The sequence below is a fragment of the Mya arenaria genome, chromosome 4 (assembly GCF_026914265.1).
Source record: "Mya arenaria isolate MELC-2E11 chromosome 4, ASM2691426v1".
Lineage (NCBI taxonomy): Eukaryota > Metazoa > Mollusca > Bivalvia > Myida > Myidae > Mya > Mya arenaria.
The window spans coordinates 49,948,283-50,009,232 of NC_069125.1; the positions used below are offsets into that span (position 1 = coordinate 49,948,283).

A 60,950-nucleotide genomic window follows, 5' to 3' on the forward strand; every position below is an offset into this window, starting at 1 on the left:
CAGTAGTCAAGTGTTTAATCATTGAGATTATTTTTTGTAGTTTTACAACTTAACAAACATGACATCATCATTTAGTTTTATTGCCTGCTGGAAACAGGTTACAATCAAAGACACTCAGAACATTTAAGGAATTAATGTATAAGAAGGGCTTCTCCCTCCACTACCTAATATGTTCGAAGAACTTTAAACTATTACATGGTTTTGAACTATGCAACACTTTGGTTCTTAGTGCTTGTGTGTGGCATGTGCAATGCACACTCGTTCATGTAAACAAACATATCTAGCTGTAAAGCTTGTGGAAACAGGTCGAGTGCTCTAATGTAAGCTTAAAAAAAAGAGCAATAGTGTGCTTTATAAGATTAGTCATGGTGTCTGAGTTTGCAAACATGAATATCTCACTCAAAAGAACCACATTCCCACTTCGTCCAAGGTCAAGGTCATACTTCAAAATAAATCAGTATATTCTTAAGGGTTGTTCGACATGGCATATGTTATGACGAGTTGGGTGTTACATAGTTTTGTATAAATTTCCAACAGCCATGAAACATACTCAAGTTCTTGAATTTTTAAAAAATAATAATGAACATAACACTGTGACATTGAAACCTATGGTACATTATTTGCGCACCATGCCAACAGACTTGTCCAGCTGGTGATTTTGTCAATTACTGTAAGCTAGAGGTTAAAAGTTTTACATGTCATTCTGAAGTGAGTTTTCAGAAACAAAATTCTAAACCAATAGATTTTATTCAAAATTATTATCCCTAGGGCATGTTTAAGATGTCTTAAAGCTGCACTCTCATAGACTGACTGTACTGACATTAAAAAAAAAATGTACTGTCTTGGAATGAGTCAATTTTTGCGTTTATTTCTGGAAACTAGTGTTATAAGACTGCTGACAAATGATCAAATCAGTTTTTCACATTTACGTTTGAAAATTTACGTTTTTTGGCTTGAATCGATACCAACGCTTTAAGAAAAATATTTTTTCGGCAATTTTCCAAAGAATTGAGATCTGTTCTTTATTGAGTTACCGGTATTTTATGTGACTGAATTGAAGACATTGATGAGAAAATCAGCTGATTCTGAGACAAAAAAAATAATATAAAACTCATAACTGTCAATCTGTGAGAATGCAGCTTAAATTAATCTTCTGGTTTCATGGAGTCCAAACACAACCACAACAGAATCATACTAATATTGGTATATTGACTTCTTTTGCTTTTACACATGCAAATGATTACTATCACTCTGCTAAGGTGTGCCTTCACCTCCTTTTTGGAGACTAAAAAAGCAAAATGTAAACAGTGGTTCAATCTTTTATCTGTTTTCTACCATCCAGATTTTGCCATTCTCAATTGTTTCCAATTAGTGCTGATTTGCAGAAAGTTGTCATAGGGATGCAGGCAATAAATTTTTTTATTGGTAATTACTAACATGTGGCAAAGCACAACTGGAACTCTTAATAACATAATTAAAGCATGACAGAAACTCTTAATTACCTATCAGACCTAGGTAGAGAAATAAAGTTTTACCTTATTGCAAGCAATTTCCTAGTTATTATACTCATTGTTAAAATGGCATGATTACCAAGATTATAATTTAGATGTGTTGATTCCATTACATTCAATCACTGTAAAATTATGCACAATTATCAAAGAATTAAGAAACATTATCATTTTTTTCTTTATATTTTAACAATGAAAAAATAGACAAAGAAAACAAATAAATCTTAATTTTAAATTCGGCTTATGAAATAGCAGATGCAAGAATGTATTTTATAGTGGCTATTTAATCATTTTCTTTATGTTAAGAATTCTGATTAATAACTAATAAACGCAAGTTGGACATGTCTGCCTGCCAGGTGGACCCATCATTGCCTAACCAAATTTAGTAGATATATTTTACCTACAATATAACAGTAAAACATCTGAAATTCATATTGTTGTTATGCCTTTGCTAGGTTGTTTGAGTGAACTAAAAACATGGCTTGGTCAAGGGATATAATCAAACTGTTGACCTGATTGGAATGTGCTGCCTAATACAATATATAAAGTGAATATGGTGTAGATTTGACAAATTAAGGGCTGTAATTCCGGATTGAATTATGCGTTGTTTGTTTGTTTATCAAAGAGATATTATCCTCATTACCATAGTCGTCCCATATACTTAAGATTGAGCTTGAATATGACCAGACAAACAAAACTTGGTAAGATGTTGATATTGTAAGGGCCATAACTCTAGAGTGAAAAGTTCCATCTGGCTGGTGATCAAATACAGTCTACAAATACAGAATATTATGCCCAACGATTTTGACAGAATTTGGTAAAAATAAAATACCAAATACAATAATAAGAGAGTGGAACATAGAGAGTTCCAGCGTGGATGTGAACGCTGAACCGAAACCAAAACCCTTCTAATTATGTCTGCCATGCTATAAAAGTGACCTAATGACATACTTTCAAGAAGTTAGATACCAGGCTAAGCAAAACATCAATGTTTATTCACAGATAAAAAATTTAATTGAAATCCCATCATTCTTACAGCGGAAGTAGGTGTATTGTTCTCCTTATACTAATACAGCTGTAAGACAGTATGACAAAAACAGAACAGATTAAGCATGTATTGTAAGTTCATGTAAATCTATGAATCCAGTTGGTACAAATTAACTGACAATAATTCAAATGAACCAAAGGGTTTCCTACACATTTATTTTACACATGTATTACTTTCAATGTATGTAATTTTATGTTTAAACATCCATAGTGTTTAAAGTTATCATCCACTGCCAGGAGCCACTGGCGGCCATGAATCACTGTAGATGCACATTCCATTGACACACACATCATGACCTCCAAGGCCCATCCACTTTCCAAGCAAGAAACCCCCGGGGTGGGGTGATGCTATGTTCAGGTTGGTGCACAGGCCTTTCGGACACCCATCTCCTGTAAAGTACCAGAGTAAACATTTCTGTAAATATTACAAAAATTGAGTACAAAATGTATACAACCAAATTGTAAGTATACTCAGAGTAACATTTTCCAAGGACGTAGAGTGTAAAAAAACCCACTATAACCATCCTTATAGAAGAATAATTGCTCTTTCTACACCCTATTTATAACAACAAATAACAACATTTACAAATGAATTAAAGCCAGAATGAGGGCTAGTCAGTCAAGCAGTACCTATGGGTGTTTGCTCTCACCCAACGGTCCCAGGTAGGTTCCTTTCTAGTGGCGTTTCAGAATGGACAATGGTACAAACCAATACAGCTGCTATTGCAATTCTAATACATACATTTTAACAAACTAAACACAGCAATGAGTTGGTGCATTTAATCACCTGACACGCTCTTGATTCAAAAGAGGTGACATACTTTTATATTCCCTTACAACACTTAACAGAAGATTCCTTTCAGCATGATTCCCATAGCTGTCTGTGTTTAACCTTTTACATACCCACATGTCCAGCATGGAGGTGAAGGTGAACTTGCTTGGCAGGTCAAGGAGGTTGGTGACCAGTGACCGCTGGATGGACATCAGGAATGGGGAACCCTCTGAAACACAAAGGACAGAGGAGTTAAGATTTGAGTAAGCGCTGTGGCATCCTGAATTATTCATCCATGGGATAGGGGTCATCCCAAGGGCAGATAAAATGAAAAGGAAATTTTTAATTTAGATAATGATGCATGTGTTTATGATATTTACTATATCTGGCCGTTTTGCTAAGAAAAGTTTCTAAACAAAATAATTGCTAAAGAATTAGTGAATGAAAAACCTGTGAATAGGCTCATTGATCACACAACATGAAGCAAAAATTGTTTGGCTGGTGAACATAAAATACATCATGATAAAAAATTACTCTCAATAAGGGAAAGGCAGTATTGCAGATCTTGATGCATATGTTTAATGTCTGGCAGCACTGGTGGTAACCCCATGAGCCCCAGTACAGGTAGAACAGTCTTGATACAGTGACAATGGAGGAATTACAGCACGAGATTTCTGTGCCTCTTGTTTGACCTTGAACCAGTACGTGCACTTCTTAAGCATGGGCACGGTGCAAACTGATGATCAAGAGAAAGACGTCATTGTGAGGTAGATTTGAGGCATTACAATCTATATATACGTCAGGAATTCACATCATAAGATAATCTCATCATTAAGACAAAATAATCACTTGCACTAGAATTGATGTCATTTCGGTATAACAGAATAACAGTAAACGTTTTTTTTTAACACTCTTAGCAAAAGGTTATATAAAAGGCTTTGAAAGTGTATTGCCTTCAAAGTTTAAAATATGAAAGTGATTCACTTTCATCCTGCAGGGTTTTCAAGGTATTGTCAGATGGAGAATGCCAGGTGTGAACTCAGCACACGGCCTTTACATCTCTGTTTTATAGGGACCCACTGTTCCATATGGAAACCTCACTCAGAAACACAGTGAAGATGTGTGTGTTTAATACACTAATACTTTCTGTCAGAACAAAGAAGTTCAAAATGGCATTTGCAGTTGCTGTGAAAGCCTGAAAAAAGTGATGATCTTATTATATGAATAATAAAGGGTAGGTAAAGTTTGCTGGTGGTGTATTTGGCGGACAAAAGAATTCACTCTAACTACGGGTAGTGTATCTGTTTGCTTTTGAACCAAATATAGTTAGTTAGTACACAAACGCATTTATAGCAATTGGTATAATTTTTGTTATTTCCTTGAAACATTTTTCTTCTAGGACCAAGGATGTGTTTCACAGCCAATAACTACAACCATGTGATTACAGCTAGGAACATGTGTTAAACATGTCTGACATGCACTTACAGCAGAGTGTAACAGCCTTACATCATTTTGCATAAGAACAAGTAAGAATGAAGCAAAAAAATATGTTTCTAATTGATTTGTTACCATGTTTCTAATTAATTTGTTATCCAAAGACTGGATTCTATGGAGATACATCAGAAAATACATCTCCTTTTTAACCACATCTCTGATATCTATTCTAGCAACACAGACAGATGTATAAGTGTTTTCAATTATGTTTTCAAACAAGAATATTCTGTTCAATATTCTCTGATGCATCCCTCCAAGACAAAAATATCTATTTCAAGTATATTTTCAAACAAGAATTTCCTGAAGCCTAAATATCTCAAAGACAAAAACATTTATTTCAAGTATGTTATAAGAATGAGAGAAAAAAGGCCAGCAACAGATCCGATCATTCCCTACAGACCTTCTTAATCTAAACAAACCCAAGATTTTTTGCACTGGAAGAAACAGGCATTTTTGTTTCCATTTACCTGCAACACTGGGACAGCCAACATACGTTTTTCTTGGCAGTGATGACGTCAAAGAACCACGATGTTACGATCCCAGGCCGCTAACCTTTTAACAAAATCCAGCCGGCATTTTTCTCATTGAATTAATGTCTATTATTCAAAGACTTCATACAGGTAATATATCTGTATTGTGTAACTCCCCATGAAAGATCTTTTAACCATTATTTGTTGCCAGTAAAACATTGGTGTCTCATGTCGGGATAGGAGTGAATAGGTAATAAAAATAGCCAGCTGGAAATTTAAACGGCCATGAAAATTTCCCAGAATATTCATGACCTCTCTACTTCACAAAATTCATTTGAAAATGATGCATAAGTAATTTCTATTAATACTTTCCCTGGTAAAAGATATAACATTGTAATTACTTTATCATAACCAATGGAGATGCTACCATGACAATTCATACCAGTGGGTGGGCTCAGGTAATTTCTTCAAATCCCGAGATTGAATATATAACCACCCTAAAAACCTGCAGGCAATTGCCTGTTTTCTAATTGAATTTTCAGTAAAACATATGGCAGGTAAAGCACATTTTTGAAATTATAGGAATTTTTTTTTTACACGAATTAGAAAATTCAAGATAATAATTGAAATTTAAAGACCCATTAAACGTCAAATTAAACATAAAGTATGGCAATCCGTATTGCACAAACATTTTAAGTGTTCACCGAACACTTACAGAAATCAGTATTATTTAATAACCAAAATTTAACTGCACATTTTAAGGGAATTTAACTAGTTTGCTATGTGTTTGTATCTTAGCTGTATTTAAAAATGTATATATATATATATATATAATATTTATAATTAGTTCTCCACAATTAACAACTTTTAAAACCTTTTAAAAGTTGGTGTTTCAATTTCCCAAGTATGTTGTTAAGATACAGCTGTATTGCTTAACATAGACGTCCTCAGCCGAGTGCCCATCTGTCACTGGGTGTTTCGCCCCTTATCTCGGTACACCCTCTAGATGGCGGGGCAGGTAGTGGTGATCAGTCACTACCTCGTCTATGTTGGCTTCCAAGTCGGTTCACTGCGTCGTAGCCAGAGCCAACTGGACGCCCTCTCTGCAGCTCTCCCAAGAGCGTGGACGGCGGTCTTTTCTGCCCACAGCTTCAAGCATTTTCCACACTGACTGTGATGGAAAGCCTCTACATCCAACTTCCACTGGGAAGATCCATGTCTTCCAACCCCTCTCTCTACAAGTGTCTACCAAGTCTTGGTATTTTCCCTTCTTCAGCCCGTATGCCTCCTCACATCTCTCTTCCCAGGGTACTGTTAGCTCCACCAATACAACCAGCTTTGGAGACCTGGACCAAAGAACTATGTCTGGCCGGAGGGTGGTATGGGCCACTTCCTCTGGAAACTTCAACTTTTTCCCCACGTCTACCAAGATATCCCAGTTTTGAGATTCTTGTAGGATGCCGCTACATGTTGTGGTTGTCGGCTTCTTCTCCCCTTGTCTAATAAAAGCTGATTAAATGAGGGCATGTCTGTTTCATGGGTCTCTCTTTCCTTCTCTCATTTTCTAAGATGTTTGCCAGCTCTCTTAGAACCTGGTCATGCCGCCAGGTATACCGCCCTTGCGCCAAGGCTGTTAGGCAAGAAGATAGAATATGCCGCAGCGATCCGATATTCTCACACAGCGAGCAGGAAGGGTCTTCTGATAACTTCCACTGCTTTAAATTGGTTGGAGTGGGTAACATGTCATACACCGATCGGAGAAGGAAACTCATTTGAAGTGGCTCATACCTCCACAGCTCCTGCCATGTGATTTTCCTCTCAGGTAAGTTCCACTTCTTCCAATTCCCCTGGGGTCCAAGTTGTACCGCCTTTGCTGACCGTGCCTCCTCTTCTGCTCTCCGAACTTCTCCCTGAACCATGGTTCTCTTCTCAACATTATCAGAATTCTCCCACCGCTGCTTTCTACTGATTCCCAACCCTTCTCTACCCTAGTTTGTAGTGCCTACAATGTCCTGGTGTTTCAGCCTGTTCTACAGCCTGGCTCACTGACCATTTCCTTCCCGTTCTAACTTCTATTCCTGCTCCACTAAACTTCCCATCACTTGAGTCTCTGAGTGTTAGTAGCAGACGTGTTTTAGCGACTTTGTACTCCTCGACGAGGGAGCTTATGGGCATCTGCAGCTTTGTTGACTCGCCATAGAGTCCAATATTGGTAAAGGAAGGCGGAAGTCCAAGCCACCTTCTCAGATGATTGCTAATTGCCTGCTCCAATTTTTCAACTGTGCTGATGGGGATTTCGTTGACCATTAATGGCCAGATGAGTCTAGGCAAGAGACCATGCTGGAAGATCCATGCCTTGAACTTTCCCGGAAGTTCGGACTTGTCAATTCTCCTCAGCCCCTCTTCAATCTGCTGTTTCAGCCTGTCTTGGCTGCGGGTGTCCTTAAGTGTAGAATCAAACCACTTCCCTAAACACTTGATTGGATTGTTGACAAGTGAAGGGATTTCCTCATCTTGTATATGCAGCTTGAACTTGTCAGTCACCTTGCCTTTCCTTACTACCAGACACCTTGACTTCACTGGTTTGAATAGCATTCGTGCCCAAGACACAGTTTCATCAAGTGCTTTAAGGATCCAACTCGCCTGGATATGGGTTTCTGTGGTGACCGTCATGTCATCCATGAATCCCCTGTTTGATGGGAGCCGTATCCCGGTGTTTGTAAGTGGGCCTCTTGATTCCCTCTCTGCTGCTTTGATAATCATGTTCATGCCCATGACAAATAAGATGACAGAGATGGTGCATCCCGTTAAAATTCTTTTCTCAAGTACCAGTTTGTTGTAAAGTTGCCACATGAGAATCTCAGGTTGATGTTGCTGAAGTAGCTCATGATCAAGTTGCTAGCCTTGTCTGGTATATGGTAATGATATAGTGCGACCTTGATTAGCTGGTGTGGTATGGAGCCGAAGGCATTTGCTAGGTCGAGCCATACTACTGTGAGATGCCTGTGGTTCATTCTTGTCTCATGTAACAGTTGTGTGAGTGCGCTGGTGTGTTCTACGCAGCCAGAAAATCCGTGAATTCCTCCCTTTTGGACAGAGGTATCTACGTATCCATTTCCTATCATGTAGGTTGTCATTCGCTTGGCAAGTATAGAGAAAAAATATCTTTCCTTCAACACTCAGCAATGAGATGGTTCGGAACTGCTTGACAGTTTTGGAATTCTTCTCCTTTGGGACCATGCAGTTGCCAGCACTCTGGAATTGTTCCTTTCCTCCACACTACACGCAAGAGAGACCACAGTGTCCATAAAAGGTTTGGGCATTTCTTGTAAACCTTGTATGGGATACCACTTGGACCTGAAGCTGAGCACGAACGTGCCTTTTTCACCGCATCATTGACCTCTTTCCATGTTGGTTCATTCATATTCAATGGGGTGACTGGCTCTTCCACTGTTTGAATTCTATCACATTCTGCCAGGGTTTCGCTTCGGTGTGGATCAGAATGAGTTTCCCGAAGGTATTGTTCAACCTCATCCTGGCTACTTTCGAGCTTTCCAGACTTCTCCTCGCTCAACAAACTCCTTGTGTATTTGTAAGGGTTTGAGGTAAATGCCATTCTCTTCTTTGCCTTTTCCCTGTGCTGAGCTGCACAATACCTTCCTTCTCTGCGTCACTTGAGCACCTATACCTCTTCCTCAGGGACCGCAATTTTGCTCTAATCTTTTTTATTTCGCCGAGTCTCCTGTTCGGTATAAGCGGCTTTTTGCGGAGGTTGGGTTTCTTCTCTAGCCCAAATCTCTCCTTTCCTAGGGCATAGGTAAGTGTAGGTAGTGCACGCAACTGCCCCTGTCAGTGCTGACTGTAGGATAAGGTTTAATCGAAGCCCAGCTGCTGTCATTCATATCTTCGGCCAAGCGATTCTGTGCCTCCTCACATTGGAAGTTGGCTGTATTCTTTCCTTGGCTGGGTGTTGTGTCGCCTGAATATTTCCTGCAAGTGGTGATGAGTACAATGACCCAGGGAAGTTTACAGATACTTCATGACTTTCTTCTGTTGGTTGCCTGTTCCCACTGTTCTGGGATGAGGTTGGCCCAAATATTGGAGAGTCTTCCTTAGTGTAGGTCTGTCTAAAGATTGGCGAGTCTTCTTTATTTTCTTGCCCATCATCTCCCTGCTCCTCAGGAACTGTACCTTGTGTACTGCCCTGCAAACTCAAGAAGTCATCTACTGCCTGCGATACACCTAGCATAGAACCGCCTTCAGCCAGCGAAAATACAGGAGCTGAGAGACCTCCAGTACTGTTGTGGTTGGACACCGTACCAGATATCTCCCCCATCTCACCAGGTTAACCTGTGCGTTGCTGATGAATTTCACGTGCTTTACAGCCGCTCTTTGTCTGATGGATCTTCAGCCCTCGATGGTTCTTACATACTTTCCCGCATCGACACACCACTGATGTGGTTCCTCCAGTCAAAGTCCGTTGTTCGCGCATGTTCGTTTTCATTGAATCCGTCCTGTTGAGCCCTTCATCCTCCCCCCATCTAGGATGGCCCTGGGGGTATTTTTTATTCTGTTCTGTTGTAGCTGTCAATATGGTTGTCTCCTGACGAAAAGCAATCAAGAAACAAAGATGTACAAAGTGTCATCTCATCATGAATAGTTTAAGAACGGCACAAGGGGACAGTCATGTGACAGGAATATATTTTTACCTATACAGTGCTCAGCGCCTGGTGTTATGGGAATTTTGGATATGGATACATTTTCCAACTCAAGTCCTTCTTTTTGCTTAAAAAGTTGTGTCAAAATAGAAATGAGCAGCGTAAGCAATACATATTGCTATTTGAAATAACATATTTAAAGTCTTGCTGATGCATATGTACTCAAAACTTACAACTTGAATATTTTTCAATACATTGTTCAATATATTATGCAAAATAAAACGGCCCCTTGAAAGTGCTGACTGCATATCTCTGATCACATCATCCTATTTTGGAAACAGATGTTATGTCTTCTCCCTGTTAAATATAATAAGTTACAGGGTTTAGAAGGTGACCCCATATGGGATATACCGGGCAAAGGAAACAGTATCATGTCAGATGTTAACGCCCTGTTTACATGTTTAAATGTTTCATTTATTCATCGGATTATTCATCGGAATTGGAAAATAGACGCCATTTTGGTATGGCTCAATATGGAAAAATATGGGTTCACAACCTACACTCAATAATATAAATGACATCATAATACTAATATATGTGGTATAAAGCTGCATAAATATCTTTGTGAAATATCTTTCTACACAATTACCTCCATGATTTGGCCATCAGAAACTAGCAAGAGACATTATGCCAGCATTTGTGACAGGTAAATTATCCTGTTCTGAAAACAAGGCCCCAAAAAACTGCCAGATCATCACAATCTAGAGAAATTCTTGCCTGAATATGATAGATCTGCAGGATCAACCATTGTCTGTTGTTTTTGCTTTATGATGAATTACTGCCACTAAGTAACGGCTCAAATGTTTTTGGTAAACTGAAGCACACTCATGAAGTTATGAATAACATAATTTACAAAACTATGGAAGAATTAAGCTGCTATGTTCTTTGTTCCTACTAATCTTATCTAAAGGGACTCATCAGGCTTGATACAGCCAGACATCGAAAAAAAAAAATTCCACATAAAATGTTAACCAAATCCTTCAAACAATGAGAAATCATCATTAAGGCTTATAAACAAAAATTGAAAAGTGCTGAATGAAATGCTCTATAATAGGAAAAAAGCATAAGTAAAACTCTTGAAAAATGAAAGATTTAAGGCTTAAAATAACAAAATTCTGTTTAAACAAGAATGCTTAAAATAACAAAATTCTGTTTAAACAAGAATCTATCTGTTATCTGTTGTTTGTTACTAAAACAGGGAAAATAAATCAATTTTAACTTAGTTTAGAAAAATTGTTGCCAACATAAAATCTGTGGTGTCCCTTTAACCAGTAATATATCATTTTGTAATTGTTAAACTAAATCTTCATTTGAGTGGGTGAATTTTTTTATTACATTGCTGTGAAATGGTCAATCATTAAAACATTATCATAGTTGCATTGGCTCATAATATAATCATTAACCCAATATGATTTAATTTCTACATAGTTTTAGTTTAACAGGAATCTGAGCAAACATTTTTTATCTTTTATCTCTAGGGAACAAAATACATTAAGTTGTAAAATGCCAACATTTCACTGCTAATGATATTTGTTGATATTTTCACATATACCCCAGGTAATTTGGTTCGAAAAGAACTGGAAAGCTAGTTCAGAAAACAGTTTCAGCACCATTTACCAGTGGCTCTATTGTGTTTGTTCATTTCCAATTAGTAGATACCAATATCATGGCAGAAAATCAGTTTTTCTCATTAATCCATTTTGTTACTATGGAAACAACAAGGTATAAAAGAGTTGTATTGTTAAGAGTTTCGTGGTGCTACTTCTCATACGTATGACATCTGCTAAGTATCACGTACATTTGCCAAAAAACCCTTGATTGGCATCCAAACCTATATTTTTAGATAAAGAAATAACTGCACAACTTTCAAAAAGTTAGTTCATTATCCTTGCTAATAACTTGATGCACTGTGCTGCATAATGTTCATTTAACTAATAATGATGTTTACAGAGAAATAAGGCAAGCCAGGAAATGCACAACTGCCTGGATTGGATTATTCATAAGAATGTAATGGAGTGACTGCTGTGTTTGTTCTGTGCAGTAATATAATGCAGATGCCACAACATTCGTGTTAAGATGAGACCATTTAATAATGTAACCAGTATTGTTTATGAAAAAAATGCATTATCAATGCATTAAGCAATCACTGCAGCAAAACTGTTTGTCACTGCTGAACAACAGGATAGACGATTCCATTATAGTGTGAAGGTCTTTTGAATAGAATTCTGAACATATCTAATATCCCATTGTTGCATGCAAGTCCTTTGGATGGAATTCTTAACATAGCTGTAAGATTCAATCTTAGCATGGAAGACTTTTGGATGGAATTCTGAACATATCTGTAACATTCAATTTTAGCATGCAAGTCTTTTGGATGGAATTCTGAACATATCTAAAATCCAATGGTTGCCTGCAAGTCCTTTGGATGGAATTCTGAATATATCTGTAAAATCCCATTGTTGCATGCAAGACTTTTGGATGGAATTCTGAACATTTCTGTAAGATCCCATTGTTGCCTGCAAGTCCTTTGGATGGAATTCTAAATATTTCTTTAAGATTCCATTGTTGCCTGCAAGCCCTCTGGATGGAATTCTGAATATTTCTGTAAGATCCCATTGTTGCCTGCAAGTCCTCTGGATGGAATTCTGAATATTTCTGTAAGATTCCATTGTTGCCTGCAAGTCCTCTGGATGGAATTCTGAACATTTCTGAAAGATTCCATTGATGCCTGCAAGCCCTTTGGATGGAATTCTGAACATTTCTGTAAGATTCCATTGTTGCCTGCAAGCCCTTTGGATGGAATTCTGAATATTTCTGTAAGATTCCATTGTTGCCTGCAAGCCCTTTGGATGGAATTCTGAACATTTCTGTAAATTCTGAACATTTCTGTAAGATTCCATCATTGCCTGCAAGCTTTGGATGGAATTCTGAACATTTCTAAAAAATTCCAGTGTTGCCTGCAAGTCAAATCAAAAGTGGATCAAACATCATTAAAATTGTTTATTTTTTTATTTTCGGTGGAATAACACATTCATATTACACTTTCAGTGCACATAAAATGTCTGCTTCATTGATCTTTTATCATAAGATGCTGCAAACAATAGCCTCTTTATTGACACATGTCTTATCTGTTGTCATTTGAAAGATGTTCAGCTGATCAGTTTATGTCAGAAATATGTCAGAAAACACCAATTCTGATTTTTCAGTTATATCTGATACAAATTCACTTGACTCATCAGTAATTTTCAAGAGATTGCAACAACAGGGATTGTATTATTAGTTCATTTCCTTCTCTAATATATATCTCATCTCCGATATCAACATAAAGCATCCATATTTTTGGTTCAGAATAAATGTTTTATTGCAACATTTTATAATTATTATGACACAGGGTAAATTGGAACAAACATTTCAACCCAATTATCAAACATGGTATTGTGTGGGGAATATGGGCATACTTGGTATATATGAGTGTTTTTAATACAAAAACATGCAAAAAAATAAATAAAAATAAATTGATATTCTTGAAGTGCAAGTTAATTTTGTGAACAAAACAACACAGGCCGTGGAGTAGGCCATCCAGCCTTGCATTACCATTTCATTAATTCTGAACACATGCGTTTGATTCCATGAAAGCATGCAAGTCTTTATAAAGGTATGAGTTTTAGATTGTATTAATACATGGAAGAGAGCTGCTGAGCAAATGCCAACCATCATCTTGTTTTTTTAAGCCAAAAAAAGGGCATTAACTCAACAATTATTACGGCTCAAGTCTTAGGCCTTGCAGTTAATGTGTGTATTGTCTCCGACAACATATGTACAAACTTTCATTTGAATAATTGTGGTTCCATTAAAATCATTCTCACCCTTTATTTTCCAACATTTTAAGGACTCCAGCCCATACATACATATACATGTTCAATGTTTTAATTATCTTTTATGTGTTAACAATGCAGATTGGAAAATCTGAACCTTGGGTTCGTGCAGAAGCCAGAAAAAAGGCTTGCTGAGTTACGGTTACCAACTCAACATTGTCCCTGTGGGTCAGACTTTTCAATCTGGAAACACATGTATACCTTCAACTTTGAAATTGTGTGTCATTTGATGTTAGAAACACATTTTTGTAGATTTCACCCATGCTTATGCCTCGTTGTATACCGATGTCATGGTGTACAGCTATTTGAAATCACAGTTGACGTCAAATGGTACATAAGAACTTTAAAATTGCATACTATTATTCATCCTTTTTCTCCAAATGGTGTGCCATTACAAGTGACTCATCTTCCTTGGAAGATCAGTTTTTCTAGCACTGATCACATGCCCAGAAACACTTGTCTGGTATGAACAAAACATTGGTGGCAAACAGAACTTGTATGTTTACTTTTTCGAACAAAAACAAACAAAACAGTGAAATACACTGCTAAAATAATATGTTTGAGATCAATTTAGCTCATGATTTTTTTGTCAGTAAACAAAAGACAAAATGTTCAGAACAGAAGGTAAACTATTTGATTAAGTATAGCTGAAGCATTTAATTTCTTGTAAAAAAAAATGCAGATCAAAAATGTATCCATGAAACTACTAGATCAGAAATGATTTGAAAGATAACAACAATATTGTTTAACAACGTTTGTCAACTTTCACAAAGTTCAGAACTATGGGGCAATTTGTTTTAATACAAACACTGCTAATAAATTACAAGACACGTTCAAACAACTAATATAAGCATACTTTACATTTACCCTGTTAATATCTAGGTTCATCTGTATTTTCATATTCAAATACATTTATTCTTAACATAGTTCTCTCAATACAACCTTAGTTTTTCTTTGCATTCATTTGCACAAAATACTGTGCAAGTTTTGGAATGACTTCCTTTAATACTCTGTTTGAATTTGATACCCTTGGCATTCCCTCGCTGTTTTTTGTGGAGAATGTATTTCTTAATCCATCCTCACCAAATCTTTGAAATACTGTAGCCAGATTCGTTAAAGTTAGTCCCGATCCAGCTATTTTCTCGGCAGTTCCTTTTTTGCAAACACCTCCTATGATCAAAGGTTCCAAGGAGTTCAGATTATGGTTCTTTGCCTGGTTGAATAACAGAGAATGCTTAACAGCAGTTGGACTGAAGCTATAAGACATTATGTCTGATGTATTACACAACGCAAGCAGCTTTCCAAGAGCCTCTACATCCGCTACTGCATTATGTGCATCGTACGAGGTGCCGAGTAAATTATGTACAAGGTCTGCTTGCTTCAGAGACTGCCCTGGATATTTCTTCCTGAACACAGATAGTGAGTCGACAAACCCAGTTATACAGCTCAGTAAACTCGCTATCCTGTTTGTGCTCATGACAGTAAACATGAGAATCTTGAAGTCAAATTTTCTCCCATTGTGTGCAACAAGTATAACATTTGGGAATTGTTCAAGCCATGTACAAAGGTCAGCAATGGCTCTCCGTATAGAGACACTTTTTACAGCTTTCCCATGTACAGTCATTCTACCATCAACATCCATACATATTCCGGTGAACTTTTGAGCCTCAGGTGATATTGGCTTATGTGGTGTGGTATATGCCGAGAACTTGGCACCAGATTTTATCTCTAATGCTGCAATCTGTGTGATGTGGGGCATTATACCCCAACAAACTGGAACAAAAATTAAAAAAAATCATACAGTACAATTAAAAATGTACTGGAAAGAGACAGTCTATTCAATCTTGTATTGGTCTGGAAAGGTTGTCAAATGTCTGCCTCCCACAAAAGACACTATGACTTAACTGCTTGTAGAAGAGTAACTCCTTTACTTTTATATTTGCTTACTGGTTTTTTCTCCCACCTCAGATAAGTAGATCCAATAATTTAACCATGCTAGATAGTCTTATCTTGCCCACGGGCGAAGATAAAATGGCCGTATGGAACTCCTTTTACCACATTGTAATTACCTCCCTTGTTGAAGACTGTCGTCAGTAGCATCAAGGAAATCTTGTCTTATGGTAATATTTAGAACGCTAATTAATTATTTCTCGCTTCAAATGTCACCATAAAACAGTTTTCAGGCACCATTCAAGAAATAATGCTTCATTCTCCTTAGAACTATTTAAAAAGACCGATTTGACTATTAACATTAACTGGATCACTGCACGTATATCCATGACAACCACATGCTATCTCATATCCATACGCAATTATTTTCACCAAGCATAAAAGAGTTCCAGCAAAAAATACATTTTTACTTATTTTGTTTAACTGAGGTGGGAGAAAAAGCATCTACCATAGTCGCTCGTATAAGATAGGTTCATCCTGACCCTCACGCAGGGTGTTTTGCGGAAACTCGGTAAACCTCGTTTCCGCAAAACACCCTACGCTCGGGTCGGAATGAACCTATCTCACACTCTCGGCCATGGAAGATACTTATAATCTCTTAGAACAGACTCGAGCATAATCCATATTATCATCTGGCTCTCTGAAAGACCACCAAGAATAACATTAAACAATGTACGTTCTTGTCAGTAGGTATAAAATACATTTATCAGAATTAACATTCAAGCAAATTAAACATTGAGGTAAGCTTTCATACTAAGGCCAGTTGTTTCAAGGTCAAAGGTCACAAGAGTGGGCTTTCCATCCAGTTGTACTGGCTGGAAGTGTCCTTCTGGAATTGCCTGGGGTAGCTTGTCCCAGTCAGCAATAGAGACCTGGCCAACATCTGTAAATCCAAAAGGCTACTTCAATGGACACTATGCCTTTCTTTTCTTTTCAAGTAATGAAGAGTATAATATTCACTTTTCATTAGTTAAAATCAAAAACAGTTTACCTGTTATGTGAGACGGTGCACAATCCCAAAGCTATTTATGAATCAACAACCAGTTTACAATTTTATACAGTCGAACGACATTATGTCAAACCCTGTTATCTCGATTTTCTGGTTATGTCTAACTTTATTCCTAGTCGAAATTTATTTCCACTTGAAACAATTCCGCTTATGTTGATTTTCTTCTCTCTCGATTATTCACTATTTGATATTGAATCCATATTTCACTTTCTGCGGTCGAAATCACACATTTCCTTCATCCTTTGTCAAAATTAGAGGTCGAGCTGAAGGTGCGAAATTTTCATGGTTTGTGGCATGTCATTTAATAAGCATGCATGTCAAAATAACAAACTGTTATAATTTGGTGGATAGTTTGGAGTTTATTGAAACGCAAAAGGACGCTGACAACATCATGGAGACTCGATGAAGTTAAAAATTATGTCACAATTTCTTTTCTCTATAATGCATGTAGAAAACAATCAGTCATAACTTATCAATAATTGTGAATGTAATAAAAAAGAAATTTTCAATACGATAACAAGTTAGTATGATGGAAAAATATTACAAGACCTGTTCAATGGTGGATGTAAATATAAGTGAGAACAGAATTCAGACTTCAGTGTGTTGGGTTCGGTGTTTCATTTTTTGAATTTAAGTTATGAATTTTAGTTATGATTTTAGTTATGATGAATGTTTATTATCTCGAAGTATTTCCCAAGGTCCCGACAACCTCGACATAACAAGTTTCGACTGAAAATGTATCAAGGTATGCACTGGGTCTCTTTGATCCTTTGGAAAGAATATTATCCAACATAAGTGACGCTTGATGTACTTTGCCTTCAAGAACGGCATGTTTTCAACTGTTCTGTCTGTTACTCAACAATCAAACTTGACAACCTAACTTCAACCCTAGTTGACGAGTTTGTGATTTAAACATCACAATACAATTTTTGTGCATATTTAAGAGCAACCATATTGATTACAAATTTTTTCATTCAATTTATCGTTTCTTTATTTTTGCTGTCAATATCCTCATTTCAGAATTTGTGCCAACACTTAAATAGGCTAATGAATGCATTTTTTCCATAGATCTCTATATCTTTATCATGATCCACTGGTTTATAAAAATAATTGAGGAAAGCAAAATTCATATCAAAGTTATATACAGAAAAAGTAAAAATTTAATATCTTAAAATTAAGGCAGTTGTGCATGCCAAAACTAGCAAAAGCACAAAAATTATGGCAAAATATCAATATCTGTCATTTATGTAAATTATCTGGACACATGTATGGTAACATCATCAAAAATACTGAAATTGCTTTTTAGGAGCATGTTGTCAACTTTTACACAAACCATGGTGTTCTCTTTTATCTCACAATTCAAGGATCATAATGCTGGTATGACTAACATGACGTGACTGATTATAAAACCCAACCGAGATATTATACCCATGCACACATTGTCTAAATTTGGTGTTGATCGGACTAAAAAGCTTAAGTAACAGCATGGACAATGGACAATTTTTTTGTAATTTAAGAAATTCAAGGGTCATAACAGTGAATAGTACCAGGAGTGTTCCATTTTTAGCCTGACCCATTTTTACAAATTCAACCTAAATATCTATAAAAATAAATATGAAATTATATATCTTAAAAAACAAACAACATTTGTTCATGCAATTCATGCAATATATTTTTTAAGCATAAAAATAGCTCAAGTCTAAACAGCATGTCTCAAACCTGGAGAAGTTTCTTAGTTTCTGGCTAGTAATAATACATATATGAACTTGACTTACATATCATTGAGTCATACATTATGACAAGTTTCTCATCAAACTTGTCCAACATACTATGCCCATGATCATTCTGACCAATTTTAGGTTATTTCTATAATTAAAGGGTGATAACTCTCGAGTGACTCGAGCAATATGACTGGTTAACAACTTGTCCACAATATTATGCCCATACACATTCTGATCAAATTTGGTGATTATTGGACAAAGGCTTCTTAAGTTATTGATCAGACAAGACCATTTGTAGGTGATTTCTATAATCAAAAGGCGATAACTCGATACAGAAGCAATATGGCTGGTTATCAAACTTGTTCAAGATATTATACTAATACACATTCGGAAAAACTTAAGTGGTAAATGGACAAATTCTTCTCAAGTTATTGATCTGACAACATACTGTATGAATCTAGTCCACCCATACACTGCATGTGAAATTGTAATATGAATTGGCATATAAAAAGCATCATCTTGGTGTTTCATTGCAGCCACAATTTATGTGAATAGACCTGCCCTGATTTGAAAATTCATACGATTACAATCTAAACAAATGAAAAGATGTCGAAAGCCTAAAGCAAGCAAGTGCATACAGACTTGGATTTCAGGTATATTACATACAAAGTCGGAAATCAAATTTAAGCCTTAAGTCAACTAAAAGAACAGCTGGAATCACTCCTACCATAAAGACATGTAAGTATAACATACCATAGTCCTTGCGGCTGGTGGAGCACTCTGGACTTGACTCAGGATAGTCATGGGGAATGGTGACAAGGATTGGGGGGACACCTGGCAGGTAAGCCTCGTCTAAAACACATACAATTAGGTTAAATGGTCATTCTATTTCTTGCTTCAAGTTTCTTGCTTATTATGAACTTAAACACCTTTGTAACATGATATCAGCAACTTATATAACAACTTTTGAAATCTATTGAACAACTTTCAACACTACAAAAATAACATGCTATTAAATGTTATGTTCACGGTAAATCAACGAAGATTTAATGTACAAAGACATTCCTCTGCATAGAGCGGTTTTGAAATGTTACTTGTACAGTAAAACTGCGATCACTCGAGGTCGCCAGGGACCGAGCCAATTTCTCGAAAGAACCGATGTTTCGAACGACCCGATTTTCAATTTTCCAGTTTGATATGAAATATCTTTCAGTGTATTTTAAGTTTGAAGTCATAAAAAGTCTGTTTACTAAGACACCGATTATGTGCTAATATGTTCAAAGGTTGTCGTAAACTAAATGTAAAACGCAAAAAAAAACATAAATTAATGTATAGAAATGTTTATTTAAACAAAAAAACACATTTTCGTAACAAGCAACATTTGAATGACAGTAAATATCGTGGTATTAGTCAGATTTAAGTTTCACAAAATCAAGGATTGTTGATTGGCGCATCTTGTCGGTTTCGCGAAACTGTTCAATCGTAATGTGTCGCAAAGTGACAAGAAGGAATTCTTTTCGGAGATTCTGATGTTGGATCGATATGGTAGTGTTTTATTCATACTTTTATTACTCATTTAAATTTATCACAATTAACTTCTCGTCATTAACTTTTCATAATTATCATCTCAAATGCCCATATCAACTCATATCAGTCATGCGTTAACAGTGAAAAGCGGGTTTTCACACCTTATCAAATTGCCTTTTTTTACAACTTGCAAAAATTTTAACACCTAGCAATTGTTTATTTTGGAACACGCGTTTGGGAAAAAGTGTGAAATTATGTCCTCGAGGGAGCCATAAGGTTTTGTGCACGATTTGTGTACTTGGGACTGAGGATATTGCTCGACTGCTCGACATAATTAGGTTTCGATGCAGCGTGGGTATATTTCATATGAAAATAAAAGGAAAAAAGCCGGTTCTCGAACGACCGCTTGTTTGAGAGAACGCAGTTTCACTGTACGTGTAAGTACAAATGTGGACTACTTTTTGAGTGCAGGTATATGAGTACAAGTTTAAAGCATGTTGTCGATATCCAGGACAATAGTAGAATATGGAATCTAACTGAAAGAGGTATGAGTAGGCTAATATTTATGAGGAAAGCATTTTAACATCAGATTTCACAAATGACATTCAGACAAACACCAGCTTTAACTTTCACAGGTAGCTACAAGTGCAATCATGTTTGGTAACCCCTATGATGTTGAATTCAAAACTGGACTATTCATGCAAAATAAATACTTCCCAAAACAGAGTATCAAATTCCGTACCCAGTCTGCAAACAAGGTGCACATCCTTGGACCCAGCATGCTTCAGTGGGTCCAGTTTGACCTTGAAGCGGGAGTCAAGTCGGGCAATCTCACCCTGCAGTACCTCCGGTAACTTGCCTGGCTCCTCCACACGACGACGCTTTGGTGGTGGACTTGGTGGTCTAAAAAAATATTTAACTATTAACTTTAAATTCACCTTCCTATGAGAACTCATTGAGAATTCAATTCAACAGCATATTTATTCAAGGAAATCTTCACCCTTTATCATCATGGAAAATTGTTTGTGTTTTGAAAGTACCTAACTCTTATTCAGGATGAAAATATAAATGCACCTAAAATTGTTTCAAGGTAATTTGTCATTTCGGGAGGAAATCAAGCAAACCTCAAAAAACAGAAGCATCGAAATTTCAAATTCAAATCAACCAATCCAATGGCTATGCAGCTTACCTGATTTGATTACCAAAGATGGCTGACATGGCTGGGCCAAATGTCTTCTGGAGTGTGTGATTGAAGGAAGGGGAGGTAACCAAGGCCCCTACTGAGTCAAGGAGAGGCTGGCACATGTGTACCTGGGGCATGACAGGGACCGCACTCGCCTGGGCTGCAACCCCCTGGGCAGAGGAGGCTGTAGAGTGACTTGACTGAAAGAATGAACACAGTGTATGAAAAGCTTCAGTTAGGGAGCATACAGGGTGAATTGGGTCACATTTGGACAATTTAACGCCAGATCATGTTGTTTATTCAAAGCAATTGAGATTTTATGCCTATAAACCTTGTCACCACCTTAGGTAGAAATTGGGTAAGAAATTCCTTAGAAAGGTGACAAAAGGAATTTAGTCATTTTTTTATAATTCAAGGGTCATAACTACAGATCTGGCTGTGGATCAAACTTGGTCAAGATTTTAAATCCATTAACGATATCATACCGGTAATGTTTAATTTAGATAATGCATAAGAAATGCTCAAGTAAGAGTGTGGACAAAGTGAATTTGTTAAAGTTTTGGCAATTCTTGTATGAATTGTGTGATCTGGCTGTTGATTGAACTTGGTCTAGGTATAATGCCCATAAACTTTATAAAGGCCAATGTATATAACAATAAATTTTAACCATAGACAAAGTTTGCATACATTTTTACACCTTAATCTGTAGTAGATGTTTATCTAATATGGTGACAGTCATCGAAATTAGACTTTTAGATGAACAAGCCCAAATTCTTATACTATTGCTTGGGATCAAATTTATGAACAAGCCCTGTAAAATAAAATTCAGAATTTGAGCAAATTCGGAAAACACTGTTATGTTGATTTTTTTCTCTTAAATTCTGAAATTTGTCAAAACAGTGTGATGGGTTTTTTTTGTAATGAAGAACTTTGACTGTACAAGTTGTACCAGATGGGATGTGTTACCAGAATATTTTTGCATCACAAATATGAGGTGTTGTCTTACCATTCTGGTCATTTTCTCGAGGACCTGCTCACACTTCATCAGGGTATCGAGGCTCACACTACAAACAAATGGTGAAAAACACTCAATCAGGAAATGGATTATATGTGTTATAAATTTAAACAAAAATAAATTTAAACAAAAATAATAGTTTTATTAGAAATGTTCAGACCAGATAAACCAATGAAAATTACAGAATATAAGTGAATATAAGTGAAGGTGAAGTGAAATGTTGAATTGTCTCACCGTTTATTGGGATTTGTGAGAATTTCGTTTAGTTTAAGAAGCTTGTTGATTTCTTGTTTCCGCTGTTCTGATCCAGAGCCTGCAATAAGCATGTGAATATTAGACTGTCTTTCAATGTTTTAAGATGATTACAGGAGGCACAGTTGCCTTTGGTTCTTGCTTAGTGAGACACACTTATGACACGGTTTGTCAAATACATGTTGACTAATGAGTCTAGGAAATAATTTCAATCCAGAAGAGAAATCCAGTTAATTACTGTGTTCATGACCTCATAGAAATTATACTATATGTCGCTTACTGTTATAGTAGGACACCTATTTTAGATAACTTTTTCATTTTATTAGTCTCCAAAAACAAACTTTTAATACACACACTATTTACAGTCCGATTTCGGAATAGAATACATACCATCCTCGGTTTTCTTGATCATTCTTCTGAGGGGCTCAATGTACTTGTAGAGGGACTTCAGCTTTTCCAGGTAGGGGTCATTTGAGGGGTCAGCCGGACTAGGGGCCGCTCCAACTGAACCTGGGTTGCCTGGGGTAAAAAAGAGGTAGTAATAAAAACAAGTGAGTTTAGAAAAAGTTGATTGCAATTATTATACATACACAGAATTCAAGACAGAGAGAGGTAAAAGGCTGAACGGGTCATTTTTTCAGGAACCATACATTGCATGCTTGTAATAATTATGGATTAAGAGTTTGCAGACTATGAGGAACAATTTAAACAATTGGCAAATTTCTTCAAAATAAATCATGGAAGATGGAGCTTTTTTCATTTTCAATTATCTAATCAGAATATGGAAAAGTCATTATACTAATCACCAAGAGATATTGTCTGACATAAGAACATTTGAAATATTTGTTCACCTGGTGTGTTTAGCTGGGTGCTTGGAGAGGGAACACTCATAGTGAGGGTGGATCGTTGCCCTGGTGAAGGCACGATCTGAGAGGCAGGAGACATCATCGACATCGGGGAACCCATGGGCTGTTGGCCCTGGGAACTACATTTACATTTATGTTATACCTTATGACTTGAAAAATGTATATTTCTATTATTTATTTTAAAGGTCATACTGATAAAAAATGAACTTCAGTGAAAGAACAATTGAGAGAGTAGTTGTGTTCAGAAAATTTGTACCTTTGTTGTGCAGGAGATGGGATGGGGCCCTGGCTTGGAGGGTTACTGGACACCTGGGGGCTGTTCTGGAAATAAGAAAAAACACATGCCCTTTCAGATCAAATTTGACAGTTTGTTCGTCATTAAACAAATCAGATTGGTAAATTACTATCCATAGAATATCAACAGTTAGTTTCAAACCATCTGACAATCAAAAAAAAGCGTTGTATGTTCCACTAACGTTATATATGAACTGTAGAAGATTGTATTGTAAATAAAATAAGAAACAGCACATTATACGTATTTTGAATATACAAAATAATTTTGCAAAGTTATACTTTACAATAATACAACCAGTTAAACCATAGAAATTCCACAACCTTCATATTATCAAAACAAGATGTCATTTTACCCATAGCCATCTAGCAAGCTGTCCTAGCAAAACATAAGCTGCATTTGCTTATAAAACCCAGTCATGAGGCTTAAAAAGGGGCTGAAACTAGTTCCCTCCCTTGTCAACACTTTAAACCAGCACTGTCAGTCGTGAGGCTTAAAAAGGGGCTGAAATTAGTTCCCTCCCTTGTCAACATGTTAAACCAGTACTGTCAGTCATGAGGCGGAAATAGGGGCTGAAACTAGTTCCTTCCCTTGTCAACAAGTTAAACCAGCACCGTCAGTCATGAGGCCAAAATAGGGGCTGAAACTAGTTCCCTCCCTTGTCAACATGTTAAACCAGCACTGTCAGTCATGAGGCCAAAATAGGGGCTGAAACTAGTTCCATCCCTTGTCAACAAGTTAAACCAGCACTGTCAGTCCTGAGGCTTAAAAAGGGGATGAAACTAGTTCCCTCCATTGTCAACAAGTTAAACCAGCACTGTCAGTCATGAGGCCAAAATAGGGGCTGAAACTAGTTCCTTCCCTTGTCAACACGTTAAACCAGCACTGTCAGTCATGAGGCCAAAATAGGGGCTGAAACTAGTTCCCTCCCTTGTCAACAAGTTAAACCAGCACTGTCAATTCATGAGGCCAAAATAGGGGCTAAAACTAGTTCCCTCCCTGGTCAACAAGTTTAACCAGCACTGTCAGTCATGACACCAAAATAGGGGCTGAAACTAGTTCCCTCCTTTGTCAACAAGTTAAACCAGCACTGTCAGTCATGAGGCCGAAATAGGGGCTGAAACTAGTTCCTTCCCTTGTCAACATGTTAAACCAGCACTGTCAGTCATGAGGCGGAAATAGGGGCTGAAACTAGTTCCTTCCTTGTCAACATGTTAAACCAGCACTGTCAGTCATGATGCCAAAATAGGGGCTGAAACTAGTTCCTTCCCTTGTCAACATATTAAACCAGCACTGTCAGTCATGAGGCCAAAATAGGGGCTGAAACTAGTTCCCTCCCTTGTCAACAAGTTAAACCAGCACTGTCAGTCATGAGGCGGAAATAGGGGCTGAAACTAGTTCCTTCCCTTGTCAACACGTTAAACCAGCACTGTCAGTCATGAGGCCAAAATAGGGGCTGAAACACGTTCCTTCCCTTGTCAACAAGTTAAACCAACACTGTCAGTCATGATGCCAAAATAGGGGCTGAAACACGTTCCTTCCCTTGTCAACAAGTTAAACCAGCACTGTCAGTCATGAGGCCAAAATAGGGGTTGAAACTAGTTCCCTCCCTTGTCAACAAGTTTAACCAGCACTGTCAGTCATGAGGCCAAAATAGGGGCTGAAACTAGTTCCTTCCCTTGTCAACAAGTTAAAACAGCACTGTCAGTCATGAGGCCAAAATAGGGGCTGAAACTAGTTCCCTCCCTTGTCAACATGTTAAACCAGCACTGTCAGTCATGCAGCCAAAATAGGGGCTGAAACTAGTTCCATCCCTTGTCAACAAGTTAAACCAGCACTGTCAGTCATGAGGCCAAAATAGGGGCTGAAACTAGTTCCTTCCCTTGTCAACATGTTAAACCAGCACTGTCAGTCATGAGGCCAAAAAATGGGCTGAAACTAGTTCCCTCCATTGTCAACAAGTTAAACCAGCACTGTCAGTCATGAGGCCAAAAAATGGGCTGAAACTAGTTCCCTCCCTTGTCAACATGTTAAACTAGCACTGTCAGTCATGAGGCCAAAATAGGGGCTGAAACTAGTTCCATCCCTTGTCAACAAGTTAAACCAGCACTGTCAGTCATGAGGCCAAAATAGGGGCTGAAACTAGTTCCATCCCTTGTCAACAAGTTAAACCAGCACTGTCAGTCATGAGGCCAAAATAGGGGCTGAAACTAGTTCCATCCCTTGTCAACAAGTTAAACCAGTAGTGCAGACATATGGTCGAAGTAACATAAATGTTTTCTGTAACGAAGCTGATACAGTTTAAGTTCTACACTGCTTTCTGCTAACTGCATTGTTTCCTTGACTTTACCTTGGAGCACCTATTTCTTGGGAACCCACCTGAAGTGGTGCTTTTGATTTAATACGTAGTTGTTATAAGTCTCCTTTAAAACTCTTAGAACAGGTGAAAGACAACTAGAATTAAAGTTTGTAATTTACTAACACTTAAACACAGACATATTTTCCACTCTAAAAAACATGAACACATGGGCAAAAACACAAATGCTTAATGCTTTTATATTCATAAATGTATAAAAAAATATCTATGTGCTTTTTTGTGTTTTGAGCACATAATTACAGAGAGTGTTGCAAATAAAAGTGCCAATTTTATAATAATAATTCATTACACTGAAATTTAACTAAGTACAATGTACTGCTTTTTCTCAGATACTTAATGAATATTTTCAGCTACCATCAGCTGTCTACATAACTGATTTATTCCCAGGATAATGTGATATATGGGATTATCGATATTGATTATTTTAAGCGTTAACTAGTATTCAAAATGAGCCAAGATATCAATGTTTAAATTATTGTAAGATAAACTTATACTTATTTTAAAGGGAAAACCATACCATTACAATATTATGAGGTAGTGAGAAGTCTGTACAAGACTCACACAAACACAATACACCAACACCACAGACAGTTTCTTAATACAAAACCTAGTTACAGAGGCGAGAAATTTCAACACACAGCAAAACTGTTATGAGATCATGACCATTCCGATGAACACAAGTGTTACACACAGTCAGAGCATACATGTAGTTCGCAAAGCAATGGTAAAACAATACGGACACTACTTATTTATCTCCACTTTTTTATATTTCATTACAAACAAGATGAATGTAAGATCCTTCTATTACAATTAGCTACAAAACAACTCCTAATTTAGACTTGAAAGGTTTCAAATGGTCTTTTGTATTGATCACATGTATAATGAAACAAGAGATCAAAGCCTGCTATTTATAACAATGAATCATCTAATAAAATGAATGACACATTGAGAATATCTATAGAGCATATGCATAAAGCCACAGTGTGAACATTTTCGAACACAACAGTACAGATGTCACCAGACTGGCAGTAGCTGTATAAATGCAGGCATACATTCTGCCCAAGTGCTCAAGAAAGCTAGCGTGTAAAGCCTGTAGCTAGATTACCTGGCCTAGGCTGAGAGATATTGGCGATGGCCTTATCATATTAGTCAGTGGTGACTGTATTAAGTTCAACTGCTGCAATGGCAAGAAAATCTTGAACATGGTCATTATGTTCACATCTACATGGACATTTTTTAAGATTTGTTTACTTAATTTTATCAAATTGCGTCCATTGAGGACAATGATCAAGCTAGAGGGAGACAGGGGATAAATGACATTCGCAAAATGAAAGTTAAATCTCTCTCATATCCTTTCAGTGGGGGAAGTTTACTAGATTTCTCCACAAAGATTTATCTCCCTTGTGCCCTGCAATTCTCCCAATTCTCAATATCTAGCTTGGTCAAATAAGACTCATTAGGCTAAAAACAGAACATTTTGTTCACTAATAATAAAACATCTATTGAAATAAAGATAAATAGATATTGCTATAAATTGTGTATGTTATGTTATATTTTGTGAGAGTTATCTGTGCACTGACCGTAGTAGGCTGGGTGGCCTGTCCCCCTGATGGTTGCTGGGAGGCCGTCTGGGAGGACGTCACAATAAATGCATCCTGCCGCTGACATAATATACACCACATGTACTAACACATGTTAAAACTCAACTCCTGGCATGTTAGTATGGGAAATCACTCAAAACTATATAATGTACAATCCTTTACAGTATGACTTTTGTAGAAAGTAGTAGATAATTCCTAACTGATTTTAAACACAATTAATTGAATGCATTTATAATATTTTGACAGCAATGTAACCTCGAAATATGAGAATAGACAAGACTGAACTTTACATCTACAGCTTTAAGACATCAAGTAAGAAACACAGACAAGTCATTGCAAAGCCTTAAATATAAGCAAACGGCTGTGCATGAAGAATGTAAGAAGTTTGAGTTATACAACTACAAGTTTTCCCAACCTACCTGTAAATGTGGCCTCTGCTGTTGCTGTTGTTGTTGCTGTTGTTGTTGTTGCTGCTGCTGCTGTTGCTGCTGCTGCTGTGCCAGCCTGTTTTGCTGTATCTGGTTGATCATGGCCTGTCGTTGCTGTTGTATCTGTTGCTGTGACTGTGGCTGCTGCTGGTTGGTACCCATCCCCATCCCTGATGGAGAGCAGAAGAAAGTAGGATGAACATAATTATGACGATAAAGAGATGGAATTCAGCTCCATATATCAACCAAGGAAAGTCTACTATCATGTTGACAACTAGCACAGCCACTACTTTTGAATATCCACTAATACAAGTACAAAATATCATTACCAAAAATAACCTCACTCAATCTTCAAAAGGTTTAGTTTAAATGAAAGTTTAGACCTTATAATTGCGCTTCTGTGCTTCTGATAAATGTTGATTGCAATATTGAGTCAGTTTGGCTGTTATCCAACATAAAGATCCCCCCTCCTTTAAACATCTCAACAGATAAACACATTTAAGAAACGACTCTTCAAGACTAGGAAAAACCAGCATATGTCAGTACACTTTCACCCATGGCCATAATTCTGTAATTAGCTAAATTAGAAATATAGTACTTCCTGTCATTGCACTTTACCATTGTGGTCAGCTTCTTTAAATTCAATCAAGTAGTCTTTAACTCTGTAATTGACTTAAAAAGAGTTACGGTTCTTGATTACTGGATTCCTCTTTTTGGGCTTTACCATTGAATAAAGTTTCAACAAATTCATCAAGTGGTTATCAACTTACCATCCAAACAACAGTTTGACAACAACAAAAAAAACACAAAAAAGGACATTAACACTGTAATTGCTAAACCAGAGTTATGGATATTGTACCCTGCAAATTCCTCTCATTTTGCTTTACCATTAAATGAAGTATTATTAGATTCCATCTGGCAGTTTTAAAGTTAAGTTAGGACGAGGAAAATCAACAAAGGGCAACTACTCTGTAATCAGCTAAAATAGAGTTATGGATCCTGTACATTGCACTTCCTCTCATAATGTTCTATCATTGCAAGAAGTTTAATTAAATTTCATCTTGTAGCTTTCAAGTTATGCTCTAGACAAGAGAGTGTAATGGATCAACCAACCAACCAACCAACCAACCAACCAACCAACCAACCAACCAACCAACCAACCAACCAACCAACCAACCAACCCAACCAACCAACCAACCAACCAACCAACCAACCACAAGGCTCTAATATACCCCCATAATGGTTAAATAAAAAGCATTAATTTCACTTTTGTAGGAAGGGCATGAGAGCACCACTGACCTATTTGTTGCTGAGACTGCATGCCTGAAGGGCTGAAGGTCATGTGTGTAAGGGCCCCAAGAGGATCAGTCATGGCTCCCATCTGCCCAGGTATAGCCCCAGTCCCACCCACAGGCTGCTGACCCATCGCTCCCGGCCCACCAATCATCCCTCCTGGTCCCATACTGCCGGGCTGCTTCTGCTTCTGGTTGTCTGTGGGAGAGAACAAGTGGAACAAGTGTTGTTGTTTTTAAATGGTAGTAGGGGACCAGGTGGGATGATTGGTGGACATTGAAAACTAAACATGCACAAATGAATATTGCGGAAACTGCATTAACATTTTTTTCATTTGGACAAATGCATGTTTAAGAGGAGCAAGTAAATGCTGTTGACTCTGGTATGACCTAGTTGTGTTCCATAAATGACCCATATTCACACTGGTCCTTAATATCATGCTGAGAAATATTTTGACTGAGTTTCATGAAGATTGAATGAACACTGTAAATTGAATTTGTGCAAAAATAAGAAACTTCAACACAATTTTTGTCTTTATATTTTTAACCTAGTGACCTCATTTTTGACTCAAAATAACCCTTACTCACAGTGGTCTTTAACATTATGTTGACCAATATTCTGACCAAGTTTTATGCACATTGGATTAACAGTGTTGAATTTTTAAAAGAATTTTCTTCTTGATTTGATTTAATGACCTATTTTTGTACCCAAAATGATTCCTATTCACACTGGTCGTATATAATTAAAATAAAGCTGAGGGCTATTCCATTTAAACAAATATCCCATCGGGGGAAGGCACTTTTAAATAGTGCCACCCCCCTATAGAAGCAAATTCGAAGGTTGAATCCAAATACGCGAAAAAAAGACCCCCCCCCCCCCCCCCCCCGGGTGTTATATGTTTAACTGGAATAGCCCTGAGAAATTGTAAAAGGATTAAGAAACTTTAGAGCAAAATATGTTATCTTAATATTTTCCCTGCTGACCTAGATTACCATAGATGAAATATTTAAACTGGTATTCAATAGCATGCAGACAAATATTCAGACAAACTTTCATGAAAGTAAAATAAATAAGAGCTGTCACAGAGACAGCGCGCTCGACTATTCCGCCGCTTTTCAGTGTAAGGATTGAAAAGGATTTGGCGAAACATGCATGGATCACTGTTAGATTAGAATTCAATGCAATACCTGATGTGAAATATTAACATAAATGTGGTAACATGCAAAATTTTAACCTGAATTTTTAAGTCTAATAATAAAGGGCCATTATTTGCAAAACACAGTTATCTAACTTGATTATTCAATTAGGTTGGGTGGTTGAATACCATTGTATAAAGTCTCAATGCAATACATCAAGTAGTTGCTGAGATATTGTCCTATGTGTGCTAACATGCAAGACCTTAACCAGAATTTCTAAGTCGCATAATAAAGGGGCAAAAATTATACAATATGAAAGATAGAGTTATCTTACTTGATTTAATATGAAGGTTAAATGGTTGGGAGCCTGTGTGTAAAGTTGCAATGCAATACATGATGTATTTGCTGAAGCATTGACTTAAAAGTGGTTACATGCAAAACCTTAACCAGAATTTCTATGTTGAATAAAAAAGGGGCCATTATTTGAATTTAATGCAAACTAGAGTTATCTTACTTGGTTATTTAAGTAGATTGGATGATTGAGTACCATTTTATAAAGTCTCAATGCAATTCATCCAGTAGTTGCTGAGATATTAACTTATGTGTGCTTACATTCAAAACCTTAACCAGAATTTCTGAGTCGAATAATAAAGGGCAATTATTTGCATTAAATACAAACTAGATTTATCTAACTTGGTAAATTAAGTAGGTTGGATGGTTGAGTACCATTGTATCAAGTCTCAATGCAATACCACAAGCAGTTGCTGAGATATTAACCTTTGTGTGTTTGCATGCAAAACCTTAACCAGAATTTCTAAGTCAAATAATAAAGGCCTATTATTTGCATTAAATGCAAACTAGAGTTACCTAACTTGGTTAATTAAGTAGGTTGGATGGTTGAGTACCATTGTAAAGGCCTATTATTTGCATTAAACGCAAACTAGAGTTAACTAACTTGGTTAATTGAGTAGGTTGGATGGTTGAGTATCATTGTATCAAGTCTCAATGCAATACCTCAAGTAGTTGCTGTGATATTAACCTATGTGTGCTTGCACGCAAAACCTTAACCAAGGGGTGACGCCGACGCCGACTCTTGGGTGAGTAGAATAGCTCTCCTTATTCTTCGAATAGTCAAGCTAAAAACAACAACTGTTGTATTAGTAACACGTTGAAAAAAAGTTCAATGCACAATCATTAACAACACTTGAACCCCCACCTAGTTTTCACTTATCTATAACATCAATTATTGTTATGAAAGAATCCCAATTAAAATAGAAATAAATGTTTAAAAAAAACTCACACATCATGTGTTCTGTATCCATGATATGAAATGACAAAGTTGTAACTTACTATAGTCCTTAACATGCAGTATCAGCCGAGCGACAAGAGCCAAATACTCATCCTGAAATAGTACATGTCTTAATAAAAACAATCACTTCAACCACTTTACCACATGCACTTCACTTCCTTAAATATGGCCTTTACTTCCTTATTAATAAATAATATAAAAAAAGCATTCATATTTAAGCTTAATTAATTCACAAACCACTCCTCATTTAATCTTCAATTTTTATAATCATGACGGCTTGCCAGTCATTATTCATTACCCCTGGTAATGTGAAAAAAACATTTAAAATAGTTCACAATAAATGCTTTGCAATAACCAAGAAACACACAAACTGATTGTTTTGTGATCTCTTACAACACATTCAAACCATCTCATTCAGCTGGTGTAAAAGTTACGGACAGGGTCACATACAAGGGCCAAATATAAATGTTCTTTGTTTCTGTTCTGTCCATTTTACCTGCTTTGCTAGGGTCAGATGAGCAACTAACATAATATTTACCATGACTCAATTTTATTTATTCCTCTAAAAAAAGTGAAGCGTACCCGAGACTTGGCCTTCAGGAAGACATGATTTTCCATCTCCAGACTTGACTTGCTCATCTGGGTGTTGGAATTGCGCACCGCTTCATCACTGTAACACCAAACAAAATAAATACAGAAATAAATGTTAGGTAATGCAAAAAAATTCAGACAAAGCTTCAATTTGCTTAACTTCTGTAAATGGTGAATTTCAGTACTTTTATAGACAGGGTCCCACAAATGGGGAAATTCCAAAAATGTGGCTGAGGTTTTTATTACATTATGAATATTCTTTTACATGATCAGATTCATGTGAAATTGACTTAAATTTTATAAATCAAGTTTGATAAAAATTTCAAATTCAAATATGGCCTCTATGGTATTTACAAGTTTTTTTTCTTATACATGACATAGACTTAGTGACATAACTGGATGTGATGAATAACCCCACTACACCACCTTCTTGTAATAAGAAGTATCACTGGTAGTGATGTATGCTCATTGATTGCCCTTATCGGTGAAAAGGCATCAATTAAGTTAATGGTCCTACTATATAGAAATAAGGATATAACATCTGGGAAATAAAGCATTACATTTTCTTTTTAGTTTTTAAAAGCATCACAATGTTTTTAATTGAGTCGATGAAACACAAAATAATGTTCTTTTGTACAGTTAAAGTAAATACCACAAAAACATATAAATTTATAAATGTAGGGAAGTAAAAAAATAACATAACAAGGGCAGTCACAGATTGCCATATCCCCCACAGTATTAAGAACAGAATTAACTTCACGTTACAACTAAGTATTACAAGTATACAGATTTCAATGCTCAATAACTAGAAAAATACAGCGCCCAGAGTTATCGTTCCTGCGCACTGCACGTCTCTCGATAGATATATTTCAAAATTTGTATGTTAAGATTGAAATTAATATCTGAAGGACTCGGAGTTATGCTACATACAAAAAGTATGAAAATAAACAAAGAGCAATGAGAACAAAATACTGCTCCCCGAGTTATAGTTCATGTGCACTGCAGTTTACCTGAATTAGATTTATCTGTATATAAAGATTGAAGTCAATTCCTGAAGAAAAAAAAGAGTTAGGCTCTTGACAAAAAATAAGTATGAAAATAAACAGAGGGCAAGAAAAGTAGACTTGTCCCAGTGTCTCATGCTTTATAAAGGTATCCTAGAGACTTGGTGATTTACTCGAAATTTTGTAAATTTTATTCCTAGTGAACTAGCGTCATCTGTTTTTTAACCAATTTTATCAATCTTTTATATCCAAATTATTTACAAGGTAAGAAGGATCTTAAGCCATTTGTGAAGTCAGTACTTGTTAAAAAGGTCATTTACCTAGTTTTCAGTTTTACCAAGTATTCTGATTTTAAAATTCTACTCCAGTTATTAACTGCAGAACAAAACTATTGACTACAGGTAATGGAGTACTAAACAGCTGACCGTCTCGTGCCTAAAAAAAAAGTTTGGCTAGGGTAACATCCTCTTCAAAAATAGGTGTTTTTTGTTGTTGTTGTTGTTTTGTTTTTTTTGGGGGGGGGAGGCTTTATATAAGAATGTTATTTTCATCATTGGAGAATTGTGTTAAAGGAATCTTCTGCATAAAGCATTCAAGATTTTAAACTACATATTGTAAAGCAATAAAAAAATAAGATGTTTTTTTATTTTTTATTTTTTCATTTTTGTTCAAACTGACTGTAAAAACGGTATGGTCGGCTCCTATTTCATGTGGAAGAGCTAAAATGTTCAGTAAGCTTTTATTGTATTTCCTATTTTATTACAAAATACATGAAGGTACAATGTACATGTATTTAATACTTTTATTCAATGGCTTTGGAGTTTTACCTTCAGTCCAACAAGGGGCATAACTTTCTATACATGCAGGGTTCGAATTTAGACTCGCATACTCGCAAAATGCGAGCGGCATTTGCAAATTGCGAGTGACTTTTATTCAAGCTCGCAAAATTTTGCGAGTGGTTTTTTTCTAGACCACAAAATGTTAAAAGGAAAGTAGAATAAACATTAACTTTGCTACAAAGTCGAGTGTAAACAATCTATAAGTGGCATCACTACCAGTTAAGAGACAACAATATGGAGTCACGCTCTAGTAAGTTTTCAAAAATAGAATACGGAAAAGGCCGAGTTTTATCTCGAATCTTTCTGGGGATGCTCCGAGGTGTGCATAATACAAAGTGAAAACAAATGAGTTGACATGACGTAATCACCAAGCTCAATCATTGGCTAAATTTAGCGCTTTCGCGAACTCTCGTAAAACCCCATCAACCTTTGAATATATCCGCTCAACTGTCAAAGTGAATAAACTTCCGATATATTTTATAGTCCAAAGCATCCATGCTACATTTAATGTTGCTTTTATTTATTCTAAATTTATACTGTTATTGTTTTTAATACTTACAAACTTAATCAGTTAATGAAATCTGTAGCGTTCTCGCCGAATGGGAATTACCCGATGGCGAGGGTAAATATACCCCCCTCAAAGTGAACAATGTCAAATTATTGGACAGCTTTGTTATCAAAAAGCGGCCAGCATCCCATGAGTCATCTGTACCCCCCCCCCCTCCCCACCCCTCAAAAGAAAAGAATAAGCCAACTACAATTTATAGTAGTTGAGTCACTCGAGATGGATCCTTTTAATATTCATAATATGTCTTTGCTGTAAATATCTACTTTAATTAGACAATATTATAAGGGAGTAAAGAAAATAATAAAATTGCAAGTTGATTTTTCATTTTGCGAGTTGCCTCAAAAAGCACTCGCAAAATTTTGCGAGTGCTCCTCAAAGTTAAATTCGAACCCTGACATGTTCATATTTTTTCTGGCATCATATATACCTTGTTCATTTGAATACTTTAAAATTATTTTGAGTTATGGTCAAGGTTTAAGACTGTAAAATGCTGAAATGGACTCAGACAATGATACAAAGTCTTAAACAATATATCAACTTTTTTTCTTTTAAAAAGAAAATATATTTCTTGGAAAATGTTCATGTCAGAGGCAGAATTTGAACCAAGGACCTTTGAATTGCTACACTAGTAGTCTTTTAATACTGATAGGCCACAGAGACATGTTACAATGTACATGCAAATGTAGAAACAGTGGTCATTAAAGATGTAATGAGGTGAACAAATTTAATCAATTTACACTGAATGACAACAAATGCCAAGGGTTAAGAATACTTACACATTTACTGAACTTCTTGAATAAAATTGTGCATTATATGACGACTGGTAACAGATCCTAAAATTATCATAAATACTGATTTCAGTGGTCAAAGTGGTTAGCACAAGCACCAAATTCTGGATTTTAAAATAAATTATTTGTTATTAATAGCAACAGCTATTGTAACAGAAATTGTAAGTTACATATCTATACAATAACAATAATCTTGCCAGGGCTTTTTCTGCCTATTTTGGGAAAGAGACCCTATACATTTGGGGAAAATTTGCGTTGCGAAAAGGCAGTAATTGGGAAATTTTACAGTTAAAAGAACAAGCTGTTGAGTCTTCATCGAATGAGGACATTTTTTAATTTTCTTTTCTTTTCCCTTTTAAAGACCCAAAATGGCTGAAATATCAATCCTTGGTGTGTAAATATCTATTGCAATAAATCATGACTGATAATATTTCATATTGATCTCTGAATGTGATGAAAATCAATGATTTCTGAATTCAATTATCCCCTAAACTTTACATCACATATATAATTATTAAGATGTTGAAAATGAACCAGTACAGGTTAAAAGACATGTATTTATACGAAAAGAGTTTGTTTGTTTTGTTGTTGTTTTTACTTTTGATTGGGATTTTTTTCTGAAGATTGGGAAAAATGTCTTATATTTTGTTTTGGGAATGGGTCCGATAGTCAGACCCGTGGGTACTATAGAAAAAGCCCCGCTTGCATAATCAGATATTCTGAAATCTGAGGCAGTTTTAATGGACAATATTTCTCTTTTCCCAAATCAAGTATGACAAATCATCTGAATTGTTTAAACTTAATTATTGATACATGTAGCTTGAAACTTTCAAGAACAATTGACAACTGACAAAAAATGGACTTTCCTGTAACACCATGTACTGAGCACAAGTACTTGCAGTAAGATTTAAAGGGTTTTCTCTGTTCACCACTGTTTCTGAACGATTCTCCTTTAAAATTTATCATTGGAACAACACTTGATTGCAACTTCAACTAGGGACTGACATGGGATGTTCCCATGATGATAAATAATGACCATTCAGCATATAAAAAGCTATAATTGTCTTGACTGGCCAGTCTTTTAAACAGGTCATCATGGTTTTTTAATCTGCAGTAGTTCTCGGACATTCGCAATATATTCGCCTCATTTCGGAATATTACATATCAAGCACCTGGTAATTATAAAAATTAGGTGTTTGAAACATCTATTATAAAGCAGGTAGTGACACTTTTCATCAGGTAAGTAGTAAGAAGATAAATTCCAAAAGTTTCCAAAATCACCTAATTTTACTTACACTGGGAATAACAATTTTAGTGTGCATGTGCAAAAGGCACTCGAAAAAATACCAGCAACAGTCAGGTATGACCATTTTTTCGGAAAACTAGCTTTTTTGTGCAAACAACATTATACATTGTATAAATCTATTCATTTTTAGTTCAACGTTTACATTCCAAACAAGTTAAAAATAGATTCCCTTGTACCACTTATGTGGTATATATATAGAATTATTTAACTGACAAAAGAATAAAATATTTTGTTTACTGGTTTGAATATTCTTTTTTAAACATGATAAATAAAAAAATTCACTTCAAGGCAGGATTCCCAGTTTTGTTGTTAATTTTTGGAAGTGTCCGCTAAAGTTCTACTTTAACTAAACTAAACTAAAATTTGACCCTTTTGAACACCTCACAGAGTTACAGATAAGTTTCCCAATGTATATGAGTATTACTCCACATATTAAATTGAAAAAAAATTGGTATCTCACATTATAAGTGAGTTTTTCAAGTTTCATGTATTACCCCATCATTTTGATTTTAATTGAATAATGAACTTTTATAAGTGAAAATTTGAAACAATAACTGGTAACAACTTAATTAATAAAAATGAGTGAAATGAGTGTTTATAATTGCTGTACAGCGTATGTTTCACATTATAAAATAAACTAGATAAACTTTATGTTCTTGGCCATATGGCCCTAAGCTCTCGGCTTTATTATCTACAATCTGTTCAATATCAGGTCAGGACTGTAAGAGTCCACCATTTGTCTATACAGTAGAAGTCCTGAATCAATGGGTAAGTCTAACTGTCAGCAGCCCCCACCTCTAGTCCACCTAAATGGCGGTTAGCAAGTCTTTTGCCGATTTTGTTTTACTATGGCAGACTCGTGACGTCCACCATCTCAGCAAAAAGTAGCCAACAGCCCTTGCGCAGAGAAGCAAAAAGTTGCCAACAGCCCTTGCGCAGAGAATCCTCGCGGCCACAATTTTGAAATTATCTTCATTATAAATTCAAATTTCTACGAAAATAATATTGCCTACTATTAAACACATTTATTAATGTCATTATGCCAAAATAAAATGTTCAGATATCATTATGCCAAACTAAGATGTTCAGATATCATAAAACATATACATGTGTCGACTGTTTATCAAGTATTCCGATATCTGTAAATGTGGGACAAATCTGACAGGTTGTATACATGTTCAACGATACGCAGGATATATTTATGTGAAAATAACGACTCTGTTGACAAATTAAATCCAGTTTAATTCACTGTCGGGTATATATTAAACAATTTTGTCGTTATTATTCAACATCGATGCATAATATTACTATATATTCTTTCGCCCAGTAATTAATGGTAGAGAGTTGTAGCGTTAAAGGGATACATATAGGGATCGCTCATTATTGTAGCTACCCCCACCTCTAGTCTAAAATAATAGACGTGTTATACGGGATTCTTCCAATCCCTAACGTCTAAACGGGAATGTGCAAAAAACGGGGGTGTTATAAAAGTATTGAAATTGTTTTAAGTGAAGTATTTTATGGTTGAAATTGATCATAAAGAGTTATATTCATATTTTACCATGTAAGTGAAATGTTATTTTGCACTGAACAAGCATTTAATGCATTAAAACATGTTGTTTACCTTTCCAATAAAACGAAAGTTGACTGACACAGACAACAATTATGCGAAGGGGAACAACTCGATACAATCGTAATAACTCGGCCTCCTCCGACAAAGCTTCGAGATAGACCTCGTTATACAATCGTTACAACTCGGCCATGGCCGAAATGTTCCGAGTGATTTAAAACTGTGCCCTAAAGCCTTGCAGGTGCCCTTCATGTATATATCGTAATGTTTTGACAGAATGAAATGAAGAAAAGCCGTCAAACTCATTATTATAAGTTGGATATTTAATTTTTGTGTACGGAACTAATATAAAATAACATTATCTGGTAATATTTCTTGTTTTTATGATATTTTATAGATCGGATCCTGATCGGAACAACTACCCACTTTTGATACTAAACAATTTGTACGTGAAGGATTTGCCATATCAAAAATCTAAAAAAAAACCCGTCAACGTACAATTAATGAATTATTTGGACTACCCCCACCTCCTTCGAAAGGGCAAAACATTGAAATAAGAACTCTAGTGTGGGGACATAAATAAACATTATTATAAATTAAGTTACGAAATCAGGCTTCAGATGAGAAGAATTAGCTTACATCTGCGTAATGACTTTTCTTCGAAAAGCTTCGCTTCGCCAATCGCTAGGTTCCGCCATTTTGGTTTAGTGAAAGGCTACCTTACACTAATATTTGTGGAGCAGACAACAGTTTATGACACCCAATGTCTTGTTTGAAGTTCCCTCCCCTTACACTATCGATATCGTACTGTATGAACTATATTAGTAAGCAGGACACCAGACAACCAAATGTCCTGGGATGCCAACACAGTTAAGGTTTCAGGTGCATCATACACAATTATAAGTAAACGCTTCGTTTAATCGAGCCATTGGTAATAATGTTAAAATTTGATGCCTGGTGAATTTTGATATCATTTGAAAGTGTACTAAATACTGATTACATATAAGTATGTGAAATAAATGTCTGGAAAAAAAACACACATTAAAAATAAAGATATTGCAGTCTGTATTTTATTCTTCATTTCAAATACAATCGGGCACGAAATGGCTGTTTTACAATCATTCAATGGCTCGAAGGCATTGGAAGATTGAAACAAAATATTTCAATTTGTTTCATAAATTAGTAGTATTTTATTCTTTGTTTACGTATACAGACAGTATTTTTTCTCCAAGAGATACCAAAATTACATAGAATCGAAAAATCATATGACTATATTGGTACATTAGGTACCTTGTTTTATTTTTTGGTGCACTTTTGGTGAAATTCTAACAAATAAAGGAACAATGAAAAACATATCTTTACTATAAATTGGCTTTATGCCTCAGGATGTAGTAAACAGGGGATAATTATTTCAGCGTAAGATCAATATATTTCACCGAGTGAGCACCACAAGCTTTATTTCAAATATTTACTTCTGGTGTCTACGAGGTGAAATATTTTTCGATCGTACTGATTCGTACACTGAAACAATCATTATTTCTTTTCTTTTTATTTTATGGTAAAATGGAAATAAAATGACATTTTAAGCAGGTTTTTTTTTCAGAAAAGCGCGCCAAATTAAATGCCAAAAAAAACACGTCATTTCGGGTGACGTCGTTGAAATTGTGTCCAACCCTGTGCGCGCTGCTGTTGAATTTGAAACAGTAGTGGACTTTCAAATTTCGAAACAGTGAACAATATCAAATTGATATTTCCACTGTTTGAAACAGTAAAATATCAACTTTATTTTCACATCTATCTTTTATCGTTTATTGATAATAGAATTTGTTTCAATATTAGGATTAATACTTAACCACAAAAGGCTCAACAGAAGTATGTATATGTTGATGCCATAAATACAAAAGGCACATATGTCGTTATTAAAATATACGTTTATTGACAATTGTAATGCAAAATAAGACTGTGATTACTCTTATTACAAATTATTCCAAATATCCCCGTCATATCGTTGTCATCCCAACCGCCGACTATACTGGGTAAGGTAGGCTTGTTCACGGACTCATCGTGAGGATTCTGTTTTACAGCGTGTGTTGTCCCTGCTATCTCGTTTTCACAATCAACCTGGTTTGTGGGGTAAGACTTACACGCATCGGTGTTTTCTTCCAATGTGTTTAAATAAACGGTTCCATGGTAAACTTTGTCAATATAGCTTGTTCCGGGCATTGGCTGATTATGAGCCATATTACTGGCCAGAAAATGCCCATCATCCATAGTCTTCATATCGTTAACAAAGTTGATAAAGTCCCAGTCGGACAGGTCAATGTCGGAGGTTGAGTGGAGACTGGAAAGGTCCGTGGATGAATCATGCTCCGTCTCTATCACATACACGCCAACATACTGGAAATCCCGCGGCACCGTCACCTCGTCCTTGTCGATCAATTCCCAGTCAAATGCATCGCCCTCCGATTGCGATTTATTTGCTTTCTTTTTAAAGTATTTACACGAAAATGTTCCTTGTTGTATTTCATTCCATATGTCTTTCAAAAGCTGACTGACAACATTCTCGGAGATATCGTCCACATCGTTTTCCGAATTATTTTCGCAAATATCCATAACTGTTGACATTTGGGTAATCAAATCATCAACAAAGTTGTTAACCCAATCTTCTTCATCACCGTCAGACACTGTGGTGGTATGCATGTTATTACCTTGCGAATATTTTTTCATAATTTTGATATTGTCAGCCTCTGCTAATATTTGGCTATAAATTACTTCAGTTTTATGGCAGTTTTCGATTTGATTCTTTTCTGTCTGCTGATCACACTTAACTTTCTCGTTGTTTTCATGCACAAGTATGGTTTTATTTTTGGTCAGAGCATTTGCATCTCCGAGCGCATTGGGCTCGTTACGCTGTTTCTTCCAGAGCACCACATGTTCCGGAAGTCGAAGTCTTGTAGCTGGCAAGTGCTGTCCGCACGTGCAGTGACTTGACAGCACGTGACTTGTAAGGAGAATCATCCTAGGCATTTCCGGTCCGGCGGGCGGCTGAGATGACATCATGACTTCCTTCCGGAAGTGGGCCGGAAATCAGGATACTATTCGGATTAACCTCTGAAAATCCAAATTGGCCGAAATGATATCGTGTTACTCGCATAAAATGGCTACTTTTGTAGGGTATTAAAAGTTTAGCATTCCGTATAATGTAACACTTTATGAGTGATCCATGTTTAAGCATCCAATGTATTAAAGCTGCACCCTCCCAGATTGACCGGTTAGACAAAAAGAGTCATTTTTGTCTAGGAATAGGCAAAGTTTTGCGCAAATGTCTGGAAACCAGTGATATAAGACTACTGACAAAAGATCCGATCGCAGTTATCCATATTTACGTTCGAAAATTAAAGTTTTGTGGCTAAAAGCATTACTGACGCTCTAAGAATAAATGAGTTTGTCGGGACATATTCAGACACTATCTGATATTGTTTAATTCATTATTTGCACTATTGTTATTAATGAAGATCGATACCATCGATTGACTGACTCCATGAGATTCATTTATTTCTGAGTAACCAATTGTTTATTTTGTGGTTAGATTTTTTTTAAATGTAATGAAGGAATGGTACGTTTAGGTATATAGTTCAACAAACATGACGTTTTAGAAAAATAATTTCTCCCCTTAATCAAGAGAAGTTGATATCACTAAGTAGTAGATATTATTAACTATATATGCATAACACGTAAATGATTAAAAACGAATAAATACCTTCTATTTGATTTCAAACGACCAGCGTTATTATCTGAGTAGAATTTGAAACAATTTTGTTTATCACGGCGTCACGTCAATTTTCGCGCGGAAAATGATATGATTGAAACGTGTCCAACCTCAAATTCAATTCTTAATGTGGACGTTAGAAAATTAAACTAGATCTATGTCTTTTTATTGAAAATTACTTTATGTTGGTGTATCCTGAATATAATATTTCCATAGTTCCCCAGCTATGTCATTAACTAATAAGCGGCATAGTTATAAATACAATAATAATTACTATTTTTTTCAAATGTTTATTCAAAGATGAGTGATGTACTTTGCTTCATGTGCGCAAATCGTATACTGATAAAAAGTACAGCAATTTATATATGTAACAGTGATGTATGCAACAATGTTCAATAACACTTTTTGAAATGTCTTATGCCATTTCATTGTTATTTTGCTCTCGCCATTCCCACGCGAAAACGAATTATAGGAATGACAAAATCACCAATGCTTTGATCATTTCACTCGTATCTAATACGATAATTAGAAACTTGGCTCATAACTTGTACATGATAGAGTCTAATAATGCTTCAAACATTCATTCTTTCTTGTCCTCTGCCAAGAAGTCGGGAATAATTGGGTATGTTTTTACGTAGCTAGGGCTAAGAATGGCAAATCCTGCATCCAACCCAGCGTCTGGTGTCATCAGTGACGTCTCCAGGTTTTGAAACCGTGGATCATCTTTGATGTCAGGATACAACGTGTGATGTGGTACGACGTCAACAAAAATACCACTTTCATCGTAAGTATGGAACACTTTCCGGCAACCACTTTGCGTTTTAAGCTTTAGAATTACCTGTTTTCTATGGTCGCCTATGTTTGGTAAATGAACGTCGTGTAGTGAGAATGTGCTGACGCGTCGCATTAAAGGGGCGAAGTCGGACGCCGCGGTATTTATGTTTCTGTGGCAAATATTTGGCAGTCTTTTTGGTCTTTCCCGTTTGGTCTCTTGCTTTGGACGATGAGGGTGGCGCTTTTCCACTTGGACACTGAATGCTCTTTTATGCATATTGAGTAGATGTTCCTGACGCTGTTTCTCAATTTTGATGTGCGCCAATTTGACGTCCAGCATCTGCTGTTGTGTGATGTTGTCATATAGCAACACCCGAGTCAGGCTTGTTTTGGGTACACCCAGAGTGAGTTTCCGGTTGCCGTAGTTTGGCATTATGATAGGTGGTCTTTGCATGAACCGCGTGGCCAGGAAGTCGCGGACAGCGGGAGCTTCACGTGTCCGGCGCCTAGCAGGTGCGCTCCGCACGGTCAATGGGTATGCCATGGCTGCCTGCAGATAAATAAACGTTATATTTCTTCATGCAATTATTAATTAAACTTTTCTTTACCACTTTAAAATGTATATCATGTGTTGTTTCTATAGTGGTTTATTTTTTATGTGTTCGTCTGAAGAAGTGTGTTTCAAATGATACATTTGTAGAAGAAAATAAGTATACATGTCACCGTGACAATGTCTGCACAATTTGCCCTCAAACTTGACATGAAGGTTTAGTGTGACCAGTAGATGACCCCTATTGGTTTTGAAGTCATCAGATCAAAGGTTAAGGTCACAATGATTTTGAATGCGAAAACCTCGTCTGATTGATTACTAGACTGCAATGCATAGACCTATGATCCTCAAACTTGACATCAAGCTTGGGTGTAAAAAATAGATGAGAAGTCATCAGGTCAAATCAGGTGGCAATTTTGTCCGTGAATATTTTATTTAATTGTCCAAATATTCATAACAGCATGGTTCTTAGTCGGGTGGGTTCATAATGTTTGACAAACATCTGTTGTTTTAATGGGCTTGGGAATTGCCATAATAACAGGAAAATTCCCATTCTTAGTAAATTAAATAAACTAACTCCTTTCTGAAATCCTTAACTCAAAAGCAATACATAGGACCATTTATCACAAATCTCCCTCTACCATCACATTCATAGCACAACAATTCCATACTTGACAGTCGCAGGGGTTTTGCTCTCCATTACAATGGCCATCTTTTATACTGTATTTAACAGCTTTAAATATTTTTTTCATTTCTGTAATCATCGTCATATACACATGTATCAAGATCCATTAATATCAGACAATACTTCATCATAGATGTGTTTTTATTGAATTGTCAATAAAATTTGATTTCTTAATTTATTCACAAACATTCTTACTTCAGTACACAGTCTTATTACTGGCCAATGTATATGAAATATACTTCTTCATAATTATTATTTTTTTAATACAATTTATTATTTTCTACAAAGAAATCATGATTTGTAGACGAAGTCTTGACCAACATGTTCCAATAGCGATTTTGAGTAAAAATACAAAGTTAAATAATTTATAACAGAACTTTTAAAGTACCATCGTATCCATGTAAAAAAACCTTAAAATTATGAATGAAAAAAATAATAAAGTACTTGCAATTGGATGTTGTCTATTCCCACATTTATTAACTATAGAAATATATGTACAATCCGAAATTCAGGCGATCTCTGTGTACAGTAGCAGTTTTCCTTATTAGATATATTCTAAATATATAGACCCTTACCGTTGACAGCTCCTCTTGAAAAGCAATCCATCTCGTGTCAAGTTTTTGTTAAATTGCCGCTTCTTACAGAACTTATTGACAATAAAGTATTTATGGCCTTGTTTCGAGCATCGATTTCGGGTATTGAGGAAATATTTCACTACATAGATATGGGTCTAACGAGGGCACAACTATGTAGATATCCACTTTAATCCACATTTGTTATAATTTGAAACTTCCAATCGGCTCTGTCAATAACGTTTCAAGCATTTAACCGCCTTGTATATTCAAAAACATCTGAAAGAAATTAGTTTCTATTTGTATTTCGCATTAAAAGGCGCAATGGGGAATTAATCATGCTATCAATAAATAACTTCTTAGGGAAAATGAATTGCCACATTCCGTTAAAGCCTCACATTAAACAATTACCATATTTGAGTCTTTAATCAAATTCAACAGTTGGCTTACAATTTCGAGCGGAGAGGTCGAAATAATTAACTCCATAGAGTATAACATTTGCATATAAATATTTTTATTTTTTGTTCAAATATGCGCCCTGAATATGTTTTTCCTGTTTATACGCCTTGAACTGGGTGTAGCTAGGATGTTAATGATGTGTATGCCAGCATGTTGGCGGGGTTCGAGGCGGAGCGTAGGCGTTACCTTCAGCCATTTTAAAATACCGCGACGGAGTAACTTTTGAAGGGAGATAAATGTAATAAATATCAAATACAGTAGAGTATACTTTAGTACAACAAAACCTGGACGTAATGCTGATAGAGATGTGGTTGTCACAATTTCGAGAGAGTAAAATTTGCTGCATTTTTTTTCTTTAAATCATCTGGTTGCTTTAAACTTGCTGTACCCTTACCATGAGTCAAGTATTTATTGCAGATAAGATTTTTTTACATTCGGAGACTTTGCCTCCAGGTAGCTAGGCACCTGTATGTGTATTACTGGTATTTTTTAAAAAAGGGACATGAAGGTTGTCAAGTGTATCTAGTTGTAAACAAATAGCTACATGTACATATAAACTTGTTCGTGTTGCTTGGCATCTCATTAGGTCCGGTGCCAGTACCGATCGAGTCGGGTAACCAGGAGAAAACCTGAAAGGAGAAAGACCTCTATTCATCTCTTGAAAGTATTTTTAAACAGGAATCTATGAAAAAACTATTAGATTGAACCCGGGTTTGTTATTATGGAGACATCGGAAGTTAAACATTGTGGTGAAGGAAAATATAATTCACCGATTGAAACTTGCCGTTTTGTTTTGTTCTCGCATTATAGGGCGCAGTTTTTGTTATGTTATCCAGTTATTCCGGCAAAATGTGTTGGACAAATAAATTATTAGTTTCTGTATTATTTACGGTAGCTTTTGACAATGTTTATGGGTCTGTTGAAGGCCTTTACTGTGGAAAAGATAACTGTTACGAAAGTATGTTGCAATTTATTATAACTTAATAAAATTGTCGATGAATATGTGGCAGTTGTGTGGGTGGGGTATCTGTCACCGGAATGACAGATGGCAATCAGTTTAAAACTATGTCAAAACGCATTGATATTATATCAGTAGATGATAAGAAGTAAATGAATGTCTATCTCCGAAATTACAGATCAATGAGTGATTCTTTACTGTACAGAGGCTCTTAACTGACTCTTTTTTAGTTTAACCCGGGTCTAGACTGCTAGAATTTGTTTAAATTGCTAATAATTATCTTTATTTAACAATATATGCCCCCATAGCTCATTGGTAGGTCCAGGGTCTAATCTTGGATCATGTTATACATATCAAAAGACCTTTTAACAAAATTGGTATCATAAGCTCCCTTGCCTGACGCTCGGTAATTAAGGGTAATACCGTGAATTTTGGAGTACCATACAAATGTAGATTTAATTCTTTAAAGAAAAAAGGGAAAATGTTAATTAAATTTCACATATATCCTTAAATGCTTTTTGGATGCTGATGGATATATGAACATTTTGACTGCTAAATGCACATTTGCAAATCAGACATGTCAGCAAGTTATTAAGTGCATTAATCAATTTAATTCATGTAATCAATTTAATGCACCATTCAATTGTAACCATGGCTTCCCAGGTGCGGGGGTATACCGGGGAAATGGGCCGTGGTTTTACCTTTCCAGTGGCTCTGCAGTGCCGGGTGAATGCGGTGGTTTTGTCTTCGCTAAATATAATGGGGAATGAGCCTTACTTAGGGTCCCTGGGGTGTGTGGGGATTTTACTTTCAGTTCGTCTCCGCAGGGCGGGGATTTTACCTGGGCTTGGCTAGACCAAAAGTCAAAGACTCCACCTTTTCCCCGGACCTGGGGGACCGTGGTTACAATTGACAGGTGCATAATTTTTGTAAGGAAATTAAGGTTTAACCAAAGTTTGCTGTTTCTTGGTATTTAAGGAATGTTACTTTTGTTCTAATAACAATTTGCTCAATCAGAAATCAATTGCACTATACTCATGATTGAGTAAGTTTCACCAGTTTAATGCAATTGAGATGTATTCTTTTATTCAAAATACATGTATGAATGGTGTTTTGTAAAATGTCATGTAGAGCATTCTTTAAATTCTTTCAGTTCTTGCTGTTGAGAAAGATTCAACAAAGGTAACTTGTAACATCTTTTTGTTTTTAAAAAATACACTAATTAAGAAATTAATTCTGAAATAATTTATTTTGGTCTGTTTATCGAGTCTTTACTCATGTTTGTCATCAGGACCAGTTACGCTTAAACATTCATGTGCATCATAAGAATGCTTTTTATAATATATGTGTGCGTAATTGATTGCATATTTTGTCTTGCTTGAGATTTTTCAAGAATGAAAATTTGATCATATACAGTTGATCTTTAAAAAGCACTAAAATTGTGTTGTTGTTTATCTATTTAAGTTTGTATAGATATGTATCTGACATCTTATGATAGATGAGAAATATGAATTACAAAGAAAGACTACAAAATTAGAAAAGTGAATCATTACCCTTGAAAATCTGATTTTGACCCTGTTAAAAAGTCCTGGTAAATCTATTTTTAGGATTCATTGTTTTGCTCTGCACCCATGTAAGTAAATTCCATGTCCAAGGGTTACATTCAAGCAGGTGTGAAATTAATTTAGTGATCATATTGGCACAGGCCACAATCAAGCTTGAAAAATCTTGGTTTTTGTGATATGCTTATATATTGCATAATACTCATTATTTCATGCCTTTTGGAGGTTAATTGAAAAATAATGGTTGGTTATAACCATATAAACTCACTGTTTGAGACCGTGAGTTTATCAAAATATAATGTCACCTTTTCTCTCATTTTAGCCAGTTTCACTGTAAAGCCCTTGAACATAAACTCACACAGTGCTGGGAAGAAAAATCAATGATATGTTTTCAAGTATGAATTATGATGCTGAGTGGTTAAATATATCACAGTTTCCCAATTAAATATCAATTATTATTGCTGAATTATAGGCATGTTGTCAATCTTCAGATAGGAATAATGGTGGGTTGATTTCAAACATCATCATGTTCTTTCCAAGGTTGACAATCCGAGAAAGGTTAAGACTGGTTTTTATTTATTGCCTAACTGTCAATTAGTATCATTTTAACTCAGAAGTCAAAGAAATATTTGCTTCATTTTTAGTCGGAGATAACCAAAGCCTACAGACAGCTTGCAAAAAAATGGCATCCCGACATGCACAAAACAGAAAAGGTAATCTACATTTATATGTAAGCTCAGCCAGACTGTGAATATGTTTCTTAATTACACTTTCCTAACTTGCTTGATTGTCTGATAGATACCTTGACAATCCAGATTTCGGTATTTCAGGATTTATTATCCTATAATTTCAAAACTTTTATTACATTTAAATAGAATTGATCACGCTGATGTCTGTAAGATTTTATCTTAATGAAAATATCTTCTCATGATGTAATGATTTGTTTAGCTATCATCATATATTTTTTTGCAGATGAAAAAAGAGGCATCAGAAAAGTTCCAGGAAATAGCTAATGCTTATGAGGTAATATTTGTTAAAATGTTCACTAACTTAATGTGTTATTACATTGTAGACAGGAAAACACATGTTACGTGCGTATACATGTTGATTTTACAGAAGGACATTAAAAGGTTTCATTGTTTTTCAGGTACATTTTATACACAGCATTTTAATGTAAATTCTATAATTTTGTATAGATTTTAGCGGTGCATATTGACTTTATCTCATACTATAAAACGAAACAAAACTTGAGGAAAAATACCCACATGAGGAAATATGTTGACCCCATCAAAAAGACATTGGTCAAACTTGGAGATGTTGATAAATTTGCCCCCATGTATATGTGCACAAAATAGGCATCTGTACATAAATATATCATAATTTATATATATATTGCATATTTTCATCAAATGAAAATTTAAGTATTGCTGAACGGTTTGTGTTGTTATTTGCAGATACTGAAAAATGAGGATTCACGGAATGATTATGATTACCTGTTGGACCATCCAGGTAATTCCATCCTACTGTGGCTACACACCACCATTATCAAATAATTAGTATATTATAAGAATAAACATCCATTGTAATTTTACTGAACTATTTTATGTGGACTTATAAGTGTATTAAACTGAATCATGCAGAAGAACAGATATCTACAATAAAAATAGGAGTGAATCTTTGCTTAATCAAATTTTGACAAAATCTGTTTCCCTTGTAGATGAGTTTTACTACAACTACTACCGCTACTACAAGACGAGGACTGCACCTAAGGTTGATGTCAGGATTGTCATAGCTGTTACAATTACAGTCATATCTGTTGTGCAGGTAAGGTCGGGATATGGTAGTTTACCCATTTAATGATCACTCTGTAAATTGATGTTCAACGGTGGTATTCAGTATTGCAACTTATGGTCATACCGCATTGACTTCATCACTACTTAGGTCCATTATTTATAACATGTTATCTGAATGCTCTTTTAAAAAGATGAAAACATGTAAGATAATGAAACATGCTGTACTGTTATGTTGTAAAATGTGTTGAGATAGAGAATTGACTTGTCACTATATATAGGACCTGATTGAGAGATATGTTATTGCTTCTTATGCTATGTGATGTCTCCCTTTTCACATGGTATAGTTTATTCTTTTGGCATTGCTGTTTGTTTAAAATTGGTCACATGGAAGTGTTTTACAGAAGTCTTTACTTTCCTTTGGGTTTTTTTTTTTTAAAGATTGAATGAAGTGAAAGGTAAGGCTCATTAACACAATGCCCACGGTACATTTAGCTAGATACCATTAATAATGTTAATGTAGTGGTAACATATTGCATTTATTACATTCTAATATCAAGTTTTATGTACATTATAGATGAAGGCTGTAAAAATACATATAAATGATAGTTCTAGATTTTCTAAAAAAGATAAAGAAAATAAATTGTGGTACTGTCCTCAATGTTTATTATGTCACCCCGTTTCATGTGTAGAAAAATTGGTTTTCCCTGTCCATCAATCCATCTGTCACAATTTGTTTCCGCTTAGTAACTATAGAACACTTGCACCAAGAAACTTTATACATGCATTCGGTATGCAAGTTTGTCATGACTAGTAGATGACCACTATTGATTTTGGGATCAGAAGGTCAAAGTTCATGGTTGTGGTGACCCTGAGTTGAAAAAAAGGTTTTGGCTCAATACCTTTAGAACCCTTGCATCCAGGAACTTCATATGTGGTATGTTAGTTGGTCATAATTAGTAGATGACCCCTATTGATTATGAGGCCAACTTAGAATGCTTGGGCTCAGGACCTTTATACTTAGTATGCTAGTTGGTCATGATTAGTAGATGACCGCTTTGGATTTTGAGGTCAGTAGGTCAAGGTCACAGTGACTTTCAACTGAAAAACAACTTGTTGGTCACCAGTCTGTACAACACACTTTGATTACCCTCAACAACTAAAGAATGCTTAGACTCTGGAACTTCAAACTTGAACTAGCTACAAAAATTACAGCCTAGAATGTGCAATGATGTCACAGGTATTTGCAGAATGGCACAGCTACTATCAACTATTAAAATCTACCAGCCTGCTACCATGTGTATATCCTGTATTTCAGTATAATTTAGCCTGGTCCAACAACCAGTCAGCTATCATGGATATAATCTGTATTTCAGTATGATGTATCCTGGTCCAACTACCAGTCAGCTATCATGGATATAATCTGCATTTCAGTATGATGTAGCCTGGTCCAACTACCAGTCAGCTATCATGGATATAATCTGTATTTCAGTATGATGTATCCTGGTCCAACTACCAGTCAGCTATCATGGATATAATCTGCATTTCAGTATGATGTATCCTGGTCCAACTACCAGTCAGCTATCATGGATATAATCTGTATTTCAGTATGATGTATCCTGGTCCAACTACCAGTCAGCTATCATGGATATAATCTGTATTTCAGTATGATGTATCCTGGTCCAACTACCAGTCTGCTATCATGGATATAATCTGTATTTCAGTATGATGTATCCTGGTCCAACTACCAGTCAGCTATCATGGATATAATCTGTATTTCAGTATGATGTATCCTGGTCCAACTACCAGTCAGCTATCATGGATATAATCTGTATTTCAGTATGATGTATCCTGGTCCAACTACCAGTCAGCTATCATGGATATAATCTGTATTTCAGTATGATGTATCCTGGTCCAACTACCAGTCAGCTATCATGGATATAATCTGCATTTCAGTATGATGTAGCCTGGTCCAACTACCAGTCAGCTATCATGGATATAATCTGTATTTCAGTATGATGTATCCTGGTCCAACTACCAGTCTGCTATCATGGATATAATCTGCATTTCAGTATGATGTATCCTGGTCCAACTACCAGTCTGCTATCATGTATATAATCTGTATTGCAGTATTATGGAGCCTGGTCCAACTACCAGTCTGCTATCATGTATATAACCTGTATTGCAGTATTATGGAGCCTGGTCCAACTACCAGTCTGCTATCATGTATATAACCTGTATTGCAGTATTATGGAGCCTGGTCCAACTACCAGTCAGCTATCATGTATATAACCTGTATTGCAGTATTATGGAGCCTGGTCCAACTACCAGTCAGCTATCATGTATATAACCTGTATTGCAGTATTATGGAGCCTGGTCCAACTACCAGTCAGCTATTGGGTATCTATGTAAGGAGCAGAAGTACCGGCTACAGGCCACCAACATTGCCAAGGAGCGGGGACTCTTTCCTGTAGCCAAGAAAAAGGATGGAAGGAGGTCAAAGGTCAGAGACTATGTGTGATACTTAAATAATGTTTTGAAATCAAATTATTGGGAAAAATGAAATGGGAGCTTTTATAAAACTTGGTTCAAAGTTCAACGAGATTTGGTCACAACAAACCACAACTTAGCTTAATGTTCGAGTAGTGAATAAATGTAACTGTTAGGTAAATATGGTGGTGTGATGTATACATTACCATATATTAAAACAATGTAAACACCACCTTAAAGGCTTTGCACCTTCTATGTAACAAGTTTGTTGTTTTTGAAGCTTCATCATTAAAATGTTGTAACCTTTTATCAAAGTGTTATCCCAATCCCTATTTTCAGGAAGAAATAAGAGAAGAAGAAGAGGCAATAATTAAAGACATCGTTGAGGAAAACTTAGATATACGGTACGGTTGAAAAACAAGAACTAATTTTGTATGCATTTTAATGAATAAAAAAATGTCTGATTCACACGTGGAAAACACTCAAAGCAGGAAGCTCCCACTCTCTTGACATGGTTAATGGTAATAAGGGGACACATAGAATACCTGTCTAGTTTGACTTTAATATTTGAAGTTGTCTCTCAAAGTTTCCCATCCAGGTAGCCGAAATTCTGTGATGTACTGTGGGTCCAGTTTGTGTTATTCACTTGATTGACAATGTGTTTCCGCTTATAGTAGATGAATGTTGTATTACTCATTATTGGAATGTTTCTAGGGGTGGATACAGGAAGCCCACATATCAAGATGTCCTGTGGATCCAGCTGGTGTTTTTCCCTTATTACCTCCTGGCCTACATACACTGGTATGCACGCTGGATCTGGAAGTTCACCATATCACGACAAGAGTACGGCACTGAGGAGAAACTGTACCTTATACGAAAATACCTCAAACTTAGTTCAAATCAATTTGATGTAAGTGTTTATCATTTAGATTTGTTGTCTGATTCATCGTTTTATTTGTGCAAATTATTCTGAAATTTAGATTTAAATTTTTGCTGATGAACAAGTAAGGCCATGTCAAACGTGTACTTTTGTAGAAAACAGGGACAAACAAAATGACTTGAATTGTTTTATCTTTTAGTGTCTATAAGGTCAAGCGCTAAAAAGATTTGACCATTAAGTATTGATGATAAGGCCATAAACATTTGTAGATCCATACAAACATTAAGATAAAAAAAAACATTACCTAAACTCATTCCATCTTTTATCAGCTCCTGAAATCAAAGTATTTTGGCTTCTAGTTCGAGATTTAAAAAAACACTATTTGATAGAGAAACACCAAGCTTCCTTATGATGCTTAACAAAGAATAAATTTTGCTTGGCCTTACATAAGCTCTAAAACTCTTTTATATGGACGAAAATATATAAATATTAAATCTTCAACATGTGATTAAGAACCATTTACCATTTCTTGATGGTAAGCAGAACAAACCATGGACAAATCTGAGGCCATGATTACGAACAGTCTCAAGTCTTATGTTCAGACTGGAATGGCAAACTGCAAATCTACTTTTCATTGTAACTTTCTTTTTAGTTGAGTTTAATAAATGAAATTTGCTGAATTTAATACTATTCAAAATTGTGCAATTATTCAATGATTTTCGATAAAAAATTAAATAAAGACGCTTCATTGTAATTTAATTAAAGTGATTTTCTTAGTCTGAGTAGACTTGTAACTGTTATTAATCATGGCCCAAAGACCCTCTCATGCAGAGAATGATACTGGCCAATTACACAAGTCTTATAAATTGTATTTGAATTACAATGTACAAAGCTCTTTCTATTTCAGGCATTAGAGGAACATGAAAGAGATGATTATATGCATAAAGAATTGTGGATTAAAGAAAAATTTACTGTGAGTAAGAATTGATCAGTTTCAGCGGATTCGGTTTAAATTGTAAATCAAATTTTGTTTAAAATGTTGAAGATTAGCATTCATTAGCATAAAGAGACATTTCTCAGTGGAAATTACTTTTTTCAAAGAAGGTCACCACAGAAAATGCATAATGTTTTACAAACATCTGTTGTTTTAATGGGCTTCGACATTGCCAAATAACAGGAAAATTCCCTTTTTAGCTTGACTATTCGAAGAATAGGTGGGCTATACTACTTGCCCCGGCGTCAGCGTCCGGTTAAAGTTTTAGGGCAAGTTGGGATATTCACTTATAAGTCCAATACCTTTCATTCAATTGAGTTAATACTTCACACAGTTGTTCAGGGCCATCACACGATGAGGTTAGATAACTCTATATTATTCTTTACACAGATTATGGCCCCTGATTGACTATGAAACTTAGGTTAAAGTTTAAGGGCAGGTTGGGATATTTATAAATAACTTCTTTACCCTTTGTTTAATTGACTTAATACTTCACACAGTTGTTCAGGACCATCACACAATGAGGTTACATAACTCCATATTATCCTTAATACAAGTTATGGCCCCTGATTGACTTAGGTTAAAGTTTTAGGGCAGGTTAAGTTTTAGGGCAAGTAGGGATTTTCGCTTAAAACTCCAATACCATTCATTCAATTGACTTAATACTTCACACAGTTGTTCAGAGCCATCACATAATGAGGTTAGGTAACTCCATATTATCTTTTATACAAATAATGGCCCCTGATTGACTATGGAACTTAGGTTAAAGTTTTAGGGCAGGTTGGGATATTTATTAATAACTTCTATACTCTTCATTCAATTGACTTAATACTTCACACAATTGTTCAGGACCATCACCCAATGAGGTTACATAGCTCCATATCCTTAATACAAGTTATGGCCCCTGATTGACTTAGGTTAAAGTTTTAGGCAAGTAAAAGTTAAGGGCAAGTTGGGATTTAAATAAAAAAACTTCTATACCTTTCATACAATGCACTTAATAAAATTCAAAATTATTTACGACCATCTTACAACAAGAAACATAACTCCATTTTAACCCTAAATACAAATAATGTCCCTTCAATATATATATATATATATATATATTTTTTTTTCTTTTTACAGGCACATTTTTACATTCTTAACCAGTTTTTTACCAAGAGAAAACAAGGAGGGCTATACTATATGGCCCTTGCATTTTTTTTTATTATTTTTTTATTTCTTTTGAAAGGCATATTTGTATATTCTTTACCACATTTTCATAATGGGAAATCAAGTTATTTGAATGACTTGCGTCATTTTTCAGATGGTGGGAAGGGAGCATCAAAGTCACTTTATGTATTGAATAATTTTACTTAGGTTTGACATAAATAGACCAAACTTGGTAATATTACATTGTTATTGTATTCACTTCTATTCTCTTCTGCCATCTCCTTCACAGCACAGAAACTCCTTAAAGTACAGTCAAAGGGGTATTGCTGTCCATTACGAGGGCCAACTTTTATACTTAATTGAACCACTTTAATTATCTTTTTTTCATTTCTTTAATCATTGTCAAATACACATGTATTAAGCTCCTTTAATATCAGACGGCACTTCATAAAAGTGTTTTTATTAGCTCGACTATTCGAAGAATAAGGAGAGCTATACTACTCACCCAAGCGTCGGCGTCACATTTTGGTTAAGGTTTTGCGTGCAACCACACATAGGTTAATATCTCGGCAACTACTTGAGGTATTGCATTGAGACCTTATGCAATGGTACTTAACCATCCAACCTACTTAATTAACCAAGTAAGATAACTTTAGTTTGCATTTAATGCAAATAATTGCCCTTTATTATTTGACTTAGAAATTCTGGTTAAGGTTTTGCGTGCAAGCACACATTGGTTAATATCTCAGCAACTACTTGAGGTATTGCATTGAGACTTTACACAATGGTACTCAACCATCCAACCAACTTAATTAACCAAGTTAGATAACTCTAGTTTGCATTTAATGCAAAATAATTGCCCTTTATTATTTGACTTGTAACCCCACATTTAAGTCAATATCTCAGGAAATATATCATGTATTGCATTGAAACTTAAGATATGTATTCCCAACTATCTAACCTACTAAATTAATGAAGTAAGGTAACACTTTTTTGAATGTGATGCAAATTATGGGCCTTTATTACTTGACTTAGAAATTCTGGTTAAGGTTTTGCATGTATGCACACATAGGTTAATATCTCAGCAACTAATTGATGTATTGCATTGAGACTTTATACAATGGTACTCAACCATCCAATCTACTTAATTAACCAAGTTAGATAACTCTAGTTTGCATTAAATTCAAATAATGACCCCTTTTTTATTCGACATAGAAATTCTGGTTAAGGTTTTGCACGTAACCACTTTTAAGTCAATACCTTAGCGAATACATCATGTATTGCATTGAAACTTTACACACATGCTCCCAACCATTTAACCTTCTTATTCTATCTTTCATATTGTATAATTTTTGCCCCTTTATTATGGGACTTAGAAATTCTGGTTAAGGTCTTGCATGTTCGCACACATAGGATAATATCTCAGCAACTACTTGATGTATTGCATTGAGACTTTATACAATGGTATTCAACCACCCAACCTAATTGAATAACCAAGTTAGATAACTGTATTTTGCAAATAATGGCCCTTTATTATTAGACTTAAAAATTCAGGTTAAAATTTTGCATGTAACCACATTTATGTTAATATCTCAGCACATCATGTATTGCATTGAAATCTAATTTAACAGTGATCCATGCATGTTTCGCCAAAACTTTTCAATCCTTACACTGAAAAGCGTCGGAATAGTTGAGTGCGCTGTCTCTATGACAGCTCTTGTTGAATTGACAATAAAATTTGATTTTTTAATTAAGTAACTAACATTCTGACTTCAATACACAGTCTGAATACTGGCAAGTGTATGTGGGATATACTGCTTCATATTTTTTTTTTTTTTATTATACGATTTATTAATTTTTACAAAGAAATCATGATTTGTAGATAAAGTCTTGACCAACATCTTCTCATAGAGGATTTGAGTAAAATTGCGAAGTTAAATATGTTTGATAATATATAACAGAACTTTTCAAAGTACCTTTGTATCCACCCCTCACCAAAGAGGTTGGGGGTTTGAGCCAAACTAGTGGTACATTCTCCAGCCTTAACAAAGGACAGATTTATAGCACCTGATAGCAATCCTCACAATCAACTTATCTTCTTTGGGTTTGCAGGCATGGAAAGAGAAACAGGAAGCTGAGCTTATGAGCAAAAGAGCAGAGAGTGGTAGATACCGTATGATACGGCGATACATGAAGAAAGGGGGTCCTGGACAGATGACATTCGGACCAGAATGATCCGGTGTATGTCATTAGGAATATATATAAATATCAGACACTCGTGTTCAGCGGAGGTTGGTTTCTCAAGCATTCTGTGTTAGGCCTGAAATAAACAGTGCTGGACAGCTAGTCAGTTGTTGGGTTTATGTTAGAGGTGGAAGGGAAAAGGTGTTGGGTTCTACTTTTGTTGATGTCATTTGTTGATGTCATTCATAACCTTTTCACTTTCACCTCTCATTTTAAATGGTATATAATTAAGGACAGAAGTTTTGCAAAGGTTTTTAATATTAAAAGTCTTGGTACTATGGGACATCCAAACAGGAAATAAAATTTTATGGTATGTTTGTACCAGAAAGTCTTTTGAACTAGATATTTTTTAAGCCATGTTCTTACGTTATGGATGATCAATCACGGTGCCCTCAATTTAGTCTAGTTTCCACTCCTTAAAAATAAATAAAAATGATTTCCATTTATATATCATAGACGCATGCTCACAGATTCTAACAATAGAAGCCACTATTTGTTTAATGCAAATTTTCTGTGAAACATGAAAAAATGACAAACATGGTTTCGCAATTTGACAGTTTGAGGCTTACAAGCATCAAGTACCTGATGACACAACATGTCTATAATGGCATCTTGAACAAAAACGTGTTATAAATTGTAAAATTAATGATGTGAATATGTTTACATGTTATTTTGTTATTTGAACATTGGCATTGAATATAACCATAAAAATATGTAAGTTTTTCAACCATGCCCTTTATTAAGATTTTTCGCCTTTCGGCATTTGTCCTGCCAAAATATGCAAGGAAGGGAAATGGTTCCTTTTCATTTTTCTTCAGAAACAGTCTCATTCTTATTGGCATAAACTGTTGTTACTATAAATGATATTGAATTAAAACAAACATTGCAGAACTGTTGTCCTTAAGTTTAGATTTAGCAGAAAATGGCAGAAGAAATGGCAGAGTGTGTCTTAACAAGATTTTGGCTGATATCAAAGTTAACAATAGGACTGTATATATGAAAGTATTCAAATTTTTATTCTTTTGTTGCGGCTCACAACTTGGCCTGTATGTGAATTCCAGTAAAACATTTGCAATACGGTAGTCTAATGGTACATAATGCAATACTACTCAATTTTTGTTTGAGTGGTGTTTATAAAATGATAAATCATTATTTGTATTTTTCATTTCAATAGATTATTTTTAGGTTATTTTATTTTGTGCCATTTATGTGCATGAAAGTGCAATGGGCAGAGCTTAAGGAGTTATTTATATGAAAAGGGAGAATGATGTAGACTTATACTCTGTATAAAGCTTTTCAATTGTATTGTATATGATTGCCATTGAAGTATTAAAAGGTATCTTGTATTTCTTACTTACATGTGCAAAATATTAGTTTATTGGTATGTACATGTATGCATGATGATGTTGAAGTACATGATAGGATGCAATGATATGGTAATATGTGAGATGACATGCTAGGGTATGAGATGACATGCTAGGATGTGAGATGACATACAAGGATTGAGATGACATGCTAGGATGTGAGATGACATGCTAGGATCTGAGATGACATGCTAGCATGTGAGATGACATGCTAGGATGTGAGATGACATGCTAGGATCTGAGATGACATGCTAGGATGCGAGATGACATGCTAGGATCTGAGATGGCATGCTAGCATGTGAGATTACATGCTAGAATGTGAGATGATATGCATGGATCTGAGATGACATGCTAGCATGTGAGATGACATGCTAGGATCTGAGATGACATGCTAGCATGTGAGATAACATGCTGGCATGTGAGATGACATGCATGGATCTGAGATGACATGCTAGGATCTGAGATGACATGCTAGGATGCGAGATTTAAGAAGACATACTATAAGTGAGATGACATGCTAGGATGTGATCTGTAACATGACATGGTAGGATGTAAGATGTGAGATGACATGGTAGGATGTGAGATGACATGGATGGTAGGATGTGAAATGACATGGTAGAATGCAAGATGTAAGATTAAGATTGAAAAAAAAATGAAGTGAGCTGCACATAATACATCTACACAATTATGACATATCTTTTTGGGGGGGAAATGAAATAAGTCCTGAGCTTACTTTATATACATTTAGAAACAAACATGTGTAAACTATTTTTTGTGTCTTAATTGAAAATGCTGAAATTTAGTTCAATAGGTAATTCTATTAACTGTTATTGAACAAAGTGTGTTTTTATGGTGTATTCAAAATTATGTTTATTGTATAAAATTGGTAAATTAGACACCAATTTTGATGATGGTAAAAAAATCAGGATCAGTTGTAGGTTTTCAAACTGGCCGGAAACTCACTTCTGGTAAGACCCTCTTCAGAACAAATATGAAATTTTAAAGAAATTCACTCAAAAATCCTCTTTAGTAGGATTTGTGTTTCTCTGTTTGAAAAAGGGAAACTTTTTGATAATGAATAATATTGTTCCAAAACTGATGTTTGTTGTTGTCATCCTTATAATAGAACCACCAGGAGGTAAGACTTATAGCAATAAGATTATAATTATTGTACATCTGTTTGAACTATTTTACTAAAATTACATTATTAAATTTGGTTGCTTTTTGTCAAAGTCTTGGAATTATTAAGATAACATTACTTACACAATGCATCTCTCCTGAAATAATTAAAAAAAATATTTGTTTAATAATAAAGTCGGTCATAATTACAACTGCTCAGAATGTTACATGTTGTACAATTAGCAGTATCTTATGAACCAACTTCAGATGTTGACCTTTTTGTGAAAGGACATACTAATGATGATATTACATGTAGTTATGGTGATAGCCAGAATTCATCCTTTAGTTTTGTTTTGGTCCTTGTTATTCTTACTATACTTATTGTAATATTTACGTTAAATAAATATTATTTTCATTTCAAGGTGTTTTGTAGTTTTTTGTATCTACCACATGGAATATAAATAGAGCCAAGAGCTGGCCAGTAGAATTGAGTGGTGCTCACAAAGGCAATGCATACGGCAAATATGGTTTAGCCCCTCGAAGGTGGGCATATTAAAATTGCACTGTCTATCAGTCCCATCATGTGTCTGGCGCAACTTCTTGTGCTGTAACTTGACTGTAACTTTCTCTTGTGTGGACATATCTTAAAATAACTTGCCACATGTGTTTGACATACCAAGGCAACATGTTGCAAAGAAGACCAGTGTCACAACCTTTAAGGTCAAGGTCACACTTGAATATGTGTTTGAATACTTTGGTATGCTGCACATAAAGTATAAGTTGTCGTGTCAACGTGTCAAGGCTGTAACTTTCTCTTGTATGGACAGATTTTAAAATAACTTGCCACGTGTGATCCACAAACCAAGATGACGTGTCATGTGCAAGACCAGTGTCACAACCTCTTAAGTCAAGGTCACACAAAGTGTTTATTCACAATGGAATACTGCATATAGGGACAAAGAGTATAGGTGGTTGTATCCGGGCTGTAACTTTCTAATGAATGGACTGATTTTAAAATAAATTGCCACATGTGTTTGACATACCCAGACACATGTTGCGTGCAAGACCCATGTCCCTAC

General features: G+C 35.6%; 3 protein-coding genes across 7 annotated transcripts; 1 reads left to right on the top strand and 2 right to left on the bottom strand.

The window, feature by feature from the left end:
• Positions 1 to 2,482: 2,482 nt before the first annotated feature.
• Positions 2,483 to 39,244, bottom strand: LOC128231214 (mediator of RNA polymerase II transcription subunit 15-like). Of its 5 annotated transcripts, none has more exons than XM_052943732.1 (17): positions 39,149 to 39,244; positions 32,426 to 32,513; positions 31,885 to 31,936; positions 29,405 to 29,596; positions 28,097 to 28,275; positions 27,657 to 27,737; positions 27,182 to 27,253; positions 23,664 to 23,728; positions 23,393 to 23,526; positions 22,932 to 23,060; positions 22,524 to 22,602; positions 22,281 to 22,338; positions 21,281 to 21,474; positions 20,834 to 20,994; positions 19,318 to 19,416; positions 3,459 to 3,556; positions 2,483 to 2,945 (listed from the first exon to the last, which is right to left on the bottom strand). In XM_052943732.1, the coding sequence occupies exons 1-17, from the start codon at positions 39,205 to 39,207 to the stop codon at positions 2,910 to 2,912; spliced, it is 1,776 nt and encodes a 591-aa protein (XP_052799692.1). In that variant the 5' UTR covers positions 39,208 to 39,244; the 3' UTR covers positions 2,483 to 2,909. The 5 variants fall into 5 exon arrangements, with proteins under 5 accessions (XP_052799692.1, XP_052799690.1, XP_052799689.1 ...); XM_052943728.1 differs by lacking the exons at positions 2,483 to 2,945; positions 3,459 to 3,556 and adding exons at positions 13,196 to 15,657; positions 16,589 to 16,717; XM_052943729.1 differs by lacking the exons at positions 2,483 to 2,945; positions 3,459 to 3,556; positions 27,182 to 27,253 and adding exons at positions 13,193 to 15,657; positions 16,589 to 16,717.
• Positions 39,245 to 42,610: 3,366 nt separating this feature from the next.
• Positions 42,611 to 44,749, bottom strand: LOC128229836 (uncharacterized). Its single transcript, XM_052941665.1, has 2 exons — positions 44,732 to 44,749; positions 42,611 to 43,598 (listed from the first exon to the last, which is right to left on the bottom strand). Exon 2 carries the CDS (start codon positions 43,594 to 43,596, stop codon positions 42,859 to 42,861), a length of 738 nt encoding a protein of 245 aa, XP_052797625.1. The 5' UTR covers positions 43,597 to 43,598; positions 44,732 to 44,749; the 3' UTR covers positions 42,611 to 42,858.
• Positions 44,750 to 46,140: 1,391 nt separating this feature from the next.
• On the top strand, positions 46,141 to 60,286 carry LOC128232526 (dnaJ homolog subfamily C member 25 homolog). The gene is made up of 11 exons (XM_052946150.1): positions 46,141 to 46,276; positions 47,430 to 47,458; positions 48,483 to 48,551; positions 48,811 to 48,861; positions 49,293 to 49,347; positions 49,556 to 49,662; positions 51,991 to 52,131; positions 52,458 to 52,522; positions 52,833 to 53,028; positions 53,906 to 53,971; positions 57,257 to 60,286. The coding sequence occupies exons 1-11, from the start codon at positions 46,144 to 46,146 to the stop codon at positions 57,377 to 57,379; spliced, it is 1,035 nt and encodes a 344-aa protein (XP_052802110.1). The 5' UTR covers positions 46,141 to 46,143; the 3' UTR covers positions 57,380 to 60,286.
• Positions 60,287 to 60,950: the final 664 nt, after the last annotated feature.

Excerpts from the sequence above, each read along its gene's own strand:
- LOC128231214 (XM_052943728.1), bottom strand. The coding sequence starts at position 39,207 with ATGGCGGAACCTAGCGATTGGCGAAGCGAAGCTTTTCGAAGAAAAGTC. Across the intron at positions 23,061-23,392 it reads CACCCAGCTAAACACACCAG|GCAACCCAGGTTCAGTTGGA; the intron begins GTGAACAAATAT and ends TTTTTACCCCAG. Across the intron at positions 20,995-21,280 it reads ATCTTTGGTAATCAAATCAG|ACCACCAAGTCCACCACCAA; the intron begins GTAAGCTGCATA and ends ATATTTTTTTAG.
- LOC128229836 (XM_052941665.1), bottom strand. The coding sequence starts at position 43,596 with ATGGCATACCCATTGACCGTGCGGAGCGCACCTGCTAGGCGCCGGACA.
- LOC128232526 (XM_052946150.1), top strand. The coding sequence starts at position 46,144 with ATGTTATCCAGTTATTCCGGCAAAATGTGTTGGACAAATAAATTATTA. Across the intron at positions 48,552-48,810 it reads ACATGCACAAAACAGAAAAG|ATGAAAAAAGAGGCATCAGA; the intron begins GTAATCTACATT and ends ATTTTTTTGCAG. Across the intron at positions 53,029-53,905 it reads TTAGTTCAAATCAATTTGAT|GCATTAGAGGAACATGAAAG; the intron begins GTAAGTGTTTAT and ends TTTCTATTTCAG.